Source organism: Cygnus olor, chromosome 2 (genome assembly GCF_009769625.2).
Source record: "Cygnus olor isolate bCygOlo1 chromosome 2, bCygOlo1.pri.v2, whole genome shotgun sequence".
Taxonomy (NCBI): Eukaryota; Metazoa; Chordata; class Aves; order Anseriformes; family Anatidae; genus Cygnus; species Cygnus olor.
Window position 1 is genome coordinate 153,264,644 of NC_049170.1, and position 72,089 is coordinate 153,336,732.

The 72,089-nt window shown below is 39.7% G+C and overlaps 1 long non-coding RNA gene across 1 annotated transcript; it reads right to left on the reverse strand.

Annotated features, from left to right (window-relative positions):
* Nucleotides 1–31,059: 31,059 nt before the first annotated feature.
* LOC121064964 lies at nucleotides 31,060–44,260 on the reverse strand. The gene is made up of 4 exons (XR_005816836.1): nucleotides 44,072–44,260; nucleotides 38,779–38,897; nucleotides 37,060–37,094; nucleotides 31,060–31,587 (listed from the first exon to the last, which is right to left on the reverse strand). It is a non-coding gene; the product is annotated as an uncharacterized LOC121064964 (long non-coding RNA).
* Between the last annotated feature and the right edge of the window lie 27,829 nt (nucleotides 44,261–72,089).

Consider the following 72,089-nt stretch of genomic DNA (forward strand, 5'->3'; position numbering starts at 1 on the left):
TATGGAGACATGACAAAAGTGCATCACCAGCAAAATTCATGGGCACTCGGAAAAGCTAACTCAAGGCAGTTGGAGACCTGGAAGTATACAAGCTGCCTCTTTGTAACTACTGGTGGTGCTGTTTCTGGAAATGTGAGGTTGCTCAGCTGTTTCTGTGAGGTGAGATTGGACACAGAAGAGGTGAATCCTTGGAGGAAGGAGGCAGGAGAGGACAAATTCAAAGCTGGAAAAATCAGATTGTTATGACTGAGTGGTTGTTTCAAAACCGGTGTCAGGTAAGTTGGCTTCCAATGTTTTACACACATCTGTTGTGACAGGGAAGTACTGCTGAAGAAAAGTGAGAGAAGTTAGGAAACCTTATTGGGGGAGAGGTCTGGCAGGCACCCTGTTGGTTGTATGGCCGACACAGATTACTGAAGATGCTGGCACCTGAATATTTGGCTTTAGGTAAAGGAAAATGTGTGGGTTTGGCTCAGTACCCACTCCTGGTCAAGTGCTGTTTCCCCCACAGTCACAGGCAAGCATGCAGATAATGTGAGAAGAGCACTCTAGCTGTGGTTATAATTATTGACCTGCACACCTGAGAAGAAAGTGGTAACACTATTTCTGTCTGCTTTTTTTACAACTCATCTCCAAAAATCCCTTGAACTGAAGCTATGAAGAGTTTGATACGTTAAATTAAGATTTGTGTTTAAAAAATATTTTTTTTTTAAAAAAAAAAAAAGCTCACAAATCTCTGTTTTCAGATACTCTAGAATTAAATACAATAAGATTTTAAGCTGAGTAGACCTGCCACTTTGAAGGGATCTTTTGTTAGGAAGTAAGTATACTGAAAGATGAGGCTGAAGGTTCACTAATAGGATCAGCTTTCATTTTGACTTAAATGTCCTTGTTACAGAAAATTGAACACAGGTCTGACTGATAGCATTTGCCACATTGATCCCATGGGCTTTGAGGCATATAAAAGAACAGCTACTGCTAGTATGGGGTGGGGGAGAAGTTTGGAATTTGATGTAAATACATCCAACAGAGCTATTTTTTCTGGAAAAAAAATAATAAAAAGAACAACTAACAGTCACTTTACCAGCTTAAACCCAAACCAGGAGTCTAGGGTGTGCCTACCATTTACTAAATGTTCAGTTATCATTGGGTTGTATTTCATCTGCTGAATAAACTTTCCAGAACTTCGTGGCTTAAGAAAAGCTTTGTCATTTTAAACATCCATTAAAGAAATATTACTTTTAAAACATCTGTTAAACAAACACCTCACTTGTTGAATTAACTTTTTTTTCCCTTCCTTAATGCCACCCCCTGATTTGCCGTCATGTGGGCTGGCTGTTAAAATGCTCTCATAAAGACTTGAGGAACCCAATCTTCTACCAAGTCAAAGGCAAACCCTTCAATCATTGCAGAGGGGCTGACCCTCAGCTTTCACCTGGAGGTGAGATGCCCTCTAAACTGTGAGAACAGCACAAAATGAGAATGAAAAAAAAAAAAAAAAAAACACCAACAACAACAAAATAATTTCAGAGTTTCTCTCTTTCTATTTTGAAAACCACACCTGGATGTAACTGGATTTTAGCAACTGGATTTTGTCTGGCATTAAAAAAAGAGAGACATTAGCATTGTTGAAGATACAGACCCTGAAGGGATTAGTTGTTATTAAAATGACATTCCATGTGGAAAATTTGGAAGCAATTGGAAATGTAAAATTCTCACCTTTTCTCTTAAGAAACAATCTTTCTTATTTTCTGAAACACAAGAAAAAAATGGTTTAACTTTCTTCACCCCAAACTAGATATTTGAAGGAAAAAGTAAATTTTCCAAAAATGTTGAAGTTAACACCTTTGACCTCCATCAACTCTTCCTTTAAAATGACTGCACTCCATTTTGCTGTATAAATATATGTCTCAAAGCAAAAAACATATGCTTAACAGAAGCGTGAATTAAATGCGTGTCCCAGAAGAACCAGCGGTGCTTCTTGTGAGGACAAGTTTCGCTTTGGTCCAGAAGGAAAAGGTTAAGGTGTATTAGCATAGGTTACAAAGGCAGTTTCTTCCAGGAGTAGCTACTAATGAGACAGCTGCACCTGCCTGATTAGAAGTACAGTCATTACCTCACTCATTTGCCCTTGCAGAAGTGTTATTTTTAATTGGAAGCGGCACTTGTGAATCGCCTCATCCAGTTCATTATAAAAGTCCATTGTCGTGAGCTAGCAGGCAGCTTAATGTATTCACGGGGCATTGTGTGCTCCTGTTTCATGCCAGATCAGTACTTTCCCTCGCAGTGGAGCAGAATAGCTTACTGAGCACCCGATCTGCCCAGATGAAAAGGCAGAGGTGTGTAAGTGATGAGCACAAGGACCTCTGCATGTCACATTGGGGCCAGCTCCTTTGCTGGAAAACTGATTATCTCTCCTGAAATGCTCTTGAGGAAGGTCCCTGCCTCTGGCTGCTGATTCCATATCGAAGAAGAAACTAATGGGAGGGATTTAGAGGAGAGGTGCTGAGTAGTAACTTAAATAAGACCCAGCCAGCACTCCTTCTCCTGTTGCAGGTACAGAAACTGATTGCATTTGTGCTCTCACAAAGGAGATTTTTGTCCTGTTTGAGATCCCCTCAGACCCATGCAAGTCAGTGCACTGGTGACAACACACAGTTCTTTCTGCTGAGAAAAATGTATCAGACTGCCTTTGTGGTGCAATTTCTGTGGCTAAGCAGGCAGGATCACCAGGTGAAGTCAATACAGATGATGTCTGGATAGGACCCTTTTTTGTAACTTGTTCTGGGCTGAAATGCCTTGAGCCCTGAAGAAACACTTGGATGACAGTCAGTGCTCCAGCATCTAGGAGTTCAGATCATCTATTTTGGTAACTCAGATCAGAAAGTAAAAACCTGATTCCACCACTGACTACACTCCAGATACACTATGGACAGTTTTGCAGTCCTGCATTAGTGAGATGCTTGTGCTAGGTCTCTTGTGCATTACCCACCCCTGCCAGGCTTCCCAGGCCAGCAATTAAATACATAGAGCTGTCTCTCACTTTACTGATTTCAAACCTGTTCATGTTTGGTCCCTGAATTTAAAATAAAATAATAATAAAAAATAATATCAGCCTCGGAGACTTCCCTAGCAAAGGCTGGATTGCAAAGCACTGCAGCACACACTCATACTGAAAATCACTCCCTTTGCTTTCCTTATGTTTCCAGCAAGCTGTATCTCCTTCTAAAGACAGAGTATCTCAAAATCACTTGTCTCTTGATCTGGCAGGGGGATCTACTTCAGGTAATAAAATAGCCAAATACTTAAATATCAGTATAGAAAGTCACTACTTAAAAAACTCACTACTTAATATCCTATTTTTGTAACCAACCTATCTTCTAGCACTGTCCTTTGCTGTGCCTATAAAACTTGCTTGCCTGGTTCCAAATTCATTTTCACACCTCTTTATTCATCTATTTTTTTTCATGCTCTTGGAAGGTTGCCATCCTTACTCTTCCCTTTAGGATCTGATCCAGAACCCACTATCTTTGGAAAATTCAGTGGAGGTTAAATTGGGATCTTTAAATCTTCTTAAAAACTCATTTATCTAGAGAGACTTGCAGCAAAGAAATTAAAAATATTTTACTGATCTTTTATTATTTTCTGAAACTTTTCTAAAATGTACAGGCAGACACTATGGTGTGTATTGTACTGATATGATATATAATTATCAGCTATAATAAAATGTCAACTTCCTTCCTTCCTTCCTTCCTTCCTTCCTTCCTTCCTTCCATCCTTTAAGGTCCTGTAAAATGTTTCTTACACACTGGGTTCTAAAAAAAACAAAACAAAACAGAAAAAAAACAACAAACCATAACTTCAGAATAACTGGTGTCTCCAGAGAACACCTTCTTCATCTTCTTTCTCTAAACTTGGTCCTGGGATTAATCTTATTTTTGGAGATTTTAGTATTTTTTACTGGGTGTAGAGAGACTACTCTTTTTTTTTTTTTTTTTTTTTTTTCCCCATATACTACTGATTAGACTCGGGTAGATGTCTCTTTGAGATCTCTGAATGTGAATGTATCTGTTGAAACACCAGTATTTACTTGAGAGGTAGGTTTCAAAGTTCCTATTATGGCTAATGGAGGTCTGGACATAGGTTCAATTGCTGAGACAGAAGCACCTCATTTCATGATAGATATCCTATCTGGTTTCCACCTACTAATTCAGGCAGATCCTATGTACTGCCAACCCCACGAAGATGTCTCAGAGGTCATTTGGAATAGCTGAAAGTAAGGTGCAATACCCTAAAGATCATAAAATGGCCCTGCACCAGGTCCTTACTTTTAAGAAAATGTCTGCACTGTGTTGCTACAAGAGCTGTATCTGGATCACAGCTGATAAGACTCAGCTGGCTAATTATTGTTTCTTGTCATACCTTAGGCAACAGGGAATGCCTATTCTGTCCATCTGTCACTCCGGAAAAGCAGAGGTCTTCCATAATTCCTCCATCCCATCCTTATGAGGCTGTAGCTGGAGACATTCTGTTTAGGCATCTAAAATAACCAGCCAAGGTCTGAGTGGGTTCTGCGTGTACCCAGCATGCTATTGGATGGTTACATTTAGGCAAATGAAACTGCCCTTTAGATTTAAATATCTGCATTCAGAGCTGAATCCCATCACTTGGTGCTCTCCGGCTTTCAGAAGGCTAACGTAGAAGGAAATACTGCTGTGACAGATTCCTGCTCAGGAAATATTACAGAATAGGGATCAAAATAGAAATAATTACCTTTGTGCTGGCTTCAAGGTGACTGCAGCTGGAATCCCTACTTGCATGTTAATTTCTGTCAGATCACTCTTAATAGTGGAGCCTAGACCACAACTGAGACTGTTCGGGTACCAAAATTAGGTGAGATGAACCCAGTCTCACAGGTCTATTAAAAAGTCATGACTACTTGAATAGTATCCTCATTACCACTTGGAAACACAGTGCACGCACTGTGTCTAATAAGTATGCATCAGTAGAGCAGAGCACAAGTACTCCTTGCAGTGTAGTATTACTGAATTATTTTAATTGCATTTGCAAACAAATATATTTGGAAGGGAATGCCTGTCAATTGACTACATAGGGTCTAGAATGTGACTTCAATTAGCTGTATTTGTAGGTGGCCTTTGGGAAACTACACCATGAGCAGTGGAACCGCTCCATGATTTCTGTTATGCTTAAAAAAGAAGAGAGACATTCTTCTCTTCAGGAATATCTGGCTATCTTTGTACTAACCCATCACCAAGGGAGTGTACTGTTGTAATTCCAGTTCTTCAGCCCCAAATTTTGTAAACTGCAGTAAAAATGCTAAATGTCAGGAAGAGTGAATTGCCTGCTAGTGGAGCAGAGAGTGGAGGTCCAACTACTTAAGGAAGCTTCAAAAACTGATCCAAAACTGATCTGCTTAGCCAAGTACGCTAGTAATTCTTTGCCATGCTTGCTATTCTGTTCTGGTGCACTTCATATGTACTGAGGTCCTATATCTACTAAGAAAGTGATAAGTTCATCTGAATATCACATACCACATTTCCATATTTGCTGTCCTTGAAGAGTTCACCTAGGCTTATATTAAAAAAAAAAAAAAAAATAAGAGGGAAGGAAGGAAAGGAAAGGAAAGGAAAGGAAAGGAAAGGAAAGGAAAGGAAAGGAAAGGAAAGGAAAGGAAAGGAAAGGAAAGGAAAGGAAAGGAAAGGAAAGGAAAGGAAAGGAAAGGAAAGGAAAGGAAAGGAAAGGAAAGGAAAGGAAAGGAAAGGAAAGGAAAGGAGAAAAATACAGCTGCAAAAAGGCTGGTCAGAAAATCAACTAATCAAACTCCAACCATAAAAATGATTTTGAAAAACTTCCATATTTTTCCCTTTTAAGACATCTTTTAGCAGTAATATATTTTGGTTCTCCTATATACTTCTGCAAGTCTATTTTATATGGTTTATTACCAAGTTGCCAAAAGACTTCATGAAGCTGTTGAGGATAAAAATAACGTCATCATATTTCAAATGATCGTGTTGATTGAAATAAAGACACAAATACAGATAATTAAAACATATTTTTTTTCTTTTATGGAATAATAAAAATCTATTATAAACTTATATAAACTATTTTGCCAAGAAAACGAATAAGAACTTAACGTGGACTTTTCTAATTCAACAGTGCAAATATATAACAAGTTTTTCCACAGAACAATAAAATATGTTCCTTTAAACTTAAATGGGTCATTTGAGTTTTGTAATTGGGAAATAAACCACAATATCATTTATATATCAATAAAAACAGCATCTTTTTTTTTTAAAGAACAAAAAAGAGACAAAGCAGAACAATACCTCCAAGACAGTGCTTTTGTTTTTTTTTCTTTTTTTTTTTCAAAAGGATTACCCACAAAATATATGTTAGTTTTTAATTACAAACGCACCCTAAGTATCAAAAATAAATTTTATTCTAATTGTAGGAAAAAATTCAGAAACCTTGAGACGAGAGAGAACAATTTTCAAGGGTGTTGTTGCTAGTGAATAAAGCCATACACTGTAACTCTGGAAGCATTTATATCCTACACTGTGGAAGCCCACACCATAGGAGCCTCACAACCTACTAATGAGAGCTACTGATAATTAAAACTCCATGAGGTGGTCATTTTCACCCAACTTGAAGTGAAGTTCCTGTGGAATGTCTAGTTCTTATCAGTGTTTGCAAGGCTATTTCTAAAGTGTATTTCCCTTTTCTTTAATTAGTTTTTGTTTAAACTGCTGTAAAAGCCACTGGAATATGTTGAAATACCTGTAAATCAAGACTTGAGATTCCGAGCCTAGATTCAGTTGATTTTAGCTGAGTAAAAGTTTAGTCTCTCTTATAGGTGGTTGACTCAAAACATGTGGATGCCTATTGATACTCATTGATTTGGAAGGTAATTTAGAGAACTAATTTTGGCCTGACATCTTAGTGATTGATGCTGCCTACTTAGAGAAAGCACTTTATGGATTTATGAATCCACAGAAGTTTCCCGACTCTCCCACCCACAAGCAAAACTAGATTATTTTAGGATTAGAAAACATGTACAGTTACTCAGTGGAACAATTCTTTAGTGAATTTTTCTGGGATCAAAATTTACAATCTTCACAACAGCCATAGAAATTATATACATTTTATGAAAGAAAAATCTATTTCAAAGTATCAGTAGAGCCATCCATAGCTGGGCACATTTTTCTACTTTGTCCTAGCGAATTATAGCTTCACCTGTTTCTTCATCAAGGAAGACACCTTGCCATAAAAACAGGTATTGTTTTTCCATAAGAACTCTATGTGAAAAATGTTTAATGACTGAGGGAACACACTTATGTGCAAGTCTGGACTTGGTCAGCTGCCTCTATTTTATCTCAGTTTGTTCTGCAGGAATTTAACAGACTTCCATAATACCCTTGAACCACTCTTTTCTTTCAATCAAAATGTGATAATACTAATTTAATACTAAGATCTTTTTTTACACTATAAAATCTTAATTGGTTACGTGACCCTTTCCTATACACCTTCACAATATATCGCAGGGCTGGGTTTATTGGGATAAGTTCCTCCCCTGCTTTAGCATTACACAGGGCAATCAACTAGCAGTGTCATTTAAACAAGAATGGCCTTGAAGCTCCAGAAATCATTACTCAATCAGTAGTGATAATTAGTCTCTGAGGCATATGTTGCATCTCTGGAACATGTGAGAACAGACTAGTTATAGTTAGCTAACACTGCACCAAGACAACTCAGAAATCCTTCTTCCTCTTAAGAACATTTTCTTCTAATCATGAATTTAACAATCAAATATTACGATATTCACAGATTCAAACGTGACTACCAATTGATGCTGTACCTCATCATCACTGCTTCCAATACTGTATCATTTATGAGATTTCAGGATGGAAAATCAATACATATTATATATATATATATGTATATAGAGATTTTATATACCTATAGATAGAAAAAATGTATGTATATGAATGTAGATGTAAATATATGCATTATCTAAGAAAATTTTCATTTGTAAAATTTTAAATCTAAAAAAATACTGCCTCTTGAAAATGTTTAAACAAATAATGCTATCTCTGAACAATGCTACCACTTTTTAATGGTTCTCTTAAATAATATTAAATAAAACTCAAGGCATGTGAACACACGAAGACTTAACACTGGATCTGAACATCTGTTGTTGCAGCAGCTTTTGGGTGTCATTAATTTCCCACTTACAGATTACAAAACATTACATTACCTTTAATGGCTCATCAAAATTATGAGCAATTGTTGTAACTGTATCTGTACTCCCTGGAGTCTAAGCACATCACAGTCTACATAGTCATCAGAGTAACAAAAGAGTTTTGAAGGAGAATGAGGTTGATCTCTGAATACCTGAAGATTATTTTTAGGGAAAAAAGCCTTCAAGAAAGATATTTTAAGTCTTTCTCTTTTGACCAGGTTATTTAATTCATCACCTTCTTAGACTCTGGTGTAACTTAGCTTTATTTAATAAAGACAAAATAGCCTTCATTAATTTGATTTTCCCAAGTTCATCTTGCTCCCTGTGTGACATCTAGGAAATGTTCACTATGTAATTTGCACAAAGCCTCCCAAAGTGAAGAATACCTTAAACACCTACAATGGTGTTGGTCTGGTGAATCTAAATTCCAGTGCATAAAAAAAAAACCTTGAGCAAAACATCACAAGTTATTTATTTACCTATTGACAAACCATATTTACAGACCATCTAAACCACATGCAGGCTGCTCCAGCTTCAGACCCCTAGCAGCAGTGGTGGTCCAGCAGGCTGCTTTTAACAAGGCACACCTGACAGGTCAACTTTTTCTGGCGGTTGCTCTGAGCAGAATGAATTTGTTTTGCAATTTTGGCCCCAACATATGGCCTCAGTGCCAGGCTGTGAAATCACGTAAAGCATCAATTCATTATTTTAGTGAACTTCAAAGTGGAAAAAAACACAGTGACACATGATAACTATGCCTCAAGACTAAAGTGGTCACACAGAGGCTAAGAGAAGACATCGACTGTGTTCTATGCAGTGTGGACACAAGCTAGTCTGCACTGTTTGGGACTGGGATTCTTTCCTGGTTGCTACCTACAAAACCAGAACAGACATGGTCTCCAGAAATACATGTAAACACCTTCTCTACTCTTGAATCATTTCTAGGACTTTTCTTTACAATATCTTCCATACTTTTGCCAATTTTCTCTCCTCTTATCCTCTGTGCAGACAGAATGACAGTATTTCTCCTCAGGCAGAGGAGCCTGTATTGGCACAGGCTCCTCATCTGGCTTCCTACTCTGTGTATCTGCAGCACTTCTGAGTGACGAAATTGCATACGGTCTGTTTCTACTGTGTTCAGAGAAGCACAACTTTGAGGATGCTCTTATAAGCAATCACATTACATTGACAAAAAGGTGGGATTGCTTTAGTTTAGTTTTCTTCTGAAAAGTAAAATTAAAATCAAATATAATATAATATAATATAATATAAAAATCTCTAGGCTCCTGAAAATGGCAAACAGCTCAAATGAAATGGGGAGACCTAAATCCAGCATTAAACTGTTTGTAGGAAACCCCCAGAGTACTCAGAGAGAAGTCTGCTGCAGTAAGAATACCTGACTACCAATTACATGGAAAGAAAATGTGACAATGGTTTTGTTTCCTTTTTTTTTTTTTTTTTTTTGAGTTCTGCCCCTTCTTCTATGTAAGATTTGACAGAGAACCACTTTCATCATATATTTTTCAAAATGCTTGTGCAGCTACAAACTACTAGGGGAGAGATCTGTGAATAAATCCTTCCTCATGCCTATCAAGTGCTGTGCTGCCTGTTAGAAGATTAGCATGTGTTGAAGTAGGCTGAGGTTTACCATTGCTAAGCCTCAGCACTTCAAAAATACCTCGGTGCTTTTCACAACAGGACTTGGATTAAATGAAAGTGCCCCTCTTATTTTATGGCAGCTGACTTTCTAGTGATGCAAGTAGTTCGAGAGCAAGTTACTTGGGAACATGGCAAAGTTTGGTAGATGCTGGGTTTTCTAAGCTGTCAGAGCTCCATGGAGAAAGTTAATGAAACCTAGGTGCTGCTTTAGAAATTCGCAGCAGAATTTCTTACCTCTCACTTGCAACACTCATACCAGCCAGCCAGCAAGGAAGTTTACATCAATAACTCAATCTCCCTCATTTCCCACACTTCTTTGATTACGTTCACCTCCTTCCCGAAGATGCAGTCAACAGTGAGCATTGTTAAATAGAAACCAGTATTATTCGGGTTATTTTGTGTGTGTGTGTGTTTTCTGGGGAGGAGAGGAGGGAGGTTGTTTTTAATTCCTCAAACTGGATCACCTTTCTGTTTATCTTGTATTCAGTTGCTTATTTCTGGCTGCCTGGGGAGTAGGGTTGAATGGGTTTGCCAGGAGGAAGAAAGGACTTCAAAAGTGAAAGGAATCTCTTTCAACAAAATTTATCTTTAAAGACAAGTTACCATTGTGTGTTTGGGTATTTTGTTTACTGAGCGAGACATAAAACTATGAGAAACTATCTTCTTCTAGCATATGTACTACAGTCACACTGTACAGCATGTGCACACTGTTGCCCTCAACACTTTTTCTCTACCATCATCACTTCCTCCTATTTATTAGTGCAACAAACAGGTTAGTTTATTTAGTTATTAGATTTATCAAAGGTGCTTAGACAGAATCTGAGCATCTTGCAGTTCAGGATGGATTTATCTGCATAACCCCCTCTGAAACCTAGGAATGCTATTATCTCTCCTCCTTTCTCTGTAGAGGGAAAGAAAGAGTACACACCAGCAGAACATGTTGCAGTAACTGGCTTTGAGCTCTTTGTTTCTCTCTTGACCCATGAAGGAACCTAACGAGCTAAATTAAATTAGCCAGTTTACTTCTGGAAGGCTAAAATTACGTGAGATGAATCCCTTCCACTGTTACTTGTATAAACTCATACGAGAAGGCTCTAATAAACTCTAATTTCCTGTGTCGTAGGTTAATGACTTAGTCACTAAATTACCTTCATTCTTTGTTTTGCCTCTGACCTTGGCTAGCCTTTCTGGTTATTAGCACACTGTAAATATTAAGCATTAGCAATACCTTCTTTCGTATTGAAAAACCTTAAAGGCTTTTTGAAAGGTAGTTGACAGATGTTTAAAACTAGGCTAATCAAACCCATCTATACCCAGAGCTCTACTCTGTTTTTGGCAAGACAGCAAGGCAAACTTCTGCCTTCGTAGGGTCACAGGATGAATCAGATTGGAATGGACCTCAGGAGGATTAGCCCCAACTGCTGCTCAAAGCAGGGTCAGCTATGGGATCAGATAAGTTTGCTCAGTGTTTTACCCAGTTCAGTCTTGAAAAGTTTCCATTCCAAGGATGGAATTTTCATTATTCATGTCACATATTACAACCAATAAAACTCACTGGTTGTCTACATACAAACATATCAAAAAAGACAAAGAAAAATCTGTTTTGGAAACAGAGCAGCAGAACAGACAAACTCGATTTGCTTAAAGACCTGTGTCCTCTGTCCCCTAAATCTACCCCGATCCAATAATCCCACCTCCCCTCCCATTTCCACGGCAGATTAGTGGGGGTCTGCACAAGACTGTAGCAAATACAGTCACAGGGATGCAGATTGTGTCTACCTGCTCATGCCTCAGTGGACTACTGCCAGGCAGTACAGATAATGCCTGAGTCATTTGCTTCTGTCTCTGTGAGCACTAATTTAAATCTTTCTATTCTACTCAGCTCCCAATTTCTGCACAGCTCTAGGAACATAATATCTTTCTGAACTTTAGCCTTCCCTGAAATTTGGTTGAAATCGTCTAGCAGATTCAAAAGTTGGGGAGAAGATGAGAGACCAATCAACAGACTGCAGGAATATATAAAGTTTAATTTCTTTAGGACACAAGTCTGAAAAGCCAATTATCGTGTGATTTTTCTACAAGACTCCAGAACCTCGAAGAAAAATGTACAAAGCAGGATGTTTCCTCCAACCAAGCAGACATTCAAAGTTTTTGGCAATAAATAGGCATTATTTCCATTGCAAATTTGCTTCTTAGTAGCATGGAAGTTACATCAGTTTCCGCTGTTACGCAAAGACATTAATCCTGCCTCAAATGTGTGTAGGCTTTTTAATCCAGCATCCCCAGTGTGCTTATAATAATTAAGTATGCCATGTAGTGCTCCAATGAGCAAAGTATGATTTGTGAGGAGAGGTAATATCTTTTGTGAGACTAAGTGACAGAGTTGGGAGATAAATCAAAAAAAGCTCTCAGGCACACAACCCTCTTTTTTCAGGTTATTCACATAGTATTACAATGGCTATGTGCCTCACACCTTTCCAAAATAATTGCTGTAGACTGAGTAACGTGTTAGTACTCAAATGAAACTGGGGGTGACGCATACAGAATGGGAATCAGCCATCCCATTCAGGGATCAGGGCAGTTTCCATCAAATAACACAAGGAACTGCAGAGTATGTATTTTTTTCCAACGGACTTATACACAGTTAAGGAACACAATTAATACCCAAGTCCCTTCTGATTGTTCAGTACTGTTATACGTAAAAGTAGGAAGGAAAGGCAGACTGAAAGCAATGCAGCTTTAAATGGCTGAAAACCTGGAAAGAAAAGGATAAGGTATCTACAGCCTTCTCTTCTCCAGGCTTCCCCCTGCTCTAATGATGCAAAGATCACTGTCGTGGTCAAAAGAAAATTGCAGACAACATGTAAGAAACTTGAGTTGGAAATTACAGGCCTGCTGAAGTTAGCTTCTGTTTAAAAAGAAGCCACAGGTTTTCCAGCTGAGTTGGTCAAAAGAACTAGTTTTCCTGTACTGTAAAGAAAGAAGGAGGGGAAAAATAATGCAAGCATTAATCTATCATAATTCAAAAACAAACTTAAAAACTTTGAAAATTAAGATGATCAAAAATATCTAAACAATTTTAGATGTTTTGACAGTTTTCTAATATTTTATTTCAATTTTGATTGCTATGATTTTTATTTTTAAGGAAAAAATATCTTAAGTGGCTTAAATTTTAAATATCAGGCTTATATAAGCGAGATTACAAAAAAAAAAAAGTCAAAACACATCAATATCTTTGTAAGAAAAACTGAAAGTTAGTAAATAGAACAAGTCCTTTTTTATATTTCTAAATAAAATATTTTGTGAATAGCATTCACAGTCAGCCCCTGGGTTTCATTAGCTAGACACCATTTTTTCTGTGCAACGTGATGACTGAAGGCAGTCAGTTCTACCAACAAGGGCTCTGTTTTTGGCAGGTGAGTCAAGCTGTCTCCTGGAGAGACAAAACTGCACTGTCATAAGGGTAGGATTTCATCTGGGGTCTGTTCCTCATTAGACATGGGGATGAGGTGACCAGTATAAAACAGTAACCAGCAGAAAGTGAGCGGTTCCTCCCAGAATTATTGGATATGCCTGGGCAGATTTTCAAGCTATGGGTAACAGACAATGACCCTTTTCATTGGGAACTCAGGCAGAGGAGGAGATTTTACAGCCCTGTGTTTTAGACTGACTGGATTTTACGGCATGTAGCCAGTGGTCCATGTCGACATCCTCAGTGTCTGAGCAACTGAAGAAGGTACAAGCCACTGCTCTGCTAATGGAAGGGTCTTGCATCTCCCGTATGTTAATGTGTGGTGGTTTTACCTTGCTGGGCCGCTGAACTCCACCACAACCGCCCTCTCCACTCTCTCACTCCCCCTACTCAAAGGAGAAAGGGGGAGAAAATATGATGGAAAGGGCACAAGGGTTGAGATATGGACAGGGAGACCACTCAGCAGTGAGAAACTAAAAGCAAACTAAAAAGAAAAACTCCTCCCCCCCCCCCCCATTTCTACCTCCTTCCCCCTGAGCAGCACAGGGGAAGAAGGAATGGGGGCTGTGGTCAGTCCCTGACGCTTCATCTCCGCCGCTCCTTCATGGTCCCTCTCTGCCCCTGCTCCCCATGGGGTCCCTCCCACGGGATGCCGTCCTTCCCGAACTGAGCCTGCGGGGGCTGCCCACAGGCAGCAGCTCTTCAACAACTGCTCCCACACGGCTCTGTCCCACGGGGTCCATCCCCCAGGAGCAAACTGCTCCAGCACGGGTCCCCCACGGGCAGCAGCTCCCCCCAGACCCCCTGCTCCTCCGTGGGCTCCTCTCCACAGGCTGCAGCTCCGGCCTGGGGCCTGCTCCTACAGGGGCTCTCCATGGGCCGCAGCCTCCTCCAGGCCACATCCACCTGCTCCACCGGGGGCTCCTCCACGGGCTGCAGCGTGGAGATCTGCTCCATGTGGGACCCGTGGGCTGCAGGGGGACAGCCTGCTCCACCAGGGGCCTCTCCACAGGCCGCAGGGGAACTGCTGCTGCGTGCCTGGAGCACCTCCTGCCCTCCTGCTGCACTCAGCTTGGGGGCTGCGGGGATGGTTCTCACTCCTCTTTCCCAGCTGGTGTAGCACAGCAGGATTTTCCCTTTCTTAAATCTGCTCTCACAGAGGCCCAACCAGTGTCTCTCAGGGGCTCAGCTCTGACCAGCAACAGGTCCGTTTTGGAACTGGCTGGAGCTGGCCTTTATCTAACATGGGAACATCTGCTGGGCTCTGCTCACAGAGGCCACCCTGCAGTGCCCCCCCCCCCCCCCCCCCCCCCCCAAATCATTGCCACTTAAACCCAATACATAATGGGGCATAATGGGGTCTTGTTTACCCCTTATGCCTGGCCTTGCAGTCCTGTCCACATATTTCCTTTTTTCCCCTCCTGATCTGACCTCCAACTCATCTCACTGTCCTTACAAACTCATGATCCTTCATGAGTGCCTGTGGTGGCCTGTGGAAAGAGGGGCTATGGCATGAAGGACAGAGAAGGCAAATCACTGTGAGGAAGAGACAAATGGGATCCCCTCTTTGTGGCCATGCCAGCTGAAGCAGGTCATGGAAAATATGGTGTTAATGCTCAACAAGTGCTGTGCCTCCAGATTCACAAAGCCATTTCCCAGTCTTCTCTGGTGTTTATTCTGCAGTTAGTAAGCATGAAATAGTGTTCAGCTTCCTGATGCTCAGCGCACTCCTGGGTCCTCCACTGTACAGCAGTTTAAGCTTCTAGAAGAGGCTGAATGCACCTGTAAGTCTAAGTCCTGTCTTTGCACAGTGAATGGTATGTGAAGGTCAATGCATATGTCTAGTTGTGCTTCTCCTCAGGTAAAACACTGTGCTGGATGTAGCCACCTCATGGACTAGACACCACTCCACACAGACTGACTTAGGCTGTCAGTCACTTTATGGCAGGAGCTCTCACAGCAATTAGCTCCATGCTAGGGCTGGCTGTTTGGGGTTTTTCTCTCTTTTCTCATAATACAGTCCAGCTTCTCCTCCCCCTTCCTCCAAGCTGTGCTGTCTCATTCCCTAGGCAATCAGCACAAAGTGTAGCGATCTAATCTCAACCTTGAGGCCTTGGTACACTGCCATATGCCAGCCTGCAAACTAGCTGCAGACCCAGCAGTGCCAGGTCTGTGCCAGCATCTAGCTCTGTCTTTACTAATGAACATCTGAGAACATGCTAAAAGCAGTATCTGAATGCTACCTAAATGCAGCACTTTATCCTGATACACCAACTTACTCATAGTTACTGTCAGGATTTTCAACTTGGCAGAGGCAACTAAATCACTTTCTCACTTATGAAATATTTACCCTATTAAATCACAATGATCCCTTCTGGCCTTATTCTCTGAAAGATGTTATAAGAAGTGCCAGCTCCAGGCAGAGCTGAGGAGGGTAAACAGGGTGTCAGTATTTGGCAGGAGAGGTGCCTGCCTGTCTCATTTGCTGTGAACAGTTGGTGACATGGTGTTGTATGAATAGTCTCATTTTCCAGTATGTCAGAGAAGGGTTTGGATTTGACCGTGAGAAAGAAGTTAGTCTATGTCCTGTAGGAATTGACTGGTCAGGTTTCTTGTTACAAAAATAAGAGGTCTCCTTTGAAAGATCCCATCATCTAGATGTTTGTATAGATTACAGCTGAATGAGTGGAAAGAAAGAGCTGTGCATGCTACAGTGATACAGAAACTTAATAGGTGGGTGGAGCAGAAAATACCAGTAATAAAAAGAGAAGAGAACTTTCTCAGCACTTCTTTAACATTGCAGAATGATTTCCTATTTTATTCAAATACCCATGAGGTGTGCATATAAATATTTCTTTACACTGACAGCTTGAAAGATCTATAACCTTCCCTTTTTAAGCTTGCATGTCTTGCCACAGCAATTTGAAAATTTAATAGAGAAAATTCCACAATTGCAGTGTCTTTTCCAGATAGTTTCCTGCTGCAGTGAACTCCAGGCCATAAAATTCCTGTATGTTACAAGTCTCAAAACATAGCTTTTCAGATCTTTTTTTTTGCTTGGGCTTTTTTATTGTTTGGTTACTGAGCAGCCACATTTTTCAGATATGCTTGTAATCTGAAAGGAGATATTGTAAAATGACGTAATGAATTCCATGTGACTGAATGATGGTAAATTGGCTTCACTGCATTTAAAAATGAAACAGATGATTTTATACTTGAAAGGCTGCAAACTCAGACTGGTATATGAAAGCCAAACTACCTTCTGTCCTCTTCACACAAAGAGGATCGGAGCAATCTTCTCTCCATATTCACGTTTCCTACAGGAAGATATGTTGGGTTTCACCTGCAGAAATAGAGACAATGGTGAGTCTCTGGGAAACACTTTCAAGAAAGAGGACATAAGCACTCATACAAACTGGCTTAAGAGGGAGTCTCCATCACTGTAGGGTTTTATGAATAGGGTAGTCAAACATCTTTTGTATGGAATCCCATCTGGCCCCTGTCTTTGTGATATGGTTATTAATAGTAAAAACCCTGCAGACGTAATAAAGATCCTCCCATAACAAAACCCCATAACAAGGCCAAAACCACATCCAGACGTTATCATCAATTTCAGTTTTCTTTTTAGTTGCCTAAGTGCCAAGTAGCTACTTCTTTTCTTGGATTTGCAAAGTGTTTCCTGGTATCTTTCTATTATTTCTACATAATTTTCCTCCTAGAAAATTTTTATAACCCAGTTGTGCTCTGATTTCCATTATACAGCTTGAAGCATAAAGCAACCTCTATTTTGTGTTTCACCCTCGTTATACACTGACTTCCTTACACTAAGAACAAACAAAACCTTTCCTACAGAGTAATGTTGTAGATGGAAAGAAAAAAGTGGAACAATAACAGTTCTACAGCAACGTGCCCAATATAGCACCTATCCATGAGTGCAGCCCAAACCATGTAAGTAAAACATCTGAATGGCATGCTAAGGGATTGACAGGTATCCTATAGGGCATAGGAATGATGTTGGTGATGGCACAGATGTCCTCTTCAACCACTGACCTCTAATAAAAATGCTGTGTGTTAGAAGGGACCCTGCCCTACAACTGCATCTTTGCATTCCAAGGAGTCTATTCATCCCTACTTAGGCTATACTGGCTGAAAACTCTGGCATGAAGCCCATGCTCCTGTTCCCATACTCCTTAAATTTTGCATTTTCTCCTTTCCATATTTTTTTTCCTGCAGAGCACGGGATTTCTCATAAGGGTTTCAATTTCATGTGCCTTAGTCATAGTCAAAACATAACAGGAGAAATTCAGGGTCAACATTAGGGGTTTGGTGTCTGGCTCCCATTGGAAGTCATTAGGAATAGTAATGTTACTCTACTTTTTACTATACTTTTGACCTTGGAGACTTTCTTCTGTACTGGGCCTCATAACTGTATCAAAACTCACAAAGTGCATAGAGAAGCTCAAAGGAGCAAAATTGTCTTTCTTGAAGCCTGAAGACTATCAGGGCAGTGTCTGATTATCATTGCACAGCAATGTGAATTGGCAGATTATGTTCCATACTCTTTAAATATCCAGCCATAATATTTGATCTGATTACTGTCTGTGCAATGGATTTGACAGTCTAGACTAAACTATATGAAAAAAAAAATAAAAAATAAAAAAGATTTTCACATCATTTAAACTTACCATTCTATTCATTTAATTAACTGAACCTGTTCTCATATTATGGAGCACATTACAAATCTGTCTCCCAGGAGACCCTGAAAGTTTTGCTGATATCCCAGTCACAGTCTATTAGACTTCACCAAGAATATGAAAATATTGGTGTTGTGTCTTCAGATTGAGACAGAAAAATACTTTTCTTGAGACTTGCAACACATTAAACAGATTACTTTCAATTTAACAATTTAACTTTGTATTCCATTGAAATCAGTGAGTTGTTTTTTTTTTTTTTTTTTGTAATCATCAATGATCAGTCATCAATGGCGCAATCAGACACAAATAATAGGAAGTGACATAGAAATATTTTATGCAGATAGTGAAATGCTGGCTTTTTTTTTTTTTTTTTTTTTTGACCTGTGCAGAAATTTAACTGTAACTCCCCACTTATGTGTTGGTCATGAGTCATGATTTTCCAACACATTGGCTCAAAATGTTCTAATAGAAGGAAAAAATAAATAAATTCTAAAACAGTTTATTGCCATTGCTGTGAAATATGACTCTCACATGGCAAACAAGAGCCTGGCTATATAGAAGTGTTAATTTCATACTTAAAAAAAGAAAAAAAAAAAAAAAAAAGCAAAGAAAAGAAAGACTGGATTTGATTTGGTATTATTATTCTATCACAATCCACAAGGAAATGGTTGGCGACCTGCTACAGCACTTAGATGTACGCAAGTCGATGGGGCCGGATGGGATCCACCTGAGGGTACTGAGAGAACTGGCGGAGGAGCTGGCCAAGCCGCTTTCCATCATTTATCAGCAGTCCTGGCTATCAGGGGAGGTCCCAGTTGACTGGCGGCTAGCAAACATGACGCCCATCTACAAGAAGGGCTGGAGGGTAGACCCGGGGAACTATAGGCCTGTTAGTTTGACCTCAGTGCCAGGGAAGCTCATGGAGCAGATTATCTTGAGTGTCATCATGCGGCACTTGCAGGGCAACCAGGCGACCAGGCCCAGTCAGCATGGGTTTATGAAAGGCGGGTCCTGCTTGACGAACCTGATCTCCTTCTATGACAAAGTGACACGCTTGGTGGATGAGGGAAAGGCTATGGATGTGGTCTACCTTGACTTCAGTAAGGCTTTTGACGCCATTTCCCACAACATTCTCCTCACGAAACTGGCTGCTCGTGGCTTGGACTGGCGTACGCTTCGTTGGGTTAGAAACTGGCTGGGTAGCCGGCCCCAAAGAGTCGTGGTGAATGGCGTTAAATCCAGTTGGAGGCCGGTCACTAGTGGAGTCCCCCAGGGCTCAGTACTGGGGCCAGTCCTCTTTAATATCTTTATCGATGATCTGGATGAGGGAATCGAGTGCACCCTCAGTAAGTTTGCAGACGACACCAAGTTAGGTGCGTGTGTCGATCTGCTTGAGGGTAGGAAGGCCCTGCAGGAGGATCTGGATAGGCTGGACCGATGGGCTAAGGTCAACTGTATGAAGTTCAACAAGGCCAAGTGCCGGGTCCTGCACCTGGGGCGCAACAACCCCAAGCAGAGCTACAGGCTGGGAGATGAGTAGTTAGAAAGCTGCCTGGCAGAGAAGGACCTGGGAGTATTGGTTGATAGTCAGCTGAATATGAGCCAGCAGTGTGCTCAGGTGGCCAAGAAGGCCAACAGCATCCTGGCTTGCATAAGAAACAGTGTGGCCAGCAGGGCTAGGGAAGTGATTGTCCCCCTGTACTCGGCTCTGGTGAGGCCGCACCTCGAGTAGTGTGTTCAGTTTTGGGCCCCTCGCTACAAGAAGGACATGGAGGTGCTCGAGTGAGTCCAGAGAAGGGCGACGAAGCTGGTGAGGGGTCTGGAGAACAAGTCTTACGAGGAGCGGCTGAGGGAGCTGGGATTGTTCAGCCTGGAGAAGAGGAGGCTCAGGGGCGACCTTATCGCACTCTACAGGTACTTTAGAGGAGGCTGTAGCGAGGTGGGGGTTGGTCTATTCTACCTTGTGCCTGGTGACAGGACGAGGGGGAATGGGCTAAAGTTGTGCCAGGGGAGGTTTAGGTTGGGTATTAGGAAGAACTTCTTTACTGAAAGGGTTGTGAGGCATTGGAATGGGCTGCCCAGGGAAGCGGTTGAGTCACCATCCCTGGAGGTCTTTAAGAGACGTTTAGATGTTGAACTTAGTGATATGGTTTAGTGGAGGACTTGTTAGTGTTAGGTCAGAGGTTGGACTCAGTGATCTTGGAGGTCTCTTCCAACCTAGATGATTCTGTGATTCTGTGATATGCTATCACTTTAGCCTGAGAACTTTGTGTGGCATTTTTAAGTTACATTGACCACTTTCAGTGATAGAGCCATCACCTCTTTTTTGGAAGGGATGTACGTGCTCAGATAATTCCTTGACACTTTCTGTGTTGAGCAAAACATTTGGCCAGTGGAGATTAATCCACTCCAAGAAATGATGTCAGGAAATAAGTAATGTCTAGTCAGAAGGAAGGCATTTTCGAGCAGAGGGTTTTTTTTTTTTTATATAACCTCGCTGCCAGGAATGGGCACTTTTGGTTCCTCCCTTCTGCCCTACATCAAAGGATTTATATTATTTATTTTCTTAAACTGAAAGTTCAAGACCATTAAGGCACCACAGTTCATCTTCAAGATGAATTGCAAACCAACTGTGCAGTATTTCACTTTAATGATTCGGTGCATACTGAACAGCTTGCACAGAAGCAGGATACCAGTTCTCTCTTTGCTAAACACAGCAAAATAGTGCAATCTAGAATGCAATTAGCACTGATAGAAAAGTACAACGATTACACTTATCTAAGCTATTAGTTACAGATAACTTTAATCAAGAACTTTTCCAGGTTGCAAATGAGTTGAACACAAATCACAACTTAAAGGAAATCATTTATTGCTTATGCATCAAAGTTCAAAGTTAAAGGTCATCTGTAAGCAGTTATCCAATGATCTAGTGAACATTTAAAACTTCTGCTATTTCAATTTTACAGAAGACGATATATATCACTAGGTAGTTTCCTTTTCCTGGAAAAGATATTTTTTTTTTTGCTAGGAATTATTTCAGCATTTAATAAATTTCCTATTTGGGCTAATAATGTTTTGTCTTTTGATAGCAAAGGACCAAACTCCTACAGCAAAGCTTAATTTTGGAAGAGGTGAAGGCTGATGCACAGATTCAGGCACCAAAACCAGTCAAAGTGGCATATGGATCTCAAGTGAAGAGTAGATGGCCATGCATCTCTGCACTTTTCCAGGGCAGGACAAAATTTTGCTCCTGATTATATTTTCTTCAAGCCTTTCCTGGTGGCCTCTGTGGCCAGCTAAGCTGATTCATTCTTCAAGTATAGCTCTGGGCTGTGTGAGACTTCATTGAAGGCTCCATACCTGCGTGTCCTACTCATGAATGGGATGCTCTAAAGGCAAACTTGTCCTTTGCACACATCAGCCCTTGGCAGATGAAGATGCTATTCCCTGTACAAAGAGTGTTTTAAAATGTAAGTAACAATTTAAATCATCTTTAAAGAAAAATAAGAAAATGTTTTCTTCAGAGAAGACCTCATAGGAATGTAAAATAGTTTATGATTGCTAGATTATGTGCAAAACATAACTAAAACCAAATAATGGTTTCTCTACGAGTTATTTAAATCCTCTGGTGCCTGAATTGATTGCTTCTTTCATCACACTGCTTTAACCTTAATAGGTTTGCTTTTGTGTGATTATACCTTATAGCCTTTTATCTTGACTTTGCTAAGGTGCTGGGAAGCCCATGGACTGTTCCCAGCATCTCTTGTGTAGTCATTAGCAGTGCCCCACAACCCTCCTGACCCTGTCTCTGACTGCATTCCCCTCCTTCGACCAATCCTCTTAACATTCCTCTCACCTGAAACATATGTAAAACACTTCTGCTGAAAAGGGATTTAGAACCCCTTTCTGAACATGGCTCTCCTACAACAGGAGACATCAGGTCACCTAAGTTCCCTGAACACCTTATCCAAACCAGATAGGTCTAACTTCTGTGAAGTCCACCAAAGAACTATTTAGAGCACTTGCAGCACTGCAGGTGTCCCAGGAAAGCACTCCCAAATGTGCTGCTGATCTGATGCCATTTAATATGCAGAAAACCTAATCTTTAAACACCTTCTCTGTTTTGACATGCACTTGCACAACCTCCCCTTCCCATGGGGATACATGAAGGGCAGGTGCAGAACCAGAGGCCACAATGAGCCTGTGCCAGGGCAGCAACACGAGCACTGTTCAGAGCTGAGTCCAACCGTGATCGACCACTTATCACCTGGGGAGCTGTCACTCTCTACAAACATAGTTGGCTGTAAACTACTCCTGACAGTTTTAATTTCTCTAAGGGATATCTTAATTGGACAGTCTCTCCATATCTCCTGTTGACTTTTATGAAGGACGTCACGCTTCTGCCTTTTTTTTTTTTTTTTTAATGGAGTGGGAATCTCAGAAAATATAATGGGGGAAGGAAACCATTAAGCTAAAGAAAACATGAAGATCCTTTATTATATAATTGGTTTCTTCAATAAATAAATCAAATAAATAAATAATAAAGGACAAGGACAAGTCCCACTAAAAACAGGTTTGAGGCAACTGAGCAGTAAACCAGCATAATCCTCATATATACTTCAATAGCTTCTCTGAACTTCTTGGTCATACACTGTCAATAGAGCTGATGGTAAAGCAAGAAAGGCAGAAAAGGGTTTGCTCTGCAGGGCAAAACAAGAGGAAGGCATGATATACATGAAAGTTTGGGTGATTTGGAAAAGATGCAGCAGAGTGGAACGGGTTTCAGTAACCAGAATAAAGATGTATAGATTCCATATAAAATAAATATTACCGAAGAACATCTCCCCCTTGCCCCAGAGGATCAAAGATACCACCAAGGGATACACTGAAAACAGGCACAGATAAGTAGTTGAATTCTTCATGGGGTTCAATTAGCTATTTAAGAAATGACAATGATTATATTCCCTCTCTCCCATCCTTTTGTCTGCTTCATCTCTGAAGTCACGTATTGTCCTCTTTATTGTGTTTCACTTGCTCAGGCAATCCTTGTTTCTCCTGGGAAGCCCAAGAAAGGCTGTTTTACATGGGAAGGGTGCTAAGTCTGAACAAAATACAATCACAGACCTTTACTGTGGAAGTGAAGATTTTCTTTCTACAGCCAGAGGGTCAGAAAAAAAAAAACATGAGCATTGGAGCTCATTTCTTGTTAGTTAGTTCTGCATTTGTGCTCCTCACCTTGGAATACCTGCCAAGAGCGCACCCCAAAAGGAGTGGCTGCATTTCATGAGATCCTCTTTTTAGATCATGAGTAAATTCTCTTAATCTGTGATTTCACACCCATTTACTCTGGAGAATAAATGTTCCAAAAATGCAAGGGACTAAAAAACATCATAGATGAACTTGAGTGGTATAAACCAGCACAAGTAGATGACATGTTTAAGTATACATGGAGTTATAACCTCTGAGGGTTTTCAGATATTTAAACAGAAGATAGGCAGGAAGAGATTGAGAAAAAGATAAGGAGCAATACAAAACTGGTCATTAAAGAAGTCATTACACACTTAATACCAACTTCTTTCAGATTAAAACTGTTACAGAGCAGAAGCAACCACTATCCTGTCATACTGCATACTCCTAACTAAACAAAAATCCTGACAGTAAGAGATCCTGCCTGAAAATATTGGGTGTTGTAATTCTGGGATCATCTGAAGAATAGCATGAGACATTCTGGATTTGAAGCTTCTCTTCGTGATGTCTGCTTGATCTTAGATGTGAAGAAAATCTAGTTATCAGTTTGGATTTCCTGATCTCTTTGTAGGTTTGGAATTTGCAAAAAGGCTCACCCATCCACAGCCTGTAGGTCCTTCTTTTCAGCAAAACTCCCCCTTCATAAAGGAGTGCTAGTCCACCAAATATCCAGTAAAAATGTCAGTACATTCTACAGGTACTATACGATGTAAGCACCATTTGCTTTCTGGCCCTGGGAATACAGTTGACTGAACATACCTTTAAATCTCTTACCTAAATCTGCTGCAGTCCCTTGGAGGTAGTCCATGAATTTTAGTGGATGTTGGTTCGGCTTCTAAGGGGCTAATTTCCAAAGCAGTAAATGATGCAGTCCTGATTTCTGTGGAAAAATAAGCTGCCCAGGTGGATGAGAGCTATTTTGTTATATGACCAGAGGTCTGCATACTGCATTGATCCACAGTAACAAGGTGGTTGTAGGAGGAAAGAAGAGGGAGCTACAACTGTCTTTGACTTGCCAATTGTAATTGTAGATGAAGTTTTCCAACCTGATTTTTATGATATCTTGGGCCAAGTCCTGCAATCCTTGCCTCATCAGCATTCAACCAGACATCTCACTGAACTCAGAGGAAGCTCTAAATAAGAAAATGTAAAGTCAGAGTGGAGATCAAATTGCCTTTTAACCACATTTTCTTATTGAAATCAACTCCACACATTGCTTATGTGACAGATGGCATTTGGCACTAGTGTCAGCACACAGCAGGCAAGATAGCTGGAAGATTGCATGTCCCATTCCTGTCTTCCTCAATCATTCATGTATGAGGGACAGATGTGCTTGCAATGAAACTGCAAAAGACCTCTGTACCAAAGGCAGAAGATATGGCCCTGAGTACAGGCTGCAGGATTCAACCTGTCAATCCCCCTTCTTTTGCTTCAGGGTTTTGTGAAGACATCACCTGTAAGAGCTGACAGATGGCAAATTTTATTTCAATTTGTCTTATATTTCAACATCCCCTTAACTTTTTAATTTGACTGCTCTAATAAAATAATCAAATTTTATGAAGCTTGTTTTTCTGCTGGGTCGGCAAATACTACAGATATCAAAATGTAATACAAAGGCAAATACTCAGGATCATCAAGACACCTTGTATCCATAGTGATTCATTTATAATGCATTTAAGTTCTGGTGCTTTGGGCTAGTTTAACTGTTCAAACACATTAGGAAGAGTGCGTCAGATAACTCCATCTTGGGAACAGAGAGATATTTCAGAAAGTGATGTGTTCAGGGAGTTTGAAAAGCACAATGTGTTGTCATGAAAGGTTTTAACAGGTAATCTGAGATTTAGGCATCCTGGCAGCAAAGCTAATTCAGTTTTCCAACCATTTTGTCATAATTACTGTTCAAATTTCTTGGAAAAAAAAAAAAAAAAAGAATTTGAGCAGGGGATGTTTCTTGCTAAGGCCAGTGTTTTCCACTGTCTTTCATGCAAAATAAATGCACGGACTGCACGAGTAATAAATCTTTGACTTAGTGTAGTGTCCCCTGACAATAAATAAATAAATAAATAAATAAATAGAATAAAATAAAAAAAAAATAAAGGAATATTGTATTGTAGTCAATTTTGCTCCTTTCTTTTAGTGGCAATGTTTATTAACATGCTGGAAACCCGGATGGACCCAAGCAAAGCTTAATACTGTCTGACAAGCTGTTCTCACTAAAACTGGTTAATGTCACCTTTGCTTAGCTCAGATGCTTTAACTTCGCTTGCCCCTTAGTCCATTATGTCAAAGAGGTAACAATAAATGCTTCAGAAAGAAAAACTAGCTTTATTTCAGTGTTCAAGTGGAAGAAATGCAATACAACAAGCAAAACCAGTTCATTTTCTATACAGAGTATAAAGCAGAAAATCTTTTTTATTTTTATTTTTTTCAGCAAAACTGCATATTGGATAGACTACCTAATCCAACAGCATTTATTCCAGGAAAACTACCTACAGGGCTGAAGATCCCTAATGCACAGGAAAAGTCATGTACAATTATATGTTCTAAATGATGCTGGAAAGCCTTTGCCAGGTGCAATGAATTCCTCTATTTCTCTCACATAAGATTCCCTGACAGATGTGTAAGGAAATTGCAATTAAAGACAGCCAAAAATGTCCTAAGTCACTAGTCTTGACCGTATTGTCTTCATATAAAATAGAGGGGAAAAAAGGCAGAAAAGAGAAAAGTAGTGAATGGACAATAGATACTATGAACCTTAGTTTCTAATTTTTTTTCTGCATTGCCTTGTGGGGAGGGCTTTCAAAGAGCATTTCCCCACTAAAAATGGTCCATATTTTATGACATGGTCTATTGTAAAGAATTGAAACAGATTGTAAGGTACAAAAATTATTTTACAAATGAGCATACTAGGCCTCCCATGCTTAGCATGGATAATTTCATTATTAATAAATGGCAAAAGTAAGTAATTACTATGATAATTAAGTCACTGTAGTAATCTGGAAAACTGAAATAATATTCAAGTCGGTTGCACCGAAAATAAGGCATCCTAAGATTGCCACAGATTTAAAAACTATACTAAATAATTTATTGTTGTTGCCCTTACTTCCAATATTATACTACTTCCTTTTAAAGGAAAACATATTTTAAAAACATTAGAGGTGGCGTTTAACCAGAGACTCCATTATCTTCCAACAAAATAGTATTTCAACTAGTTACAAGAAAAACATATTTAAAATTTCTGTCCAATCTTATGTTGCCTTTTCAGAAATATATTACAAATACTGTATTCTATCTGTGCAGCATATTTCCTCCAGATTTCTGTGTGAGGTTATTTTCTTACCTATCTTATGTCTGGAGTTGGGCTGAGCAGAGATCTGAGGCTGTGATAACGAGGTAAAATTTGGGAGGAAGCAAAGGGCACCTTTAGATGCTTTTATAACCTATTTTCCGTATCATCACCGAGAGAGAGAAACTTCTTTTTGGGGGGCTTTGCCACATTTGAAATTCATTGTTGTGACCCGCTTATTGGTAGAACACTTCCCTAACTCACCTTATTAACAATTTGAGGTGAATTAATAGCACATATGCATTAGAGGTGAAATTAATCTTTTGCCTTTGTGGTAGGAATTTCTCAGAATGTCTTTTTTACTTAACCCACTTTTCTGAGGTTTCTCTTCAGTTTTCTCAGGGGCTTATAGAAGGTGAAAGTCTGTTTCAAATAGGTCAAATACCTTTATTCTCTCCATAACTATTTTTAAACTTCCTTCTTTACAATTTTACATAAATAGCCCTGACAGATGATAATATTTTTTCCTTTCTGTCAGAAGCTTTCTTCTGTGAGGTTGTGCCTGTAACCGAGAAAAGTTACCAAATTAATAGCCATATTTACTCCTGAAGATGTTACATGAGTAAACATTCCTAGCATTGTATGACTGTAATGTATGTACATTAAAAATTAGCTTCAGTTAAATAATAGCATATGAAGATATACATCAATTTCAAGGGCACAGCTCAGAAAAGCCTAATTATTAAAGATCACCAAGCTTCCCAACTCTGTGAAGAGATATAACTTGATGAAAGAAAACAATATTTTCGTGAACAGCCCTTCCTCACAATGTTCTAATGGTAAAGGCTTAAATGCTTCAAAACCAAATTATTTTTAACAAGGCTTTTATATGCTTACACTGCTCCAAGAAATAAGCCTGCACTGGGGTCTCAGCTTCTCTGTGGTTGCTTCCAGCGCCAAAACTCATTTCTCCTGAGGCAGCTGCACATTGCAGTGTAGATTGCACTGCAGGTAATAAGGAGAGATGAAGGAAAAGAAGCAGTTTTATGATTTGTTTTTATAGCTAGCAATAATATCCATTATGCAGAAGCCCTTCTGAAGCATCCTGAATAGAATGTCCCTACATATTTTAATTTTCTTAGCTAGGAGTTTTCCAAAATAATATTTTTCCCCCAAGGGTAAGATCATATCTGTGATATCTTCTGACTCTTTGTGAAATTTGTCCTGCTATTTTCTAAAAACAGATGACAGTAACAGTTACCGGTTTGTTTGCCTCCTGACCAAATATGCCAGGATTTCTCATAGAATCATAGAATCGCTTGGGTTGGAAGGGACCTTGAAGAGCATCTAACTCCAACCACTCTGCCATGGGCAGGGATGCCACCTATTAGCCCAGGTTGCCCAGGACTTCATCCAACCTGGTCTTGAACACCTCCAGGCATGGGGCATCCACAACCTCTCTGGGCAACCTGGTCCAGTGCCTCACCACCCTGGTGGTCCCAGGACAGACCCCTGAGGGACATCAATTGTCACCAGCCTCCACCTGGACATGGAGCCATTGACCACCACTCTCTGGGTGTGACCTTCAAGCCAGTCCTTATCCACTGAATGGTCCACCCTTCAAATCCATCTCTCTCCAATTCAGAGATTAGGATGTCATGTGGAACCATATCAATGGTTTTAGAGAAGTTTAGGGAGATGTCATTGGTCGGTCTTCCCTTGTCAACTTGTGCAGCCACTCCATCACAGAAGGCCACCAGACTGGTCAGGCACAATTTGTCCTTGGGAAAGCTGTGCTGGCTGTCTCAGATCACCTTCTTGTTCAGCATGTGCCTTAACATTGCTTCCAGGAGTATCTTTTCCATGATTTATGACCTGACATTTGCAGTATATTTGCAACCTTGAAACTAACAGTTTCTATTAATGATTTCATAAAAGACAAAAATCACAAAAAATGGTTATGTGCATTTTTCAAAAAGTAATGAAAAAAATAGTAAAGAAAGTCAGAGCACAGTTGAATTCTATAAAAACTGCATTTTAGAGCCTTTCCTCAACACACTTTCCTGCAATAAATACAATTTTATGACCAAAGAAACTTTATCATTCTAGTCATTTGGTTTGTTCTTGTGAGACATTTAGATGAAAATTCCCAGAATCTCTCAACTGTTAATGAAACAAGCCACAAAACCCTGTAAACATGCAAGCTACTCCATTTTCAGACATTAAGTATAAAAATATTTATTTATATTGAATAAAGGTTCCATTAGGATTTTAATGACCTATCCAGTAAAACCAAATTATGACAGTATATTTAGCTGTTTTTCTGATGATACTGAAGCTGTTTCACTGCAGAAGCGAAGCAGGAGAAGACTCAAGAGATTTTGTATCTTTATTTCATTCTCAATAACACAAGCAGCAAGACTGAAAATTTCATGAGGGCCCTGTGGTAAAGAAGATAACTGTGAGCTGAACCAGGTGAGAGAACAATTTTGTTCCAGAGTTCACCAAAATTTCCCTTCTCAAGTGTCCATGTCACCAAAGCTCTTGCCTAAGACCCTTGTAGAGGAGCTCTGTGGAAGGGTTAGTGATTGAGTGGATTTGGACACTATGTTTTCACGAATTTCCAGGTCATTACTGAGATGCTATAAAGAATCCTCCTGCCAACTATGTTGCCTTTCTGTGAGTAAAGACTTGTATTTTTTTCCAGGGCTGTCAGTCCATGGCTTTCCATGAACATGGCATATGATTGCTTTTCAATAACAAATAATTGAATTTGGGCTTCACCAAACATTTTCATATTACTCATAACATATCTTTAAACACAAACATAGTGGTTGACTCTTCCTTTCTTCCTAGGCTCACCTCTTCTGGAGTGGTAGCCACATGTAGGTATGAGAAAAAGGACTGTCATGAGGACAGCTTTGATAACAGCAGTCATGCTCAGTGTGTACTCATGAACTTAAACTGAAAAAAGCTGGATGAGCTATTTTCCGGTCAAAGAGTAAATTATTAAGCAGAGTTAGGTTGATTTTTTTTTTTTCTACCAGCATACTGTAGACATTTTTTCATCCTATATGGAGAGATTAAAAACCATACAGAAAAAGGCAAAAACAGAAAGCTGTAATCTCTGAATTACTTGTGTCCAATAAACAGATGTTATAATATAGAGAGGTCTTACTTAGTTTTAGGGAAGAACGAATGCAGCACACCCAAATATGAGGCAGCAACACTGATATGAAGGAGCAGAACCTAGTCTGACAGTATGGGGGAAGAGGCATTTTGGAGGTGTCTGGATCCAAACAATTTGGTAAGATCTGCTGCATTCAAGTGATAAAATAAATTTGAGGGCAGGTTCATTTGTTCTCATTTCCCTTAGGTGAAGATTAAATCCAGTAACCAGAAGGGAAATGAAAGCAGGATGGGTATTGTTATCGCAGATAATAAAATATTAGGTTGTTGCAGTGAAGAATGGGTTTGCAGCTGGTGAAAACTCCTAAGCATAACTACAAAACCTCTAGTTTGCTCTCAGGCCTATTTTGCAAAGGAAACTGTTACATCAATGATTAGAGACTAGGCTGTAGCATAATATGAATTCAGAAAGTGTAGCTGAATTTATGACTGTAGGGTGCCATTTTTGGAAGAAAAAAAAAAAAAAAAGAAAAAAGGTTCAGCCATCTTGCTAGATACCAGCCAAACACATCCCTGTATTACTCTATTGACTTAACCCTCAACACACATTTGATTCACTGATTTTAATGAGGCTGAATTTCTTCTGGAATATTTATTGCTGCAGTCATCATCTGAGGCCCAGGAATGTTCCCAGTGTTGGGAACAGATCAGGACATTTTATGTTCAGCCAGGATGACTCTGTTTGTGTTGGCCACCCACTGAGTGGGCTCATGTCTACTTTTTATTGCATTCAGTAGCTTAGTTCCTTAGGATCTGTGGCTAAAGTGAGAGTTTTAAGAGACATTCCCAGTCCCTTATAAAGTGTGAATGATCACAGCTGTCATCAACAAAGTGGGAGGGGGAACAAGTCTAATATCAAGGATATCTGATCTCATGCTTTGGTCTTTTAGCTGGTAGCCTGTGGGAGTTGGGAAAGATAAACATGAAGGGTATGGGTCTGGTTAAGTCAGAGCACTGTCATATAAGTTAGTCACCATATCATATACCCAGTTGGATACTTCAGACTCTTTTCATCAGATTTCATGTCAGGAAGAATTAAACAGTCCTGACTGAATAGACATAAAACATTTTAATGTTTCTCTGCAGATACCTGTTCAGTTTGTTTGCTGGGATAATGTAGGAATATGCCAGATACAACAATCTGCAGCAGCCACTGGTGGTGGTGGTGGTGGAACAGGTTGCCCAGAGAAGCTGTGGATGCCCCATCCCTGGAAGTGTTTAAGGATGGGTTGGATGTGCCCTGGGCAACCTGATCTAGTGGGTGGGTTCCCTGCACATGGCAGAGGGGTTGGAATTAGATGATCTTTAAGGTCCCTTCCATCCCAAGCCATTCTAGGATTCTGTGATGCTGACTCCTTCAGCACTTTCCATACTTACCTTTTAGTAACTGAAGGGTTGAAATGCTCTCGTATAACTATTTTGAGGGTATTCTCTGAGGTGAGTGAATTGAGGTTTAATTACTCAGATTGAAAAATCTGATGATTGATCCTAGTCATAATCTCCTGGAAACAATATGATAACTCACAACCTACAGGGAACGAAAAACAGCCTAACTAGTCACCTTATAAATGTTTAAGAAAATTGCTCCAATTGATTTATTTGTCAGCACTAAAAGCTCTTCCATGTAATGGAGAGAAGTAGGTTGAAGAAATGCTGCTAACATCCTGCTCTTGCTCTGGGCCAAATCATGTCTACACAATCATAAATCAATCCTCTGGGTATAGATTAATGTGAAATCAAATAAGTGGACCAGATTCTTCTCAAGTGTATCAAAGTTGACCTGTAAAAAATTAGAACAATGAGTCTGTATTATTAAATAGTCTGCATTCTAAAGAAGACAACAAATATTATATTTCATAGAAAATCCTTTCAAAAATTTATTATTTATGGAGAATTCATAAAATATTGAAACATAGTTTTCTTTCCTCATACTCCTCACTTTTTGTTTTCCTGTTTAAACCACAGAATATATATATATATATATATATGATATAATATATAATCCATGAAAGCACATATACAAAGAGTGTTTCAAACAGGAACTATTACTCCATTTGTTTGTGTGCTCAAAAGAAATTTGAAACAGGGGACTCAAAACACTTTTGAAAACTCAAGGATTTCTTTGTTACATAAATTTCATGAACAGTCCAAATAAGAGTCATGGAAATTTTATATTTGGCAAAATACTCTTTTCTGAGATTAAATGTTTTCTTGGGAAGATGGTGAATCATCTTTAATGTTTTGTAAGATGTTGACCTCGTTGGTGATGCTACACATACAGTGCAGATAAAGTGCAAATAAACTAAAGTTAACCAGATCTGGTTATTATCCCTCCCAGTGGGTACTCAACCTATTTAAAAAGAGCTAACACTGTTAACTTGTTAATTTAGCTAAAAAGTAGCAATAAAGCTGTCTGTTTAAGAAGACATAACAGGACTAATGATCTCTGTGCACTGAATTCCTGAAATCTGGACTCATGAGCCTTTACTGCATTGGTCCTACTCATTTTATATTCCAGGGTTGGTCTTTAGACCCAGATACTCCATATAGCCTACAGTGTTCACAACTGCAACTGCAGTGTTCACAACAGTTTTCTTTTAATTTGAATGGTTTAAACAACTTCTTATATTTCATTACCAAGTGGATGTACAAATGGATGAAAAAGATTTCAGAATAAGTATAATTGGAACTAAACACTGTCTGCTTCTGAGCCTGAACTCACTTCTGTGCATGTAGCTTTTTCTACCCTCCAAGAAAGGATCCATTTCTATGGCTTATATCTTCTTTATAAAGTACAGTGGTCAAAATAAATCTTTATGTTTCATTATTCCTTAAGGATGCACAGTAGCCTTTACAACAACTGTGAAAGAGGACAGAAATAGAATTCTTCATGTTACACAGTGGTGTTTTTTTATTATTATTATTTTTTATTCTCAGCATCTCTAAAGTCCCCTTTTTAACCTTGATAATGTCCTTGCTTCCTCTGTCACTTAAGACTATTACTTCTATTACTATGTTGCAATAATAGTATAGCCCATGGGCTCACAACACTTTAAAAGAATTGTGCCCCCATCCTGGTACAAAGCCAATGGAAATCAACTGTGTTGTTAGCCTGTTATTTGATTGTTTCCTAGCAAGGCTTTCTGAACCTAAGTTGCTTTGGAAGTAATTTAAAACAGCATTATGTGTGTCAGTACTCATTAGAAAGTTGTTTAGTTTGTGGCTGAAATATATGGTGTTGATAGATTTAGAAAGAGTCCAAATCATTACACAATGCTCTTCGACATAATGAATGAAGAATCTGTTCAAGTGAATTACTTCCTTAAGCCAACAGGTTTCTCTAATTTTCACTTGAATTCCACCATCTTTGCCTATATGTTTAAACTCTTCTACAGATATTTTCTGCCTCAAAGAAAAAATATTTCCCAAATTTCCCTTTAAAAATCACACACCTGATGAAGTGTTGCATTTCAAGTGCTTGACTGTTGTCTCAGATCAGATTTTCACTGTGAATAATAAATTTCCAAAGGAGATGTAACTCAAACATTATGACTGTCAATTTGAAGTTTATTTGCTTGAGGTCTATGACAGATAGAGCTATATCTCACTGGATACTGGAATTCTATAACTAATTTTCAATTTAAAAAAAAAAAAAAATCAAAACTGTTTTAAGCATCAATGATTTTTTGTTGTTTTTGTTGTTGCAGTTTTTTTTTTTTTTGACTGCTTTTTATGGGGGGGAAATTATGATTGTTCAAGAGTATACTTTTAAAAATAATTGTCAGTTTGCCTTGTGCAGCTTTGCATTTTAGGGTTATACTGTAGTAACTGTGCTTGGATCTTTCTCTCCTGTAGTTTTGGGTGCTGAAGTTATTTATGAGATGAAGCTAACACTATGGAGGGATAGAAAAATTCCCAGTCTGACCCTGATCCAATATAAATCAAAAGTAACTTCTGCTAAAGCTCATTATGAAATAAGTGAAACAGAGAGCAGACCTAAGCCCAGTATGACTCTTTCTAAACAATGTATTGTGCTGGGGTATGGAAGCACTTTTAATGTCTTTGGATAACCATTCATCTGAGCAGTGTGATTCATGGCTCTGTCAAATGTGGTGCCATGCAATCCTTCCCCAAATTTATTTCTATTTTGCTATTACGAGTAGGAAAGGAAAGTTGTTTTCTGAGAGAATATTTAAGGGAAAGTTAAGGACAAAGTATTGTCTGAGTAAGCAAGTTCAGCCCACACCGGATATAAATGAGAGCTGTCCTTGGGTAAAGATGAATTTATTTAAGAGCTCACATGGTCTGGAGCCTGCACTCACTTGCACCTACCTGTCTTTTGGATAATTTGTTAGTGCTGATCAAGAAATAGTCCAGACTTACAATCTTTTAAAGTTTTCTGAAAGAAGGAGAGGTTCTCAGTAGCAGCCAGAAAACAGGGAATTTGTCTAACACTTGTTACTGCATTGAAGTCTGGTCTGCCTGCTTTGGAGGAGGAAAAGGATTTTCTCCTGATAGGATTATTGTAGAAAGATGTTGTAAGAATCATATCTAGTCTCTGATTAATTTCTGATATAACCATGTCTTGTCCTAGATTACAGAGATATTTTTTTCCCAAAAAAATGTTCCATTGAAACCGACGTAGTTCCCCAAAAGTGTGTTTTTGATATAAAGACAAATTGTTTGAAAATTGCTGAACAGCCTTAGTTTAGGGGAACAAGTCAGAAACAAGCCTTTCCACAGAAGATGGGAGATTAATATCCTCATTAATGATTTGGATGATGAGACAGAGTGTACCCTTGTCAGGTATGCAGATGACAAAGAATTGTGAGGAGTGGCCAATATGCCAGAGGATTGTGCAGCCATTCAGATAGGCTCGGACAGGCTAGAGAAATGGGCTGACAGAAAACTCATGGAATTCAACAAAAAGTGCAAAGTTATGCATCTGGGGAGGAAAAACCCCAGGTACCAAGGCATGCTGAGGGCCACCCAGATGGAAAGCAGCTTTGAAGAAAATAACCTGGGGGTCCTGGTTGACATACAATCATAGAATCATCATAGAATGGTTTGAGTTGGAAGGAAACTTAAAGATCATCTAGTTTCAACCCCCCTGCCATGGGCAGAGACACCTCCCACCAGACCAGGTTGCTTAAAGCCCCATCCAGCCTGGCCTTGAACACTTCCAGGGATGGGGCATCCACAGCTTCTCTGGGCAACCCGTTCCAGTGCCTCACCACCCTATGAATAAAGAATTTGTTCCTGATATCTAATCTAAATCTAACCTCTTTCTTTTTAAAACCATTATGCCTTGTTCTATCACTACACTCTGATAAAGAATCCCTCTCCAGCTTTTCTGTGGACTCCCTTTAGGGAGCCTTTTTTTCCTATGCCTGTCTTCATAGGAGAGGTACTCCATCACTCTGATCATCTTCATGTCCCTCTGAACCCACTCTAACACATCTGTCTTTCTTGTTCCATACCTGAATATCGTACTGCAGGTAGGGTCTCACAAGAGCAGAGTAGAGGGGGACAATTACTTCCCTCGACCAAGGCCAAGTGCCAGGTCCTGCACCTGGGGCGCAATAACCCCAAGCAGCGCTACAGACTGGAAGATGAGTGGTTAGAAAGCTGCCTGGCAGAGAAGGACCTGGGAGTATTGGTTGATAGTCAGCTGAATATGAGCCAGCAGTGTGCTCAGGTGGCCAAGAAGGCCAACAGCATCCTGGCTTGCATAAGAAACAGTGTGGCCAGCAGGGCTAGGGAAGTGATTGTCCCCCTGTACTCGGCTCTGGTGAGGCTGCACCTCGAGTAGTGTGTTCAGTTTTGGGCCCCTCGCTACAAGAAGGACATGGAGATGCTCGAGTGAGTCCAGAGAAGGGCAACGAAGCTGGTGAGGGGTCTGGAGAACAAGTCTTACGAGGAGCGGCTGAGGGAGCTGGGATTGTTCAGCCTGGAGAAGAGGAGGCTCAGGGGCGACCTTATCGCACTCTACAGGTACTTTAGAGGAGGCTGTAGCGAGATGGGGGTTGGTCTATTCTACCTTGTGCCTGGTGACAGGACGAGGGGGAATGGGCTAAAGTTGTGCCAGGGGAGGTTTAGGTTGGGTATTAGGAAGAACTTCCTTACTGAAAGGGTTGTGAGGCATTGGAATGGGCTGCCCAGGGAAGCGGTTGAGTCACCATCCCTGGAGGTCTTTAAGAGACGTTTAGATGTTGAACTTAGTGATATGGTTTAGTGGAGGACTTGTTAGTGTTAGGTCAGAGGTTGGACTCAGTGATCTTGGAGGTCTCTTCCAACCTAGATGATTCTGTGATTCTGGCCACATTTCTTTTGATTGGCTTTCTGGCCTGCAAGTACATATTGCCAGCTCACATTGATTTTCTCTTCAACCAAACCCCCAAAGTCTTTTTTTCTCAGGGCCACTCTCAATCCATTCTCTGCCCAGTCTGTATTAGTCCTTGGGATTGCTCCAGTCCAGATGCAGGGCCTTGCACTTGGCCATGTTGAACTTAATGCAGTTTGCCTGGGCCCATCTCTAAAGCCTGTCAAGGAAGGGCATCCTTTCCCTCTGTCATGTACTCACTGTCACAGTACTCACCTTAGTGTCATCTGCAGACTTGCTGACGGTGCACTCAATCCCACTGTCTATGTCACCGAAAAAGACGTTAAAGTTGACATCAAGTTGAATGTAAGCCAGCAATGTGCTCTTGCTGCAAAGAAGGCTAATGGTATCCTGGACTGTATTAGCCAAAATATTGCCAACAAATCAAGGAAGGTGATCCTTCCCCACTACTCAGTACTGGTGAGGCTACATCTGGAATACTACCTCCAGCTTAGGGCTCCCCAGTACCCAAGAGACACGGGGCTACTGTAGATAGTCCAATGTAGGGCCACTAAGATGATTAAAGGACTGGAGCACCTTTTCTATGAAGAAAGGTTGAAGTAGCTGGGACTCTTTAGCCTGGAGAAGAGTAGATTCAGGGAGGATTTTATCAATGTAAATAAATTCCTGAAGGGAGGGTGCAATGAGGACAGAGCCAGGATCTCTTCAGTTGTTCTCAGTGCCAGTACAAGAGGCAATGGACACAAACTGGAACACAAGAAGTTCTGTCTGAATGTCAGGAAGCACTTTACTGTGCTTTCTCACTGCTGTACAGACATGTAAGTGTTTTGCCTTACAGCATGCAGCAAGAAAAATTAGAAGGAACAGAATACGAGTCTATGAGCTGCTGCACTTAGAGAGCTGTCATACCTCTGTGTGTGAAAATGGGTCCTCCAGCCAGCTACCTGCGGAAAGAAATAAAACAGAGATGACTTCAGATACCCCTAGTTCTGGAAAAGTGGATAGCATTTATTATTCAGAGATGTGCAAACTCTGATTTCCTTATTGCTGGGCTTTTGTGTCCACATTTCTCGTGACACAGGTGCCTGGTGAAATACCAATTTGAGGTACTCCATGAACATGGTTGGGATTGCATGTATTCACTGCCCAGTTTTCCAAGTCTACAATTTTGCTTCCTCACTTGTCTGGAGGGGAAGAATTTCCTCTTCTATCTCCTGCAGGGACAGAATTTGATTCATCTGACAATCAAATCACAAACCAGATGAATGGTGTGTTTTGACCAATAGTCTGTTTCCATATGTGGGAAATGCTAGATATTTTCATCAGCTCTGTTAATTCTTCCACTTTCCTTTATCAAGGTACTTCTACATGGTTCAAGACAACAGAGGAATATTCCATTCAGTCAGAAGTAGTTAAAATTTACAGGACAGCATTTCACTCAGCAGAAGATACAGTCAACTAAATTTACAGAACTGAATTTAGACAAGCTCACCATTCATGCAAGAACTTGCTGTTTGATCACTTTCAAATTTCATGTTATAGAACTATCTCGAATGAATGGCAGTATTAGCTTCTAATTCTCACAAATATTTCTATAAACACATTATGGGTTGCATCTACGAATGATTCAGTTTGATTCAGTTTGGAGCTAAATAAAAATGTTTGCAGAAAGTTTCTGCTTTTCTCAAAAACCTTCTATTTTCAACAGGAAACTAGTGGTTTATTACAAGTTTTTTTTCTTTGTTTATTTGTGTTTTGAATTTAAAAAAATGCTTAAAGTGTTGGTTAAAAACCACCAAAAGGAAAATGTGTCTATTTTCTTACTGTCTCAGTGAGTCACTATAGAGACACTTGGAGCATAGTTCCTCTCCTCCAAATTTCAGTCATATAAGCTAGTCAACAGCAATCTTTTAGTGGGCAATAGAGAGAGATTATTTCCTCTACAGTTCATCCCATATAGAGATAGCTTAAAGAAAATGGTGTGACTCACACCATGGAAGCACTTTCTCCTGATGATCGAAGGAATCTAGGTGACTTGTAAAATAGACCCCAAACTTTTAAATTGTGTAATTGAGTAAGTGAAGCAAATCTCACTCATAAAGCTGGCATATTTAAAGTATGGAGGACATTAGTAATGCTTCAGAGAGACCTTTCCATGTTTTAATTATATTTATTTTCAAAGGAAAAGTAAATCAGTACAGATTACTATAGGATACTCTTTATAGTGGAAGTTTGTCCCCGACCTTCCCTCTTTTGCCTGCCTCCAAAGAGAACAGCAGTAAAATTTTGTTGCAGTCATAACAGATGCTAAACATGTATAAAGTCAGTATGGCTCTGTATACAAAAAGACTTGTAGCATTATAATCAGTAAACATCAATATACTCTTTTTTTTTTTTTTTTTCCTTGAGCTATGCAAGGTAATGGTGAATTTGTAAATCTTCTGCTATCCTCATACAGCATAATGTCCTCTATGCTTCTAGTCACTCTTAATAGAGGAGCTGGAAAATGCTCTACACACCAGTGAACAGTATCCGTTCAAGCACATTTCTGCTTTTACAATAATGCAACGCTCTTTGCCTTTTAGACAGTATTAACATCTCATAAGCATTGCAACCATCAGTTCTCACTCAAAGCTCGCTGTGTAGTCCAGCCTTTTCTTCCATGCTGAGGTCAAACACTCCCTGGAGAGTCTTCAGCTGAAGCAGCCACACAAGCCAAGCTGTGCCCATGAGAACAGGTCGGCAACCTGGTGATGGAAAGGGGCAGTTGGTGGTGTCAGAGCTATATGAATATCCACTTAAAAATAGAGAAGAGCACTTTTACACATTTGTGTGGTGTAAGACAGAAAGGTGGAAACTGTTACTTCTTAAACATTGGGCTTACAGGGCCCATACTTCAACACCTGAAAATGATGAGGAACCTATGACAGGGGGTAGAGGTTTCTCCAGTAAATGCCCAGAGGACCAGCCGTGCCATGTGTGAAATACAACCACTGATATACAGACCATATATCCATACCTTGTACCTTGCTCAACCTAAAGTTTTCACAGTCTTCTGTGGGAGACAGGGGTAGAAGAAGAGAAATTGTTTGCTAATGACTGAAAACTGCCTGGCATGTCCCACAAATTCCTCCTTTCCCCAACCTCCTCTCTTTATTAACACCAAAGAAAGCCCAGTTGTGTTAACTCAGCTATGCATATGAAATTGTCCATCATGTTCCCACATGCATTTTTTTTGTGGAGAAAGGAGTGTAAAAATAGCCTGGCTCTAAGCCGCTGCTGTAAACAGCCTCGTAAAACGCAGACTGCTTTCAAAGCAGTGCAGAGTGGTCTGTGCAGCTGTGATGCCTGTGTGGTGCCTGTATTGACTGAGGGATTGTAGAGGAGAAGCCACTCTATCACTTCATTATAAACACTCCTTTCTCCCATATAATCCACTGCCATGTTTATGGGCTGTGCATGGTTCTTGTTTTTGTTATGTACAAACTGCATTATTTCATGGGCTATGCGGCACTGGCATTAATGGTTCTGCTCATATTGACCCCAAACATAAAATGTGCCATTTTTTACCAACTAGATCTGTGAGGCAAATCTAACAGGAGATAGCTTAAACGTAAACTCCAAAGAATTTATTTCCATACTTTTGGAACTCTATTTAATGTGATGAATGGATATTCATAATACTTTAATTCTCATCGATGGCTCCTCAGCAATTTTGAAAGCATCATCCAAAAAAAAGTTACATTCATTTTTTTTAAATGTAGATTTTTTTGTTTCCTTTCCTCCATTTTCATTTGAATCTTCGGAGTTGTTTCTCCACTGATTTTTCCAGATCTCTATCTTTCAGTTTCAGAAAACACTATGCCAATCTCAAATTTTAACAAAAAAATAAAAATATTAAAATGTGGGAGAACTTTTCACTCCTTCATAAAGCAACTTAATTTAATCGTTATTGCTGCAGAAAAGCACAGAATTTACCAATTCAAAACAAACAAACAAAAAACAAAACTCGTGCTTTTAAAGTATTTCTAACATCTAAAATGCAATATCTGTAATCAAAAACAAATCTTTTAATAAACATTTTTATTTGGAAATATAACATCATGGCCAACATGGAAAGATAGAAAGAGAATCCTTAATTTCTGTAACCTGATCCTTTTCTATAGACAATTCTTCTTGAGACTTCCCTTGCCCATTTTCAAATATTTCATAGTTCTTTTCCATGACAGATCATGTCCACTTTCTGACTTTGCTGAATGATATTCAAAGTGCAATTTTCTTCATAGTTTTAATCTCAAGGTTTTTGTTTATATCAGGGAGATCTCTTTTTCATACTATACACACATCTGTAGACTATTATGACCCTTGCTTTTCAGTTTTTGCCAAATACTTTGCCTCTTCTAGGTTTTGCCTTCATATACAACAAGAACATCAGTAGGAGGTCACTACACCTAGAAAAGACACGCAAACTTCCCTAAGCAGTGCAATCTTTCTCAGAAGAGTCTTTTTTTGCTCCTGCTCTTGACTGCAATCCCAAAACATGGTCCCATAAATGGTCTCCTTTGGATGTATTGCTACAACAGTTTCTGGGACCAGTCCTGAACCCATGGAGAAGTAAACGCAGCTGAGTGAAAAGACCGTCTGTCTATTATAAAAAAGAAAAGTTTTTTTTTTTCTTGTTCTTTTTCCTAAATTCAAGTTTTCAGTGATCTGGAGCACAGACATAAAACAGTTGCACTGGCAGACCTGAGGGAGCAGGAACCTGCTGCATGGAGAAAGAAAATGAGCAGTCAGGGGCCAGGAGGACTGAACAAATGTCTTGAGCAGCTTTGCCATCAAAGAAAACCAAGATCGTGTAAGAACCCCCTTAGGAGTGCGTAAGCGTTCTCACAAGCCACTCCTCCACATCCTTAACCACTGTCAGCACTTTATTCTCAACTCTCTGTAATTTTTCAGCACATTTTCCAATAATGAGAAAAGCAGACTGAATATGCCTTCACTGTAGTATTGCACAGAAGAGTATTTCTTCTCCTTTCAATAGAAAATGCGTAGATAGGTAGATAACAATATCCTTAGGTGAAAAGTTGCCTTTATGGAACAAAAAATGCCAGCTGTTTCTTGATTTTTGTATTTAACAACCATGTCATGTTATAAACTCATGTTGAACTCACTGCTCTCTAAGTCTCACCTAAATCCTTTTGCAAAAGATTTCATTGTCAGGTTTTGCTCCTTGATTTTATATAGTCCTGTTGAATTTTTATTTTATTTTATTTTTAAGAATTGAATCTCTTCCTGTTTTTTTGTTTGCTTGTTTGTTTGTTTGTTTGTTTTAAGACTTCAGTTTGGCCTTTTTGGAGGTGCCTGTCTTAATTTCCTGGCTCCCTGAGTATTCTCAACACTTCTCCATTCAGCTTGGCCTGCAAATTTTCATCAGCTTGCAGCTGTTTGCTCGTGCTTCCATTTCATTGCAGTTGTTAAAAGCAGTCATACAGCATAGCCCCTCTCCTCCCATCTCCCCAACCCAATATCCTGCTAGCTAATAGGATTTGCCACTGATCTCACTGCCATGCCAAGGAATCCAGGTTTCTATTTAAACAAAGAAATTTCATGGATGTATTAGTTTTCCCAAATTCATCCAAATCTTTAGCTATACATTTTTATTATAAGCTAAGCATATAACCAGATTTTTCACAGAGTTCTTTGTGCCTGGAATAGCATATTTGTAACAGAGAGACAAAGAGAATACTCTAGACAAAAACAAAGCAGCAATCAAGAAAGGAAAAGAAAAATAGAGGGAGAAAAACAGGCAAACTTGCAATCCCAAATTTTAAAAGATTAAATATATTTATTTGTTTATTTTAAAAAAATACAGGAAGAAAAAGATTATTGGGAAAATATGAAAATTATTAGAGGGGTATTTCTCATAGAAAAGTGAAGCTTTCTATTTTTTTTTCTAGTTAAAGCTTCTTAAATCATGTCTGAGAATAACTGAGTAACAGGACATTCCAATAATGAAGTTATATGTCAAAACCTATCTTGTAAATAAAGATTAAGAAATTATTTACTCTTTTTGATAAAGGAATGAATCAGGCCTTTATTTTTTTTTTTCCTTTTCAAAGTTTATGGAGAATTTGTCTCCAAATTAGTCCTTTAAAGAAAACAAAATGCCTCTCAACATATATTGAAACAGCAGAATATACTGGAATAGCAGATTCTTACTGATCATAATAACAATCAATTACCGTTGAATTTTCTACCTTCTGTCTTTTCATTAGAAGATGCAGTACAACACATAGAGAACCTTATCAAGGCTGCACCCAGTGCAAAGCCCACGTTGTTCTCCACCATGCAGGATGAAGGCCAACTCTACTCCTCCTACATCCTACCGATCAGTGGTTCAGACAACATTTATACTTCACCGGCTGTGAAAGGCCACATGCTTCCACACAGCACCCACATCCTGAGGGCCAGGATGTTAGACCTATCCGTACCACAAGGCACCTGCCATCGAGGAGCAGAGAGTATCTCCAACCAGCCCAATATGTAACAACAGGGGTGAGAAAGTCATGGCTGAGCCCACAGGGACATCCACCCAGTCTTATGGAAATGAAAGTGTCCTTGTCCACACAGGGCAGGAGGAACCTGTGGTGGGGTAGGAAAAGGTTTATTTTGCTTTTTAAGAGCTGGTGTAAGAGGAGAAGAATTATAGATATTTCTGTCTTGGATGGGTGAAGAGTAGAGTTAGTCTTGCTGGGATTTCATTTTATGGCTGCACACAGAATTTAGGGTTAAGTCTTGCTGTTCTGGCAAATGTTTTTCTCTCTTCCATTTCTCCCCTGACTGACCAAGAGAGTGATCCGTGTTTCTCTGGCAGTTGGCATTTCAAAGAAGCAGCCCAGACATCTGCTATACACATCTTTCAGTTACTTCCCACCTTTAAAAATAGAAAACTGAATACTGCAGTAACCATATTCAGGCAAAAGGCAATAAATTAAGCACTTTACTTCAAAGGGAACCTGCTGTCTGCAGGTCTGATCTCACACCAGTTGTATTAGTTAGTGTGCAGGATTTTGCTTATGCTTGACAGCACTCATCTGAACACTTCAGGATACAGACAGAGGAAGGTCTGGTCTTCTGCATTGCTTCTCTGGATTCATAGTTAGTTGGTCATCCTCACACTCAGGAAAATGTCAGTTGCTTGAAAAAGAGCACCACTTGCTTGTTTGTTTGTTTGCTTGTTTGAAAAGTTTCAGTTTATTTCATGCAAGAATGGTTTTAGTCTTATGATCAAAACAAGTAATGTACTGTAGTGTAACATAAATTGTCATGACTTAAATAGATTTAGACTTGACAGACTGTGTAGTATCCAAGTCATTCAAGTATAAAAGCAATGAATGGCATTACGCCCATCACTACAAGTGTGGCTGTCAACTGCAATCACTTATGTAGCATTCTGGAAACAAGGACAATTCAAATTTTCAAATCACAAAGGATCTGCTTTGGTATTGCTTATTCTTCTCTAATGTTTGCTGTTGAACTTCTTTTGTAACTAGCTTTTTTGACGTCTCCTATAATATCAGTCATTTGCCTGGGAATATAATGTATATTGTTATATAACCAAAATAATGATCTCTATACAATTAGAATTACATTTGCATATTGCACAGTCTTGGGGGAAAATTCCTTGTAATATCACAGCAGAATAAGCTGGCAGAAGGACTGGCACCAGGACTATCAGTAGGAGGAACAAGAAGAAGAATTAGAAAGCCTTTAAGAGTTCAGCATGTCAGTCTACAAAACCATGCAAAAATTCTATTAACAGGAACAGCCTGTGTGATAGCTACCTTACAGGGCTTACATGTTGTTCTATATTCTTAAGATTGCAGAAAGCATCCATAATTTTCAGCACTACGTCACTTACCGAGAATAGTGTTAGCAGAGCCAGAAGGGGATGCAGTGAAACGGAGACCAGTGTCTGCTAGAGGCAAGGTACGTGCACACATGAGAAGCTTGTGCTGCTGCTGTTGATCCAGAGAGGAGGAGAACTGGGCACCATTCAGGCCCCTGTTGCAAGCACAGACCTTAATTAAACTAGTGTCCTTTCCTTGAAAAGCTAAGTAACACCATACAGCTGTGCCACTGGCCCGCAGGCCAGCTTTTTGCGCAGTTTGAGTAGCATGTGGAGAAGGGATTGGCTTCACCCGTGTCTTCTGGAGCAACAGCTGCTCCTTCAGTAATTGAAATCTTTGTCTGGCTTGCACAGAGTCTGGATCCTGGCCAGGGGAGCAGATGTGGAGTCCTACTCCAGAAACTTTGTAGGCCATAGGGACAGCTCTGATCCTGTTGCCCAAGGTCTCCTCTGTTTCAGCGTCAGCTTATTATGCTCGGTTCTAGCACAGATTTATTTCATGTGGGGCAATGACTGCTATTCCTTTCACGCAGGAATTTCCCAGGAAAGAAACAAGCAATGGAAGAAGGGAGTTTCCTCATTGTGCCTACAGGATTAAATACAGATAATTCAGCAGCTAACAAGAGACTGAGGGTCTATTCAAACTGCACGCAAAACTCAGACTTGGATGCTGACCTTCTGCTTTTGAGTAAACATTTCCAATGAGAATGGCTGCATGGCTTTTCCTTTCTGTCCCAGTGTTAACATCCGTGTCCAACAGTGCCTCCCTCTCTGTGTCCTTAAAAAACTGCTCAGCGCACATTGGCTCCAACTGAAGGCAGTGGAAGTGTCTGCTGGGAAGGAGTTCCGTATGTCATTCCTCAAACATTGACACATGTTGTGTCTTGGATAACATCGTGCTTTCTTCTTCAGTAGGCCATTTACAAGGTGGTAGCCTTCTCTCCCTCCCCACTCAAGGAACAATCTCTATCCTCTCAATGTGATTACAGTCCATTTCATTCCGTAATAGGTTTCTTTTATTATTCCCTCAGGCATGCAAATCAAATTTTACTCAGCACCAAAATCTTTGTTCTATAAAGAATGCTGGCATCGAGTGCAGAGAAAAAATAGCTTTGCTATTGAATATGGTCTTGGTTAATAGAACTCCACTATCTTTTTACTTTGAAAGTAAACATCTGTCAAAGTTTATTTGCTCCCTTGGAAAGGCAGGAGTGTCTTAAGGGAAAGCACATGATAAAAGCAGATAGATTATTCCGCAATTATACCTTTCTCTGTCTAAATGTTTAATTAGATAAGCTGCCACAGAGACAGAGATTACTTTGGCATCCATCTGTCCCATTTATCGACGTTATAAATGCAATGGAAGCCGTGGCAAATTTGATCACAGCAGCCACAGTGAAAGCAGGGAGCTGGCGGTCTCAAACTAGACCAATTTCAAACAACTGCTCAGCCCAGCTGGGTGGCTCATTTTGGAAGGACAGCTGCCAGTGGTTGATCTTGTGTTATCACAGTTTGGGAAGTACCAACCTGCTTGCAAACGTCTATCTAATATTTGAAGCCATGGCATCTCTTGCCCCTCTGTGATTATTGATCTTAAATATGTTTTTATGTTTTATTTCAAAGATGTCTAAATAGCTATATATGTCTATCACAATATTAGTTTGATTGCAGAGATTTTAAATGCAATGGTAGTACAGGTTTGCAAAGCAGTCTTCACTTCTTGCTGGTCTCTGAAAAAGCATAGAAGAGAGGATGTGATTTCTATAACAGAGCTGGCGAGTTCAGGCAGTGCATAATATACAGAGAAAGAAAGAAAAGAGAGAGAGAGAGAATGATGCAAATAAGCTTCTAAAAATATATTAGAATTTTCCCACTTGAGATATAAGTGTTGCTCAAGACCATAAAAGAGCACGAATATAACTGGACGGGAAAGGTTTCAGCTTCTCAGTAACAAAGCTGCCCAGTTCAGTGGTTAATGATGGCTTTGCTGTGAAGTAAGTGATGTTTTGTATAAATACCGTGTTTTCTAAAATTGCAGCCAATACATGTTTAAGTTTAAAGGCTCTATTACCATTAAATCCCGCAAGATTACAAGTATTTATTTTCACAGCACCTCATAAAGACACAGATACCATGTGTGTTTTTTACATAGTTTTATGGCCACATGCAGCCCACCTGGCAGACCTGAGCTGTAGTGCAAAAGTTAATAATTTCAGATGGGGTTCATCTGACCAAAGGTAAGATTAAGACTTAGCTCCATGTTAAGAAATCTAAATTTAAATCTTTACCTGTGTGTCTGAGCTTCCATGACAAGCACAGACAATGGGGATTTAGTCCAGTATAGATCCAGACCAGTATAGATTCATATGCTCTTGAGTCGTTAGCCGAGTCTTGTCCTATGTATTAGCACCTGAGACCGTATGACCCACATAAGTATTCTTCCTGGACTCCATCTTCAGAAAAGCACATAGTCCTGTATATTATCTACCAGCCCAGTATGGATATCCTGGATACTTGGGGCATTTCAAATGGAGAAACAAGAGTTTCTGGGATATGATGAATTTGCTTCCATTTTCAAAAGATCAGTAGGATCCAAGTAGTTAATATTTATCACTATATCTAAATCTCAAAGTCAATGAAAGCAATGGCATAGGAAGAATCCTAGATATTACATGGTTATTTTGCATAGCAGATTTTTCTCCTATATTATTCTTGAAGTTATTATTATTTATTGTTGTATCAACTGTAGAATATTCTGACTTTCAAAAATATATTAAACTGAGCATATCAATTGCTTTCACAAGAAGTAAGAAATTATGAAATGTAATAGGGGAAATTTCACCCTCAGCGATGAGAGAAGAGATTTTGAGTAATCAGTTACACAGAGATGGGGTCTCAAAATCCATTCTTTCCCTGGCTTACATTAACATTAGATTGTTATTTAATGTTTCCTTTAGTAGTGTTTTGGAAATCTAACCTTTTATTTCTGGATGCTATTTTGAAACTCTTTGGTGAATTTTATTTCTGGATGCTATTTTGAAGCTATTTGGGTGACATTTTTTTGTATAAGAAAAATAGAGATAAATATAAGAAACATTTACAATGAAAGAGAAAAGAATGTGAAATACAGCTGGTTTCAGATCTGGCTGCAGACTTGAATACAGGACATGAGCACTGATAAATTTGCTAATGAATCTCATCTAGTTTATTTTGTATATCAAAAAACACTCTAATTTGTAGCTTACATGAGTTTTACTTCAATTATACTTCAAGGTCCATTTTTAACAAAAAAATAAAAATAAAAATGGATGTTCAGCTTGTGGGTTATTACTTCTATTTGCTTAACATGTAAAAATACAATACTTTTGTGTTCCTAGGGTCTCATATAATCTTCATTTGTATGCCTATAGCCGCTACACATGAATTTTAGAAATATAAACCTTTTTTGAACTACTCATCACAGTTATGTTCCTTATGCCATTTCGAGGCAAAAACACTTAAATAAGTAAATAACATCAGAGATATGGAGAAATTAATGCTTCTGCATCATCTGCTTTTGCAGCTGCTACTGAAACACTTTACAAGAGGCAAATGTCATTGTAAATCAATATTTGTAATTGCAGGGCAGAATGATCTGTTTCCAGTGGCTGAGAAGCAGCTAAATTCAGACACAATTACAAAACCATAATACAGTAGACAAGTAAACCTGCCCTCTGAAATGAGTATATTACTTGTCACAGATTCATTTCCTGTATCGCAAGAACACTACTGAAGTATTAGCCTGTGAATTTCTCTTTTCATTCTCACTGTATATAAACGCACCGTAATACAATCATGTTCTTGATCCGTATCATCCTCATCTGGACTCCAATATTGAATATAAACAATACCACCAAACCGATTTTTTTTCTGTGTGTTTCTGTTCTTGACCTCGATTTCCTCAGCCAATTTTATTATTGCACTGCTTGTGCAATCCTCCCCCTGCTCCCCAAACTTGTGAGTGTTGTGATTTTACTCACTGCAATTCTACTGTAGGATAGAAAGCAAACAAGCTCATAATCCATAAGCCTTTTACAACACAGAAGACAAACTATAAAATATGTATCACTCACAGGCCCAAGACATTCTGGTTCCAATTACCTGTAGTGGTTGCTATAACAATACTTCTATAAACACGCTCACAGAGCCACATTCTTGGGAGGTACAGATTTTTTTTTTTGTCCAAAAGTAATAAATATTCATAACCAATAACATCCATAAGAGCAGCAAAACACTTCAGAGTCAACCATCAAGTTCAATGACATGTTAAATGCCAGGCAGGGGAACTAAGGAAAATAAATAAAGAAAGAATATTAAAGGTATATTTTCTTGCATTGAGTGTCTGAAAAAAAAAGGAGTTCAACAAGAAAAAGTACTTGCTTGCATCTGGTTCTGCTTGCAAAATTGTCTTAAAAAACCTGCTTTAAATAAAAAATAAAAATAAAAAATAAAAGTTTTTCAACTACAGAAACCAGTTTACAAATACATTATGTAATTGTCAGAAAGTTGTGATTCTTTCATGAGATCTTTCAAAATGATTCTGTACTTTAATCAAAATGATTCAGTACGAATTTATGTGTTTTGATATCATTTATGGTCAATTGCCACTGTGCTGTTTTGGCTGAGCATTATTTTTCAATTTGCATACAAATATAAGAAGGAAAAGCACTGATTTCAGCTCTGCTCAGGTAAAATCAAGCTGAGAACATTTCATTTCAAATTATGTTTTGGAAATATCAAAGCAATCGTTCAATTTGAGGTGCTTGTTAAAAGTGACTATTTTATTTTACAATGGGGAAAAAGTCTGTGCTTCTTCTCTATGGTAAATGCCAACAGTTAAACTTTTTTTGTCCTTTGATGAAAACAATTTGCTGCAATTTCCTGTAAAATTAACTTAAAAATTCTTCAAGTCAATGTACTTAGTTTGAATTTCAACTTTATTTTTATTTTTAAGTAGCTCTATATTATTTTTAAAATATTTTAAATGCATTATATGCTAATATACATATTAGTCAATTTAAAAAAAAAAAAAAAAAGATATCTCCACAGTTTCACCTTTGTTACTCAGTCTCTAGTGGGCTGCTTGTTTCTGAATCAGTAACTGGCAACATGGTTAAGATATTATTGAATCCTGAGCTCACAAAATCACAGAATGGTTGAGGTTGGAGCTCATCTGGTCCAACACCCCTGCTCAAGCATGGGCACCCAGAGCAGGGTGCCCATGACCATGGCCAGATGGCTTTCGAAGATCTCCAAGGAGGGAGACTCCACAACCTCTTTGGGCAACCTGTGCCAGTGCTCCATTACCCACATGCTAAAGAAGTGCTTCCTGGTGTTCACATACAACCTCCTGTGTTCCAATTTGTGCCCATTGCTTCTTGTCCTGGCACTGGGACTAAAAAGAGTCTCGTTCTGTTCTCATTGCTCCCTCCCTTCAGGCTGAACAGTCCCAAATCTCTCAACCTCTGGAGAGGTGCTCCATCCTTTGATCATCTTGGCCCTTTTTGTTGCCCTTGGCATCCCTGGCCAGATTCAATTCTATCTGGGCCTTAGATTTCTTAATTTGATCCCTGGATGCTCAGAAAATGTCTCTGTATTATTCCCAGGTTAGCTGTACTGGCTTCCACCATCTATAGGCTTCCTTTTTGTGTTTCAGTTTTGGCCAGGAGCTCCTGGTTCATCCATGCAGGCCTCCTGGCATCTTTGCCTAACTTCTTCTTTGCTGGGATGCATCACTCCTGAGCTTGGAGGAGGTGATCCTTGAAATGGCAAAGTAAAATAAAATGAGATGAAAAAAGTCTAAATGTAACATTTTAAATAAATTTCATTTTAAACATGGAAATTAAGACATTCTACTTAGGAAATTTAGCATGCTTTTGACAAAATTGAATCCAATGTACTACAACTCATCTATTAAAGCTGTTACCAAACGCCTGAACTCTATTAATTTTTACTGGAGCAAACAAAAATTGGGAGAGTATTCTGGGAAAGAGTCACTATTTTTGCACTTCTCCTATGAGCTCTCCTTATATTCTCTGCAGATAACTCTTTTTAGCAGCTGCTGGACACAGGATGGTGGGGAAAATTGACTTTATTTTTATCTGATACACTTTATCTCATGGTGTTAAGTTAGGTAGGAACAAGAAGCATTATTAAGATGTAGCAAATTGACCAATGAGGAGAGATTATTAAGAAGAAAAAGGGCAATTTCTCATTAGTTCATCTGTGATATTTGTACTGGACATTGAACAGAGTATCACATTTTATCCATGTCTATGCAGAAAACTTATTTTGGGGGCTCATTTGCTTCAATGGGTAATGCACCCTCTTATGTGGTCAGCTGTTTGCCAGCTGTGAGTGGTTCTGGGTCATTTTTCTCTTGGCTTAATGCTCCCATGCCGTGTGCTTGTCTCACTCAGACCTGCACTTTGATTTTATTTCTTTATTATATACAGTCTTGCAGAATACTTATTCAAGCACATTAAGTTAATACATCTGACTAATCTTACTGATTTCTCTGAACTGCAGGAGAGAAAGAGAAGGGTCAGGTTTGCTCTGCGACACGCATCCAGAGTGACTTACGAATGTGATGTGATAAGCATGTTCTGCATAGATCAAATTCACCCGGGGAAAGGAAGATGGAAAGGACATCAAAGGTGCTATTAAAATGTATGCTCTTATGTTAAATCGGTATTTTTGAAAATTCCTCTTCCACCATCATTTTGTGCAGTGCCTCACAAGCTTTTAAGCATTACTAGAGTCACAAAGTTTCACAGAAGGGTACACAAAGCACAGGATTTTCCTAACATTTTGAGCATATTTGGTGTCATTTCAAAGTCAAACACTGCAAATGCATACTTTGCTCGTAGAGATATAAATACCTTGTCTGATTCTTTAAAGTTGAAGAAAGTGTGGGTTATTTATATAGGTTCCCTTCGTAGTTAATGGTAAGGAAGAGCATCAGCACTAGAGAGAAGACCAATTACCCTCTCACCTGACATCAGCCTCAAGGTGCAGTGGGCTATATCTTCAGCGGGTCTTGTTTCTCTTTGACCCCTAAGTGAATCTGGATGAGATTAGGTTAATCTAGATTAGAAAATTTGCTTTTAGACCACTAAAATTAGGCAATAGAAGTCTCTTGCTTGTTTACAAAAGGACAGGCAAGAAGGACAACCTTTATGTCTCTATTGAAAAACTGTCATCCTAAATGGATGGCTATGGAGAAGATGCTGAGATGTTATTGCATGGGATCTCAGTCTTCAAGGGTGCTGTCAAACTCCTGTGGCTCCTGTGGTCTGTACAGTGTTCAGTGAGACAGCCTTTTTGTATCATAATGACTTCGTGACAAGAGAAAAAGATGAATTCTTCTGAAGTCCCAGATCACCTTGAGAGAAATTATTTTTTTTTATTATTTTTTTTTTTCTTGTGGAATTCCCAATAGGGAGAGCTAATAACCTCTGTAGAATAAAAACAGATGATTTGTAACAGGGTTGCACAAATGTCAGGATTCATGTATCAAGATGCAGCAGTCCAAGGAAATTCTTCTTTTCCATGGAAGTCTGTACCTCTAGAGATTTGTGAACTAGAAATACCTAAAGAAAAATTCTTGACTACCCCTGTTGGATTCAGTAATAACATTCAATAAAATGGAACGTATCTTGAAATCTGAACAAAGCAGTCTGCGAGAGAGGGAGAAGAATGTTTACTCTATGTTGGACTGCTTGTTAAATACCTTGAAAAACAGGCTTTTCCTTTGTCTACTTCCCCATAATCCTATTAGCTGAATAGTTCTCTGGAAGCCTGGACATTGCCTTCCAGCTGCCCAGAAGGAAGTAAATTCATACAAGCTGTACCAGATAAAGTGGAAATCTTTGCGAACACACAGAAATCCCGCATTCCTTCAGTAAGCTGTAATAGCATTCCTAGATGGGTCAGTGATCCAAGAAAAGTTCAAGGCTTTCACAACACTTCACATAAAGATCTCAGAGAGTTTTACAGAAGCATGGGTATTTCCACAGCTCCCTTTCCTAAACTGGAACTCCATCACCCCCCACCCTCTCCCCAAAATAACAAAACCAAACTGGAATCTCAGAACTGAAGTAAATTTTTCAGGGACATACAATGACAAAGTAAAAGAAAAGAAGAGAGGAGTTCCCCATGCAGTTGGCAACCAACTGAACTAGAGACATCTGTGGACTGTTTTATATATTTTTAATTATTTGTAAAGGAATTCCTTTATATATATTATACATATATATATTCTCTATGTAAGAATGATATATATATATATAAAGTAAACCTCAAAGAAACTGTTATAATGGAATGAGAGGAAACAATGTAATTTTAAATTCAAAACGTAATCTGTTAGAAAAGGGAAACTAAGCTTCCTGGGGAAATCCATTTTCTTTCTGTATGTGTACAATAATAAAAATGATTCTGACAACTATTTATTCAAAAGTAACATTTCCTCAGCAGAAGAAATCCAGTAGCATTTTGGGCAAAAAATGTCCTTACTAAGGGCAGAGATGGTCTGACTGCCTGTGAGAGCAGAAGAGTTAGGCATGTTGAATTAATATCACTCTGTATGAGGGTCTACTTCAAGAGAAAGTAAATTGCCACCACATCTAGGGAAGAAATGTTCAAAAGCAGACAATAAAGGTCAAAACTTGACCATTAATGTCATTAGAAAAACAACACATTTCTCAGCAACTCCCTTTCTCATCAAGTCTACTCAGGAAAGAAGCCAAGAAAGAGCAATCTCCAGGGATGTTGAAGAGATGAAGGGAATATGGTGGGAAGGAGGAAGAGGCTGATGAGAGGGGGAGAGGAGGGTCAGTGTGAGGTGGAGGACAGAAGAGAGAGGAGTCTCTGTGTGTCTGCTGTTTTGACAAACTCCCCACTAAGCAAGAGTCAGGGAAAATTCATAGGAACTGGTTTTAAGAGGAAAACAAATCTGCATCAGCTTTTCCAGACTCAGTCTGAGCATATCTGTAAATCCAGTCTACAAAATTAAGTTTAAACTCCCAAAGATGCAAAGGCATACTCCATACCTTCGATATTTATATGGTAATATTTCTCTATGTGGCACATAAAACCAAATTGGTCTTTAGCTTTCTTTTTCTAAGGTGTCTTTTTATATTGCTCATGTATAAAAGTTTAACTATTAAGAATAACATAGGTCTCTACATTAAAATTTATATTAAATTAGAAGTAAGTTTGGGAGTACACTTTAATAACTGCAGATATTCCAGGGGAATTGTAATTACCTAATAAACAAGTATTGAAAATCAAGAGAATTCAGAGCCATAATTAAATCTGAAAGGAATACAGCTGAGAAATAGAATTGTATTGTTTAGCTATCTCAACAGCATGAATTCAGCCCTAGGAAAGTATTTTGAAGAAGCAGTGTAAAAATTGCAGTGATCCTGAGGTTATGAAAGTTGTCATGATTGTTATATATGGGCTGCTACAGTCACCTTAATGATACTGTTATGGTACCTGTCAGGAGAGGGGAGAGCAAAGACTGTTGGAGCAAGTCCCTGGTTCAGCTCCAAAATATACTGATATACAGACCTTTAATCTTGCACATATCCAGGGATGAGCATTTTCTGTTGCTGTAGTTCACATGGGCAACAATTTTATAGCTTTTTCAGTTTGTTCATTCCCCTCTACAGACACCTCAAGCTCCTTGCTCTGCAAAGACTCTGCAAAGACAGCTTTCCTGCAAGAATAAAAAAGGTTTTGTGTAGAATATACGCACATGAATGTTTAATTCTAGACTCTGTTTGTACAAGGAAGCCAAGGGAAAGAAACCTGAACTATACTCTTAAATTCTAAGTGCTTGACTTAGCAGATTTCAAAGTGTTCTTTTAGCAGAGCAGTTATTTGAATGTATCAATACAGAGAATTTCTGGGAATTAGCATTTTTTCCCAAAGCACAAGCTAGTTTAGTACTTTTATTGTGATTTTTTATTATTATTATTACTTTGGTTGATCAGTATTTCAGATGGATTTAGAATACACACAACACAAATGGTATTGTTCCCATAATTACATTTAGCAGCCTTTATATGACACAAGAACTGAGTTTTACTCAGTCCAGGGAAAAAATGTCATTTGAGGATTTATGCATATGAGGCAGGAAGCCTGAGAATTAAACTTGCTTTAGACTACCTTCAAACGTCCTTGGATATGAATATACCATGAGAAGGTCTTTCTCTGAGGAAAACAAATTATACGTATGTTTGGTGCCTTTTTTTGGATGATGATAGAAAATCACACTGGATATGGCCACTGTCTTTCAGCAGGTGGAAGAGACTGAACTGTGTGGTGTCATATCCTCCCTCCTTCACTACTGAACAAACATGTAAGCCAAACTATTTAGTGCTTCTGAGATCTGTTGTCGCTGGAGTCAATTTTCTACTTTGTGAGAGTTTCAAACACTGGTTGTTTCCCTCACAGTAGAATCATGGAATCATGAAGATTGGAAAAGACCTTCCACGATCATCTGGTCCAGCCATCTCCCTACTACCAATGTCACCCACTAAACCATGTCCCATAAAATAAGCACCACTGCAAAACACAAACAGACAAATTTCATGGGAGGAAATATGGGGGCTTTTGGTTCAGAGGGAGAGGCTACAAGAGCTTCTCTGAACCATTCTTCTCATTGCACCTTGTCTGCTTCTTGTGCTTTCTACTCTAACCATATTAGGACATAACCACAGATGGTTTGAGAAAGGCAATGAAGTAACAAACTTTGATGATAATATTAAAATATTTGGGGCTATACGAAAAAAAAAAAAAAAAAGTGCTATTCTCCATATGTAGATGTCACAAGACTCAGTGACTGCCAGGTGAATCTCAGTGGATATAAATGTAAAGTGACACATGAGATAATAGAAATCAATCCCAGTTGCATGTTTAACAGGACAGAATCTGAGCTGTCCATTAACATTCAGTTGTGAGATCCTGCCGTTGTTACAGTATTGTGAAAACTTCAGGTGCGGCAGTCAGGAAAGCAATTCAAATGTTAAAAATTATTGGAAAAGGGGTAGAGAATGAAGGAAAGAATATTACTATGCTGCTGTGTAAATCCATATTTTTTGCACACTTTAAATGCTATATACAGTTCTGGTATTCCCATCTTGTAAGGTTATATAAGTGTGTAAAAGATTTAGAGAATCATCTCAGGTGCAATCAAAGTGAGAAACTGCTTCTGTACCATAAGTGATGGATACTACGCTGGAAATCCTCAATCTGGACAAGAGACAGTTTAGGATAACTGCAGAGTGAGGGAATAGAAGGGGAGATAGAGCTGAAGTCCGTAAAAGTTATTGTTGACATGGAAAATTTTGGTAAAATAGATTATTTACAACCTGTTTCAGTAAAAGAACTATGGACATCAAATTAGACTGAAGGGAAGAAGATTAAGAAGAATCAAAAAGTATTTCTCCATATATCATGTAGTGAATCTGAGGTCTTCCTCCTGCATGATATAGCAGATGACAAGGTTTTCATACGCTCTGGGAGGTGGAAGAAGTTTTCCAATAAACAGATAGGAGAAAAAAAAAATGTGATATTTCTCTGTGGACTGCCCTTACCATTACACTTACCAAAGTAAAATAGCTGTTGTAATGAGTTCATTGACAAGTCATTAATATCTTTCCCCTTGGTCAATGGCTTCCACACAAGACAGACATTTTTGATAATACAACGACACAAGGAGCTGCAAAGCTGGTGGTAAAGGAGCTGTCTCCTTAGGGGACTGAACCACGTGGTTGCACTACAGAAACTGCACAGACAAAATGAGCCTTCATATGGGGCAGCAGGAAGGAGAGACAGAGGTTGAACAGCTAGCAGCCAGGTAAGCCAACACTGATAAGGAGACAAAATAACATTATTTTATTCGCCATGGATTGTGAAAAGTTTTGCCCCAGGATTTAAACTGGAACAGAGTCAGGTAGGTTCTTTAGCCAAGATTAAGTAAAAAATAATGATGGGACTGTGGATTTCAAAAAGCAGCTGCTTCCATATTTCTGCTGCCACTACAATGATTTGAGATTGCAAACAGATGGGAAAGTAGTCTGCATAATGATAAGGGAGACATCCATGAAAACACACCATTCTTAATACATATTCATAGTTTAAAGAAAAACAACAACAAAAACTGTACGAGTGCTTGGGCTGTGGCTATCTGTTTCTGTCAGAACAGCATAGGCAGAAAGAAAAAAAAAAAAAAGATTCAACCTGAACCTGCCAGGAAAAACTAAGGTTAAAATATAAACAGTCTCTTTGGTCTCCTGCAACATGTCTCATCTTCATACCTCTGTCTCTGCATGACATGATTAGTTTCTCTTTTAGCTCTAAAAGCCCTCAAGACCTTCTGGGTGGAGGCCTGGATGCAATCGCAGTTTCAGGATATACTTTGCACAAATGCCTTTGCTAGGATCAGATGTTTTTCAAGTTACTTGAAAAATATGTGAAGGACTGCACTGACTTTAGCACTTCCCTTCCCTTTAAAAATTCTACTAACAAAGGAACAGAAGTTAATATGGCTACAAAAGTGATGCGAATTATATTAAACTAGCGTAAAACTCTGGGCACTTTCCCTAAATCTCCATGTAGGTTCAGGAGAACCACAGCATGGCCACAGTGTATCATGCTGTCCAAAACAGGATACTGCATTTAAACTTGCTGTGTCTAGTTAAACAGCAAAAGGACTTGAGAGGTCTTGTGCCTCCACAACGTTAATGCTGCTGGAGGTGGATTTTCTGAGCTGGAGAGTCCTTGGACATCCCCTCTGAGTTTGGTAGTGGCATACACACCCCATTCCCCTCTGTAATGCTGTGACATCAGCTTTGTTCTTAACATGACTTGTTCCACATGAAAGGCAACTGGACACACCAGGTGGATAAGGTGGGAATGTTTCTTCCACCTCTCTGACCCATCTTTCATAAGAGCAAGGATTTTTTTCTATCCATGACGTACGGAGAACACAGCAGGCAATAGCTAATGGCAATGGCAATGGCTGTGTCCTAGGAAGTGGCCATGAACCTGACATGACTAAGCCAGAAGCCCATGTGTAGGTTGCTTTGAGAAACCATGATGTACCCTTTGGTGCTCACAGACCATTAGCCACGAGCTGTCTCTGTGGCCCTGGGAGGCTCAGTCTTGAAGCCCATATACTTGTCTACAATTACATCCAAATATTAGAGTGACTTCTCCTTGGAGCACATTCCCAGCCAGCAACCCCAGAGTCACCAGATGAAAATCTTGGCATCTGCACTTTGTACTTCAGCATCATCCATATGTGAAAATGGCATATTTACAGTGAAACTTTGAACTCAAGCCCATAAAGTTGATACCACAATGATTTGGGGGCTAGGCACTCACTGTTCTTATTTCTTTCATAAAACATTCTGAGATCAAAAGGTGAAAAATAAAGGCTAAAAATTGCAATTGCAGGGATGAAAGGGATGGTTATTATTTTTTTTCCTATATTTTCTGAGGAATATTGACTAAAGGGTACCATTATAGGATTATGTTTATTTTACAGGTGAAAACACAGAGAAGAATAGCTTCCTCAAAGACTTTTTTGACAGAAGAATTCATTTTGACCTTATACAGAGCAAAACAGCTCTTCCAGAGACAAATCAAAACCCGGGCCTGGAATATTTCACAGAGCAGTGCTTCACCAGCTGAATGTTGTAAAGGCATACTGTAGAGGGGAAAAAAATATATATAGTTAGAACTTACTGTATGTTTTAGGAGCCTAAATCCCATTTTCAGCAAGTAGTTAAAAGACAAGTGCTTAATAAACCATCTCCTCTAAAATGAGGTCTTAGTTTCTAAGTCATTTAGGTGACCTGTTAAAAATATTGGCTGAGAGTCTGGACATGGATCAGTTTAGAGTCCATGGTGTGGAGGAAGGGAATATACTTTTTTCCCTTTTTCACAGGAATGAAGAGAAGACAAATTTGGTCATGCTAGTATGAACCTTTCTGCATCAGTCCAGTTCTGGATCACATGAGCAAGGCATTGATTTTCACCCGAGATGCACCCCTTTAACCTTCTTTAACCTTAATCAAGCTACACTTTCATGTAGGAATTAGGTTATTCTTCTCTGGAATTACTGATTTCCACAGCAGCAGTATCCTGGAAAATAAAATACAGGCACTTCGGTAATATCAAAGGCAGCAGCTAACAAGTTTATTTCTTATTTAGTTCCTGAGCCTGGAAATTATGCATGGGGCAAAATGTGGTCACTGCTATCAAAGTGTATTGTCTACTCTGGGAACAGAATTTTTGGATGTGAACCAAAACTTTCTTGAGGGAGATACATGTGTTATTCAGACAGTAAAATGTTACGATTAACACCTGATGAAGCATTAAGGAACCATAAAAATTCTGCTACCTGGGAAAGATTACTTAGCAGGAGGCTGCCTTCACCTTGGCAAGCAAGTGCATAGCAGGTGAGTTTCAACTTCAGTGCAGAAATGGATTTATGCAGTCACTCTGTGGCACACAGAAAGGCAGAACCACACAGTCAACAGCAGACATGGACAGATTCTGCTTCAGTTCACACCAAAACGCCCCAGTCTAGAGTAATTCTGCACCACTTCTAGAATGCAAATAAAAATGAAATTAAAGTGCAAATTTATGTTTGCTTTCACAGCTTGTCAGGAGTAACTTTTTGTAATTTTGCCTATTTAATTTCATTCTGTTGAGAAAAAGAAGTGATTTGTTCCCCTGCTTGCAATGGCACCACTCCACATGTTTGCCCCAACATGCTGATGTCTGTGTTGTGAACTCCCACCAAGGCTGGTCCACTGCTACGTTAGTCACGCCTGAGGGGACAGTGCATGCTTTGGTCTAATCCCAACACGCACCAAGGACCCTTGCTGGGAGGAAAGTTACTGCAAGGAGTCCATACACAACCTGGAAAGCTTGTCTGAGCTGTGCCATTTTGGGGAACCTTCTGCCTTCTGCTCATGCACACGTTGTGATACCACAGTGAGTCTATGGGAACCACTGTGGGAACTATCCGGTGTTTGCCATTGACATGCCTAAAGAAATATTTATTTATTCTTTTACCACCAAGACAAAGTTATGTGGGATCTTGTTACCTTTCTGCATATAGGGCATGCTGGGGGCTGTGAGTGCACACGAACTTTGATGCTACTTCTGCCTGTCACACTGACCTCTTTTCAATTCTATAGGACAATCCTTCAAAACGTGTCTGATAAGTATTTGACACATACCCCCATCTGCAACAGGCATTTCTGGAAATAAATAAATAAATAAAGTTTCTTCCAAACACAGAAAACTTGAAGAATGGCTGTGATGCAGCAGATAGAGGTAACCAATTCCACAAGGTTATCTCACCAGTGCTTCAATTTCTTCAGAAGACCACATTCTGGGATACTTTTCTTTATTGAAACAGATTATGCAGTCTATTGTTTTAGTCCACTGTCTGCCCAGCCAGCAGAAATCAGGATGCTGTCTTTGTAATTCAACCTGCAGATACTTGCTGGGTGCTGCAACAGCAACATACCTCATATGTCTTGCTGAAGGTCCAAATCCTTGTACAAGCTGAAGCCCACCACAGACGGCCTGTTTATACGTTTATTATCCAAGCTCTGACAGACCTGCTGTGGGCATTGCTGAGCCAGAGCCCAGTGAGACATCTAGATACAGATTTTCTGCCCTGTATACACTAATGAGAGAGCCAGAAAGCAGGCTGATGTAATTGTAGGACATCTCTCAATTATTTTTCAATGGTCTTGGGAATCTGATGTAATCTTTCTGGATTTTAGCTTTTGATACTGTCTCTCACAGTATCCTTCTGGACAAAATGACCAGAATGCAGTTAGATAAAAGCATAATAAGATGGGTGAAAAATTGGCTGGTGGATTGGGCCCAAAGGAGTCTTGTAAATGGGGTTACATCAGAATGGCAACCTGTCACTAGTGGGGTTCCCCAAGGCTCCATTTTAGGAGCTCTTCAATGTTTTCATACACTATTTGGATGAAGGACTTTAAGGTTTTTAGAGTAAGTTCGTGGACAATACCAAACTGGGTGGAGCTGTTGACTCCATTGAGGGTGGTGAGGCCTTGCAAAAAGATCTTGATGAATTAGAGAGCTGTTCAATCACCAACAATATGAAGTTTAACAAGAGCAAGTGCCAAATTCTGCACATGGGATGGGGCAACTCTGTATGTACAGACTGGGAGAAGAGATGTTGGAGAGCAGCCCTGTAGAAAGGGATCTGAGGGCTTTGGTCAACAGCAAGCTGAACATGAGCCAGCAGCGTGCCTTGACAGCCAGGAGGGCCAACTGTACCCTGGGGTGCATCAAGTACAGCACTGCTAACTGGTCAAGGGAAGGGATTGTCCCGGTCTGCTCTGCGCTGGTGCGGCCTCACCTCGAATACCGTGTGTAGTTTGGGGCACCACAGTATAAGAAAGACATAAAATTTTTAGAGAGCGTCCAAAGGAGGGCTACAAAGATGGTGAAGGGTCTGGAGGGCCAGACACACGAGGAGTGGCTGAAGTCCCTTGGTCTGTTCAGCCCAGAGCAGAGCAGGCTGAGGAGAGGCCTCATGGCAGTCTGCAGCTCCCTCACGAGGGGAGCGGAGGGGCAGGCGCTGAGCTCTGCTCTCTGGGGACAGCAATAGAACCTGAGGGAACGGCATGGAGCTGGGACAGGGGAGGGTCAGGCTGGGTGTTAAGGAAAGGCACCCAGAGGTGGTCGGGCACTGGGACAGGCTCCCCAGGGCAATGGTCACAGCACTGAATCTAACAGAGTTCAAGAAGCATTTGTACAACTCCCTCAGACACAGTCTGATTTTTGGGTGGTCCTTTGGGGCCCCAGGAGTTGGACTCGATGACCCTTGTGGGATCAATCCTTCCAGCTCAGGATATTCTATGATTCTGTGATTCTATGATTCTGATTGTAAAGCTCTTTGAAGTTCCCACTTTAACCTAAAATGGCAGACTGTCCATTAGGGACATACTATGTAAAGTACAAAGGAGTGCTAGGGATTGCCAGTCACCCTCATTAACAGACTCTGCTGAGTGTCAGCTGCTGGTCAATGAGCTTACATTTTTCAAAGTGAATAATAATTCTGAGTAATGCTGAGTTGCTACTTTTGATTGTTCAGTGTTCAGCTTTAAAATTTTTAAAACCATTTTAAAGAACCAGATATTTTTTTTAAATTTTTTTTTTTTTAAAGTCTGAAGGGAATCTTCAGATGAGAATGAAAATTAACAGCCAATCCTGGAAAAATCTAGGTCATTGGTCTTTGAAGTGAGCTACAGTTTTCTTCAAGTGCATAAACCTCTGGGTCAAAATGCACACAAACATAGTTAGCACCTGGACAGATTTACACCTATACAAAGTGAGATTAAGTACCCACAACCCTGCTGAAAGAAGATGGGTGATTAAGGTAGTAGATTAAGAGAATTGATACCTGGTACCCAGATAGCATCATTATGTTGATGGGTGAGAACAACGGAGAGGAATGTAGCTGAGACAGCATATTTGTCATTAAATGGAGACCAGCTATTATACTGAAGTCCTGGAGTGTACTTCATGGCATACCAGCAGATCAGCAATCTCATGGGTTGGCTTTAGAGAAGTTTTTGATATGGTTTATGTTTATATGGTTTATGCTTTTTAGTTTATCCATTGTTTGCAATGTTGTAAAGGGATTCCCTTTTCATAGGTGGGGAACACGATAGTATGGAAATAACTTACACTGAAAGTTTAATGCTTTTCCCTATTCTATAGTGGAAGCACCCACCCATCAAACATAGCAAAGACAGCAGCACAGGATGGTGGCATGTGAATAAGCTTGTGTTAGAGGAGAAGTGATAAATGCCAGAGAGGAAGAATAAGTAATGACTTCTCATTGATTCCTCATTCTATTCTTTTGAGACTCTTCTGCTGCCAAATCACTGGTCAAACCTCCATAGTCTAGTCTGTAGAATTGATCAGAATACTCTTTAATGTTAGGGAGGGGTGGGGGGATCCAAAACTAGACATTACAGTTAGAATGGTCAGATTACATATATAGTACAATAAATAAATACAGAAATAAATAAAGTCATGTTAAACCGGAGGAGTAGGAAATGAAGACAAATAAGAAAATAAGACAAGTATTGGAAGTCTTGGGTAAGTAAAAGGAGAGGGAAGAAAACAGATTGCACCAAAGATGAAGAAAAGGAGATAGAGTTGATAGAGCAGAATGGCTAAAACTTGAAGGAACCAAATCAATTCCAATATCATCTGTCTCAAAGACAGTAATAAAGCCAATTTAACTGAATAGCACTTATCTGCTGCCAGTGAACTTGCTCCAAAACCCCTTAACACCATCAGGCATAGTTTTGTCCTCTGATAACTACGACACCCCCCAGACAATTCTAGATTTGCTTTGGTAGTTAGTAAAAGTCAATGAATTCGGGACTGCTTGGAAAACCATCCTGTTGCTTGCAGGGGAAGGAATGGAGAACATAGCTTTATAGAAGTGAATCATAGTACTCCATTTGGTTTTGAGGACATGGCATTTTTTCCATATAATTTTGTTTGTTGGTATAGGAACAGCCATTATGTGTCATTCTCCTCTGAATGTGAAAATGCAGATCTGTGAGGGCTTTTCATAAATTTGAAGCAATTTGGAACAAAGTAAATAGAGAGCTGCAGTTAAATGGAAGAAGCTACAAGAACACTTGGAAGTTTAAAAGTTGCTTAAGGCAAGAAAATAATGAAGAATGGTGTGACAAGGAAAAGATCTCCAAAGGAGAACTACTGATTAATTAAGGAAAGTAACCTTTGCAATAGTATATCTGTGCATTAAGTCACAAGAAATGACTGTCCAGTGTAGTTAAATATACATTCCACAGCTGGGGGTTTGGGTGCTTTCAGGTTTTGGGAGCTGGGTAGGTATTCATTTGGTTGTTATTTTTTGCAAGCTGTTTTGGCAGTTCACTCATGCCATGGACGTACTTCTCTACCCAATTATATCTATGGTAACAAGTACCTACATTAGTCATTCCGAGTACTATATATTCCATGTTATCATCCTTTATTTATTTAATTCAAGGATGCACATGTCGTGGTAGTGCCAAACATAAGCAGGGAAAACTCAGAGATGGCCTTCTGCAGCTGTGTTACATGACAAACTGCATAAGTGCCCATTATAGCCCTCACTGTTCATCCAAAGTAAATCTGAATGTGGTCGAAGGGTGGACCTGGGGTCCAGAAGTTCTTGCACTGCAATCCTATCTCTTCAGATAACTCCTTTCATGATATTGGGTGAGTCACAAAATCGGCTTACATTCTCATCTGCACACACGGAAATTAGTCCTTGCATCACTGCTTTGTAGTTGGTCTTTGGTTACAGAATTAGTAACTGGGCAGTAGGTACTTCATTTGACATTCATCAGAACTGAATAGATGTGTATATAATAAAATCCTGATCAATAAAAGTTATTAGGTCTCTTAGCTTATTTTTGGGTATTATTATTATTTTATTACATTTAAACTTATATCTGGCCAATTAGCATTACTGAAAGATTAACTGGGACGTGTTTTCCTGGGAAAGTGGCTCTGAAGCTTGAACTCTCATTTCAGAGATACATTTGAAGCAGAAATATATCGACATTCCTTTCAAATCAAATGACCTCTTGTTAAACTGTTTCCTCCTCATTTTCCAATTCTTGATATAACATGTGGAACATACACTCATAATGAGGCAGAGTATGAAGAATGTACATTCTCTGAACTCTGTAAGATGGTCCAGGGATATGGATGTCTTTCTAAAGTTAAGTCAGCCTTGAAGATGCTAACCAATCAGAAACCTACTGGATGCCTTATAAATCAGGCACAGAAATAGTTTCAGATAAGTATATAGAAGCCAAAATGAAAATATGACTATACACATATGGAGTTCTTCCACACGCCACATAAATCACTTGAATTGTAGTTTGCGTATCTGTCTTCTTCTGTGCTTATTTGTCATCAAGGCATTGAAGGATCTGATGGGTGTCAGTGAGATAAATCAAAAGTCACACTGTAACTATTGTGATGCAATATTTTCCACCATTGCCTCTGAAATTAGATTTGATCAGTACTAAAATCCCAAGTATATTTACAATATCTGAGGTTAGAAAAAAGATGGTGTATTTTTTATGTTGTCTGATATTTTCCAGCTGTTTTTAATATGTGCATCTCTTGAAAGGATCTGTATGAGTCATCGGCTCAGTACACATTGCTTACTTTTCATTGTTAACCTCTCATAATTCACCTTAGCAGTGCCTGCTGCACTTTTCAAACTGAGGCAATACTAACAAATCCATTATGTTAAGAGACAATGTAATACGCTGCTGCTGGAAAATATGAGTTTGGAAATATGTTCATTTTTCATGGTTCAACATATTCTTCCATTTGGAGAGACGGCTATGCTTATTAGGGCAATCATTTGACAGCCACTGCCACAGTGAAGGTCACAGCAGGAGACAAGGAATAGCATTAAGAATATTTAGGCAGCAGAGACAGGACAAATCCTTTAGGTCATGCTTGTCCATTGTATCAGGTTGGAAGCTGAAGGCTGTAAATGACATTTCCTTCTTGTCCCTCTTCTTTCCAGCTCTTTCCAGCAACATCCCCAGACAGTATGGCTCTTACCCCATGCCAATGAGCATAAAGCTATTCATTCTCTCCCCCAGGACAGGACAGTGAAAGACACTGGATCACAGAAATATTTACGTTAGAAGTGACTCTGGAGATTATTTGGACCAAACTCCTGTCAAAATCAGGGCCTTAGGTTAGGTTATTTAAGGACTTGTCAAGCCAGGTCTTTAATACTTACCACACTTTTTTTGTGTGTGTAAAAACTACTGGAAGACTGTGATTAGATCCTTCCAATCCTTTCTCAGTCTTCTGAGAAACTTCTCTTCTGAGAGCACTTCTCTTCATGTGTCAAGCTCTCCAACCATCTAATCATCTCAGTGGCACTCCACTGGACCATCTCCAGTTCTTCAAGGTTTCTCTTAAACTGAGGAGACCAGATCTGGAGCCATCCTTCTAGGTGTGGCCGAAGATGTAATGTGTCACTTCCCTTGATCTGCTGGCTACAGGCTTGCAGATGTGGCCCAGGACTTGTTTTACCTTCATTGTTGCAAGAGCACATTGCTCCTTCACGTTCAGCTTGCTGCTTGTCCAGACCCCAGGTCCTTTTCTGCAGAAAATGGAAGGGTCTTTATGGCAAACTCAGTGCTAGGTCTACCATTTGATCAACACTGCCATTCACAGTGTTGGCGCCAGTGACCTCATGCTCAGTGTATAACGTGGACTTTGACTGTGAAATCTCTAATAAAAGGGTCATTGCACTACACCAATTTTAGACAAAAAGAAGAGCCTTGTGATGGTAAGGCCAAACCCTCAAGCATTAAAGAAGATGGGTTTTGAACTATGCATACAAACACTGTTCTGTCCCTGCATGTATCCATCTTCTACCTACTTAAGACAGGGGTCCTGTACAAAAAATAGACTGTAGCCATATAATTAAAAACTAAGAACATTATGTATGTCATGTCTGGCATACGATTAACATTTGTAGTACTAATGCTTCAGCTTTTTTTTTTTCTTTTTTTTTTTTTTATGTTCTTTGTACATTCCTCTGAGCTGCTTGCTACTAGTGAAATGTTGTGACAATATGTTTCAGGTTAATTATGCATTATTCAGTTTTTCTTTCCTGAGCTTTGAATCATTGCCTTTTAGCTTAATTGAAAGTCCCTTGTTGCATGACTGAACTTTTTACCATTCTTTGTTTTATAAAAGGCCTCCCACCGTCTGCCTCCCCTCCTCACTGAGTGGCCTGAGCCTTTCATATCTCTCTATCTGGAATCTCTACTTGGATTTTTTTTTTTTCACCATGGCAGATGTTTAATTGCATCTCTTGCCCTGAACCTCTCCCTTTCATTAGATCTTCTGCATTACTTCCTGCCTTGTTTCCAGTACAGCTAAACACCATCTTTGCTTTCGTCTCTGCAGTCAAGCTTTCTGCAATTACCAGCTGTCCGCAGTGACATTTCTCACTTGCTATTAAGTATTTAAAATGAGTTTAAATGTTATTAAGAATAGCATTTAAAAGCTATGAATGTGGATGGGTATTTCAATATATATCAAAACACTGTATTTCTCTTTGATGGAAAATGGCTTCCACTTTCATTCCCAAGACTGGCTTTAGACTGGTTTTGAATGAGTGAGGAAGCCGTGCTTCCTCATTGGGGGAAGGACATTGGGAAGGACAATGGGAAGGACATTTTGATGACTATAAAGTGGTGGTGGAAAAAAAAAAAAAAAAAAAGAAGAATGTCATGTTGGAAATTAAAATGGCACTTGCTACTTCTCCTTGTCACAAATGTCAGCTTCAAATTCAGACTGGATGCAGAACTAGGAAACAGCTTTAACGTTAGGAGTAATGCTATTGTTTACCTCATAGCTTTTCACCATTGTGTTTTTTTGTTTGTCTGTTCGTTTGTTTTCCCAATATTCTTGCCAATACTAAAGACATCTACAATTATGTGTCTCCCAGGCTGTGTTGCTAAAGGATAGACTATAGACACATGCTGTGATCTGCCACAAGTAAAGCTTAAAATGCTAATTTGGTCTGGTTATTAGCAGATTGCTGATGCAAAATTGCAATACATTTCTGCCCATAAAGAATTACAATCTATATTCTAATCCCAAATAAAGGCTTCAGGATTAGTGATCTGAGAGTTCCATGAAATTGTAATAATGAAACACCAGTCTGTGCTGTAAGATACTCTTGAGAATTCAAGCACAGTGCTTGTAATTTCAGGAGATAATTATTTCTCTGATAAGATCTTCCATGTAAGAGACTTTGCATGTTTTGTGTATTGGTTTCTTGTACAGACAAATAGTTTTCATTTTATTTTCTAATTATAGAGTAATGCAACTTGTAATATAGTTGTATTTTGCCACATAGTTCATACACATCATATCTCATATGCCTCATAGTTAAATAATAGAATTACAGAGTAAATAATAACAAAACCAAGATAGTGAGAAGTACTTAGTTGCAGATAGATGCACTCCCTGGATTCAGCCAGACAAATAAGGTCTGGAGACCTTTGGAAGATAAGGACTACCTGGCAAAAGGAAACATTGCCAGCAAATGATTCTGTGAACTCACAAGTCTTTTCATGTCGGAAGGCAACTAGAAGTTGCAACAGGTTCATTTACACACAAATACAGGAGCTGAAGCTACAGAGTGCAGCAGATGGTAAAATATTACCCATCAGTTGTTGTTATTGTCATATTTGTATAGCCCCTGGGGTCCGAAACTCAGATGAGCAAGAACTCTTTGCCACCATCTACTGATGAACTGGGGTAAGGGACATAGTTAATTTTCACCGATAGTATCTATGACAGCATGGATATCTGGTGGGTTTTGTTTACAACTCATTCAAGGATTAGAATAAAAGGAAAACAATATTTCATTACCTTCACAACACTTTTAATGAGAAAGGGAGAAAAGACCTAGCTCTTTTATCACCAGCTTACATAAGACAGGAATTCTGTCATGGGATAAAAAAATAGTAAAAGTTTGTTTTTCATCCTATTCTTTCTATGTTGCAATGAACAGATCTCCTCAAAGTGGGACAGAAGAATGAAGCTGTCCTGGATGTTGAGGGTCAATAAAGAGGTGAAAAGGTATCTTCGTTCCATACCAGAGGAGCTTTAATTACTGTGGGAGAGGTAAGAGCCTGGAGACCCTGACCTTACACCACACCTAAATGTGACTGTAGCCTGTGCCAGAGTGAAAGCTGGCACTGTACTGAGGGCGCAGAGAGAAGGGATCAGGGGTACAGAGAGGACACTATCCCAAACAGAGAAAACAGCATGGGAGTAACATTTCAAGAGACAGCAGGACGGCTGCTCAGGGAGTGCTTTTACTCCCCAGCCAGTCAATCCTACCTAAGTGCTCTGCTACTCCGAGACATCACCAGAGCGAATATTTCCTGTCGAGGTAAACGGGAAATTGTCTCATATCCTTAGGTTTGTGGGGAATGTCTGAAGCACATGTTTGTTAATTTTAAGTAGAATCCTGTTATTCCACTTGGAATCTGGCTTTCCTGATGCCAGAAATTTCTCTCAGAAAAAGTCACTTTATAAATATGTCATCGCCCTCCATTACTGAGGTGCCCAGTATGTAATTTTGGATTGTAGATCATGGAAGTGATGTCACAGGGAAAAGAAACTTGTTTGCATCTTGTAACATCTAGGCAAGGATTTCTATGAAAGGCATCTCTTTACGTTTGAAGGCACGGTGTGCTGTTTCTTGGGGACAAAGAAGCAGAAGGCAGATGTTAGGAACAAGGACAAGGTCTCTAAGTAGTCTTCCATAAACAGATGTGAATGTACCATGTATGTACTTCAAGCCATCCAGAACCATGTGAACATGAGCAGCCCATCACTGGGGCTGAATAAAGATATCCTATCTTTCATTACAGCTTCAGGCCATCTTGAAATGAAAATTCATGTCTGCCTGCCAAAGGCAGGGAAGAGAATGACAGGACAACTTCCATGCAAACAACAGGGGAAAATGTGTTTTAGGTCAAAATAGAGCTTTTTTGCTTTCTTCTAGGTTCTCCTACCACTCTTTTGTGCAGTCTCCTTGAGCAAGATCACTTAAAGAATAAGTTTTTAAACCAGAGAATGCACTTAGCATTAGTACGGAGGCCATGCAGGCCTCTTCCGCCTGCTCCTTTCTTCGATCTTTCAGCAAAGACCAACAATAAGGAGAGCAGTGCCAGCGCCTAAGGTGCTCTGGACTCTCTGGAAAACAGATTTGTTCAGGTTTCCTTATGCAAAGAGAATTTCCGTGCACAAGAGGACCTCAACTTCCCCTAGCATGTTCCACAGGAATTCAGGAGATATTCAGCACGTGTTTGTGGTGGTTTTACCCTGCTGGGCAGCTGAATTCCACCACAACCACTCTCACTCCCTCTCCTCAAAGGGAAAGGGGGGGAAAATATGATGGAAAGGGCTCAAAGGTTGAGATAAGGACAGGGAGATCACTCAACAATTATCGTCATGGGCAAAACAGACAATGCAGGGAGATTAATATAATTTATTGCATATTACTTAGAGCAGTGAGAAATTAAAAGCAAACTAACCCTCCCCCCTCCCCTTCCATGTTCTCCCCCCCAAGTGGCACAGGGGAATGAGGAATGGGGAATGGGGGCTGCGGTCAGTCCCTGACACCTCGTCTCCGCCACTCCCTCACAGTCCCTCTCTGCCCCTGCTCCATGGGATCCCTCCCACGGGTTGCCGTCCTTCCCGAACTGAGCCTGCGGGGGCTGCCCACAGGCAGCAGCTCTTCAACAACTGCTCCCACACGGTTCTGTCCCACGGGGTCCATCCCCCAGGAGCAAACTGCTCCAGCACGGGTCCCCCACGGGCAGCAGCTGCCCCCAGACCCCCTGCTCCTGCGTGGGCTCCTCTCCACAGGCTGCAGCTCCGGCCCGGGGCCTGCTCCTACAGGGGCTCTCCGTGGGCCGCAGCCTCCTCCAGGCCACATCCACCTGCTCCACCGGGGGCTCCTCCACGGGCTGCAGCGTGGAGATCTGCTCCATGTGGGACCCGTGGGCTGCAGGGGGACAGCCTGCTCCACCGGGGGCTCCTCCACAGGCCGCAGGGGAACTGCTGCTGCGTGCCTGGAGCACCTCCTGCCCTCCTGCTGCATTCACCTTGGGGGCTTTAGGGCTGCTTCTCACTCCTCTTTCCCAGCTGCTGTAGCACAGCACGTCCCCCTGTGTCTGCACAAACAACATCGCTCAGGGACTCAGTTTTGGCCAGCAGCGGGTCCCTGTTGGAGCTGCCTGAAACTGGCCCTTAACTGACATGGGGCAGCTGCTGGGCTGTTCTCAGAGACCAACCCTGCAGCACCCCAAGACCAAAACTTTGCCACGTAAACACAATACAGCATTTTCATCTTACTTACCACACTCTGCCTTCTTTCTCTTACGCTGTGTTGATGCAAAAATACAACTAGCACTGACTCATTGCTTAAGGTGAAATTCTCTCTCTTCTGGCTTCTCTACAATAGAGGCAACTGTAAACACATCTCACCCTCATTCCTGTTGTGTAAAAACATGCTGTCAAGAGTTCTGCTCTCATCATCCTCAGCTTCTAGATGTGAGCACAAGATAAAGATGGACTGTTCTTGCTATCTTACCTTCCTTTGAGATTTCAGTACTTTTTATTTTTCCAAATAGTGGAAACTTTACAGTAGTGCAAGTAGCTTGAAGTCTGAAAGAGGTCCAAAAGGGCAAATAGTAAAAGAAAACTCATTAACTGAAATTTTTGAACCTCAGCATTTTAGATCTGATGGGGTGAAGTTCTAGAAGAGAAATGGGACAAGCTTGTGGTTTTATTCACATTAGCTTGGTCTATTCCTTATTGATTGAAACTTGATGGCCCCTGAAAATACTATGCCCCTCTAAACTCCAAGCTTTTATGGAAAATACTAAAACAAATCCAAACTGTGTGAACCAATATTCACTAGCTGAATATTTCCACCTACCCTCCCTGCACCTGCTCAAGCTGATGTTTTCAGACATTCTCAGCCCTCCACTTCACTCTTCCCCATGCCAAAAAGTGAGCTCATGTCTTTTAGTATTCCAGGGCAGAAAGTGAAAAGTGAGTCAGTTCTGCCTGTCCAAACCGTTTGATCACCACATTTAATTTTTAGCTGCCTTCACCTACACTGCCTGTCTCCATAAAGAAAATGCTTTTCAGCCCAGCCAAGGACCACTGAATCAAATTCCTAGTAATCCTGAACTGTAGGGAGTACTCTAAATAAATAAATAGATAGACAGATAGATAGATGGATAGATGGATAGATAGATAGATAGATAGATGATGGATGGATGGATGGATGGATGGGTGGATGGATGGATGGATGGATGGATGGATGGATGGATGGATCCTTGTGTCTGAACTTTCCTGTCTGAAATGTCCAGAAGGGAGATTCACAGGTTGTGTCAGGGCTGGATTAGCTCTGAACTACTTGGAGGAGTATATTGAATAAAATTCTGGTCCCATGGAAAACAGTGTGTCTTATGTCCTCTACTTGTAGGTAAGTTTTGTGTCACGCCTTCTTCAGTGATTCAGACTTCTTAGATGTTTGGACTTTGCTGATTAGATGTTCATTAGAACTTACTGTCAGCCAAAATTAAGCAGCTGAAAATATTCATATGATGAATTAATCAGTTTAATTTAGCATGCTCTATTTGTATGTCATAATGACTTCCTAAACGCCTTGCTTGGTGGCACAGAAATCTCAGAGGGAATACTACTGTATAGATGCAAGGAGAATATTTCTAATTAACAAAAGAAGTTTCTAAATGCTATTTTCCTAACTCAGCACTCTTATGACTGATATAGAGAAACGGTACTTATAATTACCAGTAACCTTGTTCTCTTTTTCTTTTCTCATGGTTTTCTACCTCAACTATTTAGGAATTTTTCCCCAAAATGGTACACATCATGTTCCCACCTGTCATTGATATCTAAAAGGTAGCAAATTATAACAATTTTAAGAATATTTTATAGCTCTCAATATTTATTACCACTAAATGCATCATTAAGTGTAAATTGATTGCAGCAGAGAGTGCATTAATTGTGAGTGTAGTACAGAAACCTGATTTTCTGCTGATTCCACACAGCTTTCAGGGTGACTGCATCATTACTTCCCCAAAAGAACCTGACAAACACTTGTGGGCTGGCCCATTTGCGCAAGGATCCAAGAGCCCTCAGACTCATAAAGTACAGTGATATTTTATTTGGCGAGCCCTCAAAATCAAGTTAAGTATCTCTTCCCCAACAGTTTCTCTTCTCACACCCACACAGACTCTTTCATCCTCTTGTTTCTTACATTTCCATTTTTGTGTTTGGA